The 72,089-nt window shown below is 44.6% G+C and overlaps 2 protein-coding genes across 2 annotated transcripts in view; one reads left to right on the forward strand and one right to left on the reverse strand.

Annotated features, from left to right (window-relative positions):
- Window positions 1-360: 360 nt before the first annotated feature.
- On the forward strand, window positions 361-39,454 carry ADI1 (acireductone dioxygenase 1). The gene is made up of 4 exons (XM_082252389.1): window positions 361-531; window positions 17,455-17,574; window positions 21,364-21,543; window positions 39,243-39,454. The coding sequence occupies exons 1-4, from the start codon at window positions 412-414 to the stop codon at window positions 39,360-39,362; spliced, it is 540 nt and encodes a 179-aa protein (XP_082108515.1). The 5' UTR covers window positions 361-411; the 3' UTR covers window positions 39,363-39,454.
- Window positions 39,455-64,703: 25,249 nt separating this feature from the next.
- The window catches only part of TRAPPC12 (trafficking protein particle complex subunit 12), a 313,601-nt gene continuing 306,215 nt past the window's right edge, over window positions 64,704-72,089 (reverse strand). Inside the window, exon 12 of the mRNA XM_082251892.1 lies at window positions 64,704-65,114. Within this exon, the coding sequence (XP_082108018.1) occupies window positions 64,872-65,114 (243 nt within the window). The 3' untranslated portion in view covers window positions 64,704-64,871. The remainder of the gene's footprint in view (window positions 65,115-72,089) is intronic.

Genomic DNA, 72,089 nt, shown 5'->3' on the forward strand with positions numbered 1-72,089 from the left:
AATCTATTGTAGGCGCTGCAATCTTTTCCTTTTATGTTACTTTATAACTTTTCCTTTTTGCCAGCTGCCTCTACATGTAAACAGATGTCTTTTACACTTTTTAATGGTAATTAAACTCGCCTGGTGCCTTATATGCATTATATTAGACTCAGAACCTGTGTAATCAATATGTGTCCTGGTTTAAACGGATGAGAGGTGGCAATCCTATCTCTTTTAGGCCGGGATAGTGCTGTAACTTGCCCACTCTTCTATCCTGGAGCAGGCATGTCTCTCTGCTGAGCTGAAAGAGATGCAGAAGGGTACTGGCCCTTTAATTCTCCCAGGCTCTGTGTTTACTGCTTAGTCTCCGCCCACCTCGTGGCTGACGTCACTTCCTTGTCCTTGTGCTGGTGGAGGTGGTGAGCAGTCAGCATGGTGCAGGCTTGGTACATGGATGACTCTGATGAGGATCAGAGGAGAGAGCACCGGCTGCAGCCTAACCAGCCAGTGTCAGTGGCGGAGCTGCGAGCACTGAGAGTGTTCTACCACAAGGTGAGAGAGAGCAGGGCTGCCTGCAATGTGTGCTGGGAGTCAGGGAGCTGTCACAGGGCATGGTGAGGACTCACTTCCTATACATAAAGAGCTCCTTTACCTGATTCTGTACAAGTGTTCATCTGTCCAGCCAAGGCAGCTGATCTGATTGGAAGATTCAGGTTTAATCTGGTAGCCATACACACAGCAATGTTCTCTTCATGTCGAGTACATTGTAAAAAGAACTGATAGAGGTGACCCACCAGTGGGATTGTCCAATACAAATATGAAAGCGGTGGTGTAAGATTGGAGTGTGTATGACAAACAGTGCAGGTTACCCCACTTATTGTGGGAAAACACAAGAGCAAATAAAAAAGATTATAGTGTATATAATTGCTATACAAACCATTATTATCATTTATTGTTATTAGGAATTGTATATTTTATTTTCAGTCTGCAGTGCTGTAAGTTTTCTCTAAAATTCAAGGGCAACCTGGAGGTGTTCGGTACACAGATAGTATACAGAACTCGGGTTGCACCGATACCATTATCGGTGCCGATATTAATGCAAATGCCCTGATACCTTTTGCGGTGCGATTTGAGCCCATATATAATGAATGGGGCTCAAATCGCACTGCAAATAATCGCACGTGGTTTCAACAGGAAGGTGAGCCCAGGTTTGTCATAGTGACTTCAGCCTTGGTACACACACGAGCAGTGTAGTAAACCGCATGCGATTTAGACAGGAATTGTACCGCATTCCTGTTTATCTTGCATGCAGTTCTTTGCAGTGCAATATGAGCTCATTTGTTTTGTATGGGCTCAGATCACGCCACAAAGGTATCAGTAATCATTTTCGGTGAGTACTTGACCGAAAGTGTCAGTACTCAATCTCATACTCGCCGGTTAAAAAGCGGTATTGGTGCAGCCCTATGCAGAATGCTCCCAGAAATGTCATTTCCTGCTTGTGTGATTGGCTCACTGTTTTCCCAGAAGTCTGCACTAAGATACAAGTCAGATTTTAGGCATCCTCTGCAATAGGATTTTCATTTTTGGTGGGATGCTTTATAGGGTTAATCACTTCTTCTAGTGGGATGTAAACTGTGCAGCTTTTGTTCATTGGAACACTGCAATTGCATCAGCTGATTAATAATGAAAAGTCACCCCCCATTCAGAAATAGTATCCAAAGACACAATAGTGAAACAGCCAACCCTTTTTTCAGAGTGGAAGCAGGTAGGAATCTGTAACAAAGTTTGTTAAAGGAGATGTAAAGTCAGAATGTTTTTTATCTTAATACATTCTTTGCATTAGGATAAAAAAAACTTTCTTATTATAGTAGTTTCCCAAGCACCCCCTAATACTTACCTGAGGTCCTTCTCTGTCCAGCAATGTCTACGAGTTCCTGGACCTGGAGGTCTGGTACTCTCCCTCCTGATTGGCTGGGACACAGCCGTGGCACCATTGGCTCCCGCGGCTGTCAATCAAAGTAAGTTAGCCAATCAGGAGAGAGAGGGAGTGGGGCCGAACTGCAACTCCATGTCTGAATGGACACACGAAGCTGCAGCTTGGCTCAAGTCTCCCCATAGCAAGCTGCTTGCTGTGGGGGCACTCGATGGAAGGGAGGGGCCAGGAGCAGCAACGAGGGACCCGAGAAGAGGAGGATCCAGGCTGCTCTGTGCAAAACAAACTGCACCAAGGAGGTGAATATAATATGTTTTTTTTTTTTGTTTTTTGCTTTTTTTTTTAAAGAGACTTTACAATCATTTTAAAATCCCTTGCAATGTAAAAAATATGATCCCCTCTGGGTGATCAATGTACAACAAATGTGGAGTTGCTCCTCTTTAAAGCTTAAAAGCTCTTTGTTGTTGTTAGTGATGAGCTCAGATGTGTTCCTCTCCTAGTGCAAAATCAGGGAAGATTTCTCCTAGTGCAAACCCACCTGAGCTATACTGCCAGGAAGCTGTTGCTGCACATAGCCAATCTTAATTGCCCTCACCCCTGCACTGCACATGTACACATGCCCATTGTGCACCTTGTACCATTGGTTCTGTGCATTGACAGCTTCCTAGTGGGATAGCTCAGGTGGGTTCAAACTAGGATAAACCTACATCTGAGCTCATCCCTTATAATATATACATTATAATATTAGGCTATAAAGTGGGGAAAATAATTATTTGATCCTCTGCAGATTTTGTAAGTTTGCCTCTTTTACAAACAAATTAAGGGCCTATAATTTTTTATCATAGGTGTATTTAACAAAAAAAAAAAAAAAAAGAGACAGAATATTTTTTTTTTTTCCCACAATAGATCTTTATTAAATGTAAGTAAAAATATTACATTATATATGGTAATATATAACTTGTACAACAAAAGTGTATTCAAACACAGAATATCAAATAAATCCATAAAAAACACATGATACAAATGTTATAAATTGAGTTGCAGTTCAGTGAGTAAAATAAGTATTTGATCCTAAAAACAAAACATGACTTAGTACTTGGTGGAGAAATCCTTGTTGGCAAGCACAGAGGTAAGGCGTACTGTGTTTGGAGGAAGAAAAATACTTTACTATGACCATCCCTACAGTCAAGCACGGAGGCGGAAACATGATGCTTTTGAGCGGTTTCTATGCTAAAGGTACAGTCTGACTTTGAGTTGCCAAGCGACAGCCAAGAAACCTTAAGGATTTAGAGATCTGTAAAGAAGAGTGGACCAAAATCCCTCCTGAGATGTGTGCAAACCTGGTCACCAACTACAAGAAATGTCTTACCTCTGTGCTTCCCAACAAGGGTTTCTCTACAAAGTACTAAGTCATATGTTGTTTGGGGACCAAATACTTATTTTACTCACTGAGTATTTCTGCCACCTTAACTGGCCATGCCTTTGCCTGCAACCTTAACTGGCCATGCCTTTGCCTGCCACCTGAACTGCTTGCTCTTGGACTATGTGCCTGCTGCCTGGACAATTCCTCTGGGTGGCTGCTTTGCCTATGCTGGGACAGTATTTCTTCTTATATTAACCTGTTGCTTAGTAGAATGTATTTTAGGGTGTAATTCTTGGTATGTACATACTATGTGTTAGAAGCCTGAAGGTGCTACTTGGATGTTGGTCCTATGTATGTCGCCAGGCTGTGGAAAAGCCTCACACGTGGTATCGCCATACTCCGCAAGAGTAGAAGAATGTATTTTAGGGTGTCCTCCTTGGTATGCACATGCTATGTGGTAGAAATATTTAAAAAAATTAGCAACTGTGTAAAAAAAAAAAAAAAAAAAAAAAAAATGAGTTAATTTTTTATCCCCGGCATTTTTGAAAAACTTGTGGAAAAAAAATTACATGTTCAAACGACTCATTATGCCTCCCAGAATATACATTGCGGTGTTCGCTTTCCAAAATGCGGACATTTTGTGGGTAATTCTATTGTCCTGGTGCTCCAGGGCCTTAAAAAATGTGATGGGTAGTCAGGAAATGAAATGTGTAATTTATGCCTTTAGAATGCCTGACGGTGCTCTTTGGATGCTGGGACTCTGTATGTGGCCAAGCTGTGTAAAAGTCTCACACATGCGGTATTGCCATACTCAGGAGGAGTAGCAGAAAATATTTTGGGTTGTGATTGCAAGTTTACCTATGCCATGTATGGGAAATAACTTATGACAATTTGTGGGGGGAAAAAAAAAAATCTTCATTTTCCAAACCATTGTGGGCAAAAAATTGCAACTTCAATAAACTCACTATGCCTCTTACTAAATACCTTGGACTGTCATCTTTACAAAAAAGATGACATTTAGGGGCTTTTGTAGTGTCCTGACATTTTTAGAGTCTCAAGAAATGAGATAGGCAGTCAGTACATCATGATTGATCAATTTTCAATGATAAGGTAGCATAGCTTGTAGAATCTATAACTTTCACACAAACCAGTTATCAAACACTTATCAAGATGTTTTGTTTTTTTGTACCAAAGACATGTAGCAGAATACATTCTGTAAAATTAATTCTAAAAGTAGAAAATATTTTTTTTTTTTTTTTTGCTTATATCACAAAAAAAACCCAGTGGTGAATAAATACCAACTAAAGGAAGCTCTATTTGTGTGAAAATTTAATTTGGGTACATTGTAGCATGAGTAATTGTCATTCAAAGTGTGAGAGCACTGAAAGCTGAAAATTTGTCTGGGTAGGTGGGGGGTGAAAGTGCCCAGTAATGTGGTTGTTAAAATACACCTATGATAAAAATGATAGATTCTTGAATTCTTTGCAAGTGGGCAAACTTACAAAATCAGCTGGGGATCAAATAATAATTTTCCCCACTGTATATTGCAGCAACAATTTTGACCAGGACTTTACAATAAAGGAAGACGGTACAGTTACAATCCAATTCAATACAGGAGGGTTAGGAAGTATCTTATGATCTATATTACTTGCATTGGTCCAGGTTAGCACAATGTAGCTATGCATATCTAATGGGAAGCTGGGAATGCTCATAATTGCTGTACAAGTCGGTGCTACTACAGTGATCACTATGAGCATCCATATCCATATCCTGCACACTGACCACAGGCAGTCGCTCAGCACCACTTTGTCATTCACAGAGCACCTTCTGCTTTTTTTTTTTTTTTCAATGAATACAAGGTGTTCTCTAATTGGATGAGGTGGAGGGGCAGTAATGTCACAATCTCCACCTTGGCTAATTAGGGAACGCCTTGTATCCATTAAAAAGATACTAGGCATATTTTAAATGGTGGCAGTGCCAAGTAAGTGACCCCCCCCCCCCCCAATGATCAGTGTGCAGAGGTGAAGCCACTGGGCACAGGACTCTGAATATCTCTGTAGTAGAGATGGGCCGAACACCCCCTTTTTGGTTCGCAGCAGAACTCCCTAACAGGGAAAAAAAATTCTAACTCAAACGGCGAACCCCATTGAAGTCTATGGGAGCCAAAAAAAAAAATCAAAAGTTCCCATTTTGACGGCGTAAAGGCAAGTAATTGGCCATAAAAGGGGTATGAGGTTCCGGGTACTGCCCTGGGGGACATGTATCAATTAAAAAAAAATAATAATTTTTCAACGGAGAAGTATAGTCAAAGCTCATTTGGCTGTACTTCTATGGATCAAAGGAGTGCAATTCGTTCTACACTCCTGTGACCCATTTTCAGCAGAGAGCAGGCTGAAGTCCGCTCTCTGCTGACGTCACAGAAGTCAGTCCAGACACTGCGTCATCAAGACAATGGAAGTCTGAATCTGCAGGTGCCTGGACTGACCTGGCTCAGCCTTTCAGCGAGCTGCTGAGAGCCTTAGCCAGGCGCTCCCTGGCCCTCCACAGCCCAGCCCTCCAGTGAGCGACAGTCAGCAGCTCGCGGCTCAGGGAGCTGTGAGAACCGAGTGATCAGCAGTGTTCGATCGCTCAGTTTTCAGTGTAGAGCGTCGGGGGACAGATGCAGCATAGGACCGATGCTGCATTCACCTAGGTAATTATAGATTGAAAAAAACACCAAAAGCCATACTTTTTCTTTTAAAACAATATTTTTTTTTTTTTTTTCAGGAGCAGTGATTTTAATGGTACTTAAAGTACAACAATAAAAACAGAAAATTCCTCTAAATCTAGTGCCTGGGGGGTCCCCTTAGTCTGCCTGTGAAGTGGGGCATCTGTATTGTGTATAGAACATGCTGCAGCAAAAATGATATTACTAAAGAAAACAAGTCAAATCACATTTAAATTGCTGGCACCCGGCTATTAAAAAATTACAGAATAAAACAGTTTGGGGTCCCCCCCCCCCCCAAAATCCATACCAGACCTTTTATCTGGGCATGTCCGAATAGGAGGGGGGGGTGAGCTCTGCCCCCCACCCCAAAGCACCTTGTCCCCATGCCGAAGGGTCTCTTCCCATAGTACCCCTACCCATTCACCCAAAATTTTTTTTAAAAGTGTCCCTCGATGTAAATCCATCATCAGTCACTCCGCTTGCCGCACCGCCAACCCAAATAAAAACAAAAAACAAAAAAAAAACGCTCGGCCTTCTTGGACGGCCGCTCGCACTTTGCCAGGTGGCCCCGCCCTTACCTAATATAATAACTATCAAAGTGGGGAGGAGGCATTCGGCGTGTGGCCATTCTAAAGGGTGGAGTGTTTTTTTTTTTTTTCAGGCAGTGTGGCTGGTGGAGTTATTTACGATGGATTTACATTGTGGGACACTTTATTAAAAAAAAAAAAAAGGATTTGCCAAAAACTTGTCTCCTGTTTTTATTTTTTGTACACTTTTTTTTTTTTGGTGAATTGGTAGGGGTATTATGCTTTAGCTTTGCCCAGCCGGCGCAGAATGCATTGCGTTTGGCGGGGTGTTCAAACTCCTCTTGTGGCCGTACACTACTCTGTAGTAGTGCTGATTACTGCAGTGATTTCCAGCTTACCCAGCTTTTCAATGGCTGGTGGGTGGGTTTGGTCCCAAGTTTCCTTTTAGTACAATGAGGTTTTTGGCACAAGAAAGATGCCGGAGGGGTGCAGCAGAAGAGGCACTGGGCTGCAGAATGAAGCAGGGACAATGGCTTCAGCATTGACTACTCCCCCATTGAAACACCCATAAATTAGGCTTCAGCCTGGGGTGAAGCTACCGTGAGCAGAGAAGAAAAAAACTTCTGGTAGTACCTCTTCTTTAATGGGACTTAAGCTTACCAGTCTCTGTGGTTATCACTCTGTGAGTGCTATACCATAAAATACATGAGATTCATATAGTGTTATTAGAGGCTCAGTGATTTGGATGGCAATGTGTTCTTGCAGTTGCACAGTTGCACCATGGATGTGCTACCAGTTTGAATACATACATACACAAACGTTGCATAGGAGTACTGTACATTTTTATTGCTGTGTTCAGAACCAATTAGCTGGGTAAAGGTTTGTTTCCATTTTAAAGGCCGGCGTTTTGTATTTTACCATAGAACAAAAAACGCAATTGGAGCCAGAGTGAGAGGGAATCGCTCCTATAAATAGATGACGCATTAATAATCACACGAGTGTGGTCTGGTCATGTGTTAATCTCATGCAAAGGAAATATTCTTAATAAGTGCCAAGACAATGCAGCTCATTTTGTTCTTTATAAACCGATAAAGACCTCAGGCTTTATGTGCTATAATCATGATGGGATACAGTATTTAAAGGGACCCAGAGGAGGGTTCTCGCATGCTATAGTGGCCTACTGTATCAATACCCCCAGATTGTACTGGCAACCTCAGATCTGTATCCCCAAATCTGCAAATGGTGACCACAGCTTCCTGACCTCTACATGTGTTATGTTTGGCCATCAAATGGTATGTGTGGCTTCACTGGCAAGGAGGGGGGGAGGTTGCAATAGATCTTAAAAATGGAGAGATGTAGAGCTATGCCAAAGCAATGCATTTCAAATCCTCTCTACATTATCAGTTTATAATGAAAAAAGGCAGTGAACTTTAAATATTCTTAAAGCTGAATTGCGGACTAGCCCATAATATTTAAATCTGCACCCCCCCCCCCCCCACCCTCCAACGTATACAGTTTTATGCTCATTTAGTCTAAGGGAGATTGAACAGAGTGTAATACTAACATTTTTCATGGTCCTGTGGCAGCCGGCGAATTTTTTTTATTTATTTTTTTATTTTATTTTTTTTAATTTGTACTTGCTAAACCATTGTGCTAATATGTGACATAAAAAATTGAAATTGCTACTATTTTATTCTCCAGGGTCTCTGTTTTTAGGAAATATTAAATGTTTTGGTGGTTTTAACTCATCTTAATCAGGCCTAAAAATTTATATATTTTTTTAATGTGCAAAACAGGCATGTGCTCTGATAAATATGTAGGCATTCTATGCATTAGGATAAAAAACCTTCTGTGTGTAGCAGCCTCCCTCAGCCCCCTTAATGTTTACCCGAGCCCCTTCTCGATCCAGCGATGTCCACAACTCTCTCAGCCATCCAGGACTCTCCCTCCTCATTGGCTAAGACAGCAGCGGCACAAGTTGCTCCCGCTGCTGTCAATCAAAGTCAGTTCGCCAATGAGAAGAGGGGGTAGGGCCGAACTGCAGCTCCATTTCTAAATGGACACAGGGAGCTGTGACTCGGCTTGGGTGCTCCCGTAGCAAGCTCACATATTTCTACAGGTACAAGGTAACACTGCGTCACAACCTACTGACCACAGAACTCACATACTACATTTTAATGCTTGTTTACACCAGGTGTGGTGTGGGAATGCGTGAGAAATTGCAATTTTTCCACACTGCACAAAAATACACTGCCTTTTGCAGGCTGAAGCGGGTTCCATTAATTCTTTATGGCACCCCCATGCAAACACAAAAAAGTGTTTGTGTGCTCGGACACACCACCTGGTGTGCCTCGAAATTGTGCAGAATTCTAAAGGGTGTCTTGATCGAGGAAAAAAAAAAAAAGAAACACTGGCCGAGGCAAACACGACATGAGACATAGTTCACTAAGGTAGTGTACATTTGTTTTTTGCTGTTACCATCCTTATTTATTCCCCGGTTCACACTTATGCGATGCGGGAAGGCTGCGAATCCGCAGCCTGTTCCCGCATCGCACACGCACCCCCGGCAGTTCACACTGCCATATGCGATACGCTGGGGGTGTCAATGTAATCTTAACGACACCCCCAGTTTGATCACATATTGCAGTGCAATCGTGTAGTTCGCACAGGATCGGATCGCACAAGTGTGAACCGCTGTGCGATCCGATCCTGATGCGGCTTCCAAAAAGGGTCCCTGTGCGTGTTTGCTGCGGTGCGAATTTAGCCATACAAAGTGTATGGCTAAACTCGCACCGCACAGCCGATCGCATGTAATGAAGGAGCAGTGCGCTCCGACATTACATGCGAACCCGGCACTCGCACAAGTGTGAACCGGGGCTTAAGCCATGTATTTTGTTTTTTTAAGAAAATCACTATTGTTCTAGCAATAACAAATTTATAATAGCCTAGTGAAAGTAAAAGTGGTGGATTATAATACTGGCAGAATAAGCAGCTGTGAGGGGGCTCCAGAATCGGGACCCCCAGGGGATGCCAAAAAAATAGTTTCTACTCGTTATTGCTGTTTCTAGCAGTAAGTTTCAGCTCTGTAAGCCTTTAGACCAGCCTTTCTCAACCATTGTTCTGTGAGCAACTTATGCTGGTCATACACTAGCTAAAAATCGTTCGAAAATCTGTCATTTGGTCCGATCGTTCATTTTTCGTCCAATTATTGGGCACAAATAGAAAATTGTTTTTAACTTTTTAGAGCCGAAAAATCTAACGAACAGTTTTGAAAATTCTGCAGAACGAACAATAAATTGAAAGGTGAATGTGTTTCTCGGCCGAACTGTTTGCACTAGGCATATGTGACAGACTGAACGGAAAACGTCCGTTGAATTATTTATCGTTCGAAATTCGGTCATTACATGATGGCACGATCGTCTGCTCTCACGCCCGATTTTTCGTTTTTCCAAAATGTATTCGAACGATTTTTCAGCTAGTGTATGGCCAGCTTTAGAGTTCCTCCAGAGGTTATTAGGGGTTCCTTTAGCTGTGGCTGATTGACCTCATATTTGATAGTGCTTGCCGAGTTCTAGGGTCAGTGCCATTGAGTCAGCAGCATGTTCTTATTGGCTGTCTGTAAGGGGAGCATTCTGACCACTCTCAAAGGGGCATTTTTTTTCCAATTGAATTGGTTTTAGCAGGGGTTCTCCAATATCTGACAACTATTTCAAAGGTTCCTCTGGAGTAAAAGGGAGAGGGAGGTTGATTTAGACTATTTATTTATTTTTTTCCAAGAAGATCATCAGCAATATGATGCACTCTTCCTGTAAAGCCGTTCATGGTTCTAAGAAAGAAAATCAATCGATTTCCCCATCAACACAGTCAGGCCTCATGCACACTGGACGTTTTTACAGTGGCTGTTTTTGGCATCAGATGTTTTTTTCTGCAGCCAGTAAACTCCCCAGCATGTTATCCTATGTGTCCACGCACACATAGGCTGTTATCAGCAGTTTTTGACAGGGGCGTTTTCTGGCTGTAAAAAAAAAAACTAAAACTAGTGGGTTTTGAGTGGCGTTTTTCAGCTGTAAAAACGCTCCCAACGCTGATAAATGCCAAAAAACGCTGCTAACTGGCGTTTTTTGACGTTTTTGATTCCATAGCTTTTTTTAAGCCTGGGTTCTGTTTCGAGGTGTCGTTCATGGAACATAGCCTGGGTTCACACTGGTGCATGCTGAACGCCAGATGTGATTAGCACCAAAAACGCACTGCATTCCTGTGCACATCACATGTGATGTCTGTGCGATGCGATTTGAGCCATATATTTTGTATGGGTCAAATTGCATCACATTCGCACCAAAATGTTGTGGGACCCTTTTTTCTCCACACCGAATTGCATTGCAACATGGGTGAACACCCGTGTGATGCGATTCTGGCAAGCGAACTGCATTTTGCAATCTGTTTCGGGGTATTGTTTATGGAACATGAAGCCCCCTGTTGACCTTGTGCCGATTGGCATGCGATTTGTCATGTCGAATCACATGTCAAATCAAAACCTAATGCCGGCAACGGCACCAGTTCACACTGAGGGCAGGTTTGAAATCGTTCACCTGAACTTGGAAGATTTCAAACTCGCAGGTCAGTGCGAGTTCGGGGGTGATGTGACAGACATCTGTACAGATTCATGCACAGATGTCTATTGAAATCGCCCTGAAGTCACCAAAAGTAGAGCAGAAACTACTTTTGGAAATCGGTGCGGCACCGCAAAATCAGGGTTGCACCAATTCGGACAGTGACGTTGCCAGGAATAGGCTCTGATTTGACATACGATTTGATATGTCAAATTGCATGTCAAATCTGCCCAATGTGAACGGGGGCTTAATGTTCCATGAGCGACACCCCAAAACAGATTGCAAAATGTAGTAAGCTTGACAGAATCGTATCGCATGGGTGTTCACACCGATACAATGCGATTTTGATTCCGGGGAAAAAGGGGCCACATTTTGCACCAAAATGTTGTAGGACCCTTTTTTTCCCCACACCTAAATCTTATCGCATGGGAGTGATGCAATTCTGGCAAGCATTGCATTGTGTGAAAGTGGCATTTACTAAAATAGCTATGTCGTCCCTTCCGGTTCCGCCTCTTTGTTTACCTGGCCACTAGAGACCAGAAAAGCAGCCGGTCAGAACAATCTGTGTCTAATCGGCTGTATTTGATGCCAGAGAGATCTGTGGTCCAATAGACCCCAGATCTCTCCATAAAGAGGACCTGTCATGGCAAATACTGTCACAAGGGAAGTTGTTAATCCCTTGTGAGGGCAATGAAGTTAATCCAAAAAAAAAAGATAACATTTTGTTTAAAATAAAAATAATAAAATGTGTAGCACCCTACAGGTAGGTGCTAGGTAAAGTATAGTGGGCCTTGGCTGCCTAACAGCAGGGCCATGATTTTCAGCTGGGCTGTAATGTCTCCCAGGTCTGAGTGCTGAGAGGGGAGTCTCCCCACTGGCTCCATGAGAGGATTCTCATTGGACAGTGGAGGAAACCCAATCAATGGCCCTTTCAGGCTGGTATCTACCCCAGAAGGCAGATTATGCCGCAGAGGATTCTGGGAGTGGGTATAAGTTTGAGGGGAGCGCATGACGCAGGGTCTTTGGTGGGAAGCATAGTCCCAGGAGGGAGGGTACGGCTGTCTCTCCTCCTGTCAGAAGGATCGGGTGTCTCGGGTGGCTGCCTGAGAGTCCGGAGAGAGAGAGCTGAGCTCCAGAGAGGATCTAGTTTGCCGAGGACCAGTGGAGATAGAGGGGTTCAGTTCCAGGAAAGCATGCCAAGTTCATGAGTACTATGAATTGCCCCTGAGGGTCTGCCTGAAGTGTAGAGGGGACCACTCATGTGAAGGTCCCAGGGATCCAGGAGCCAGCTAGTGTTAAAGGGGGTGCCTAGTGAAGAGGACCCTGAAGTGTTAGAGGGGGTGCCAGCGGTTGGGCCCTGAAGAGTTAAGTATACAGCTTTCAGTGTACAGTGTTGAGAGTTGCAGCAGCACAAGCAGTTACAAGGAGCTACCTCAGTCAGTGAAGGGCTGGAGGGAGCTGTTCACCGGACTTTTGGGCTAAACATTGTCAGGAGTCAAATGTCTTTACAGTCCTGGATCTTCTGAGTTAATCTGAGGATTAAAGTCGAAGTTTCAGCACAGTTCAGCAGAACAGTATCTTCAAGCGCCAGGGAGCGTTGGTTGGCATTCAGCTGGCGTCAAGACAGCGAAAACAGGCATTTTTCTGTACAGTGTCCTAGTTGAGCCAGAGGAGTATCCCACTCATTCCCTTCTCCCATCCCCATTATCAAATAAACAAAACAAACCAAAGATGCCGGAATGGTCATTGTCTCTAATCTCACACTTTGGTTTTCAACTTAAATGTGTTGGAGGTGTTACCGGTAACAATGGCAAACCCAATATCAGGTTCAATGCCTAAAAATATTGCTACAAATGTAAAGCAACCCCCATCTCCCCGTACTTACGCTGGTAACCTATAAAGGCGTTTAAAACTACGCCTACAGAGAATTTTAAGCACCGTAGTTTGCCGCGATTCCATGGGCAGGAGCAATTTTAAAGCATGACATGCTAGGTATCTTTTTACTCGCTGTAACCATTTCTTTCACATCATAAAAAAAAATTAGGGTAAATATTGTGTGTGTGTGGGGGGGGGGGGGGTTTAAGTGTATTTTTTCCAAAAAAAATATGCACAAAAAAATGCACAATTACCGTGTGACATAAAAAAAATTGCAACAATTGCCATTTTATTCTCTAGGGTCTCTGCTAAAAAAATATGTTTGGGGGTTCTAAGTAATTTCTAGCAAAAAAAAGAAGATTTTTACATGTAGGAGCGAAGTGTCAGAATTGGTCTGGATTAGGGATGCACCGAAATGAAAATTTTGGGCCGAAACCGAAAATGCAGGATGCCCTTGGCCGAAAACCGAAACCGAAAATGACTTTTTCCCCCAAAAAAATTTGAAATGGATAGAACAGGGACATAAACCAAAAACAGGCAGCGACGTACACCTACACCTGTCGCTGCCACCCTGTCACAGTATATGTACTGTGATGGGTTGGCAAGAGGTTAATTTAATTACCAATGGTATTTGTATTATGAGGCATGAGGGGTTAATGTATTGTCACTGCTGGTCACTCATCTATTAGTGACTGACCAGTGGCAGGTAATTAACCCCTTTGTGCTGCATTAGTGCAACCAGTGTTAATTAACACTGACACTGGTTGCACTAATGCAGCACAAAAGGGGTTAATTAACTGCCACTGGTCAGTCACTAATAGATGAGTGACCAGCAGTGACAATACATTAACCCCTCATGCCTCATAATACTAATAGCATTGGTAAGCTGCCTCAGCTCCCCTCCCCCCTCCCCCACTGCCTCAGCGTCCTCCTCCTCGGGTGTCCTCTCCTGCATTCAAAAGTCCCGCCTCTGGCCGGCGGCACCGCCTCTCAATGATGTCCCTACTACTCTGTGCATTATGAATGGACATACTAGGCGGGGGGCGGGGCGAGCGGCCGCTATAGAGAGAACTATTGTGATCCTTCACTGTCAGCTCCTCACGTCTATGTATGAATGAGAACTGAACTGAGCTGACACCGGGCGGGGGGGCGGGCGGAGCGGCCGCTATTAGCTGTGACTATGTGAGAGCTTCTCTTCCTTGTCAGCGGAGATACGTGCCTGTCAGGGAAGTGAAACTCTCACATAGTCACAGCTAATAGCGGCCGCTCCGCCCGCCCCCCCGCCCAGTGTCAGCTCAGTTCAGTTCTCATTCATACATAGACGTGAGGAGCTGACAGTGAAGGATCACAATAGTTCTCTCTATAGCGGCCGCTCTCCCCGCCCCCCGCCTAGTATGTCCATTCATAATGCACAGAGTAGTAGGGACATTATTAAGAGGCGGACGGCCGGCCAGAGGCGGGACTTTTGAAACCTGCCCTGCGCTGCGCTGCGCCCTCCTCCTTCCCCACGGCGGCCATTTTTATTTTCGGCACTGTTAACCCATTATCGGCCGAAATGAGAGAGGCTCATTTTCGGCCGATAATTTCGGTGGCCGAAATTTCGGTGCATCCCTAGTCTGGATCCAAAGTAATTAATGTTGTAACAATTCACAAAGTAAATATCTAATCAAATCCGTATCTGCAGTGTCCCTGTCCCACCGATGATGGCAAACCATGGCCCCTGAAGGTGCTTACAGGGCTGGCGGAAATGTCCGGCGGTCTGCCCCTAAGCGGACATCACTTCCGCCTTATACCCACAATAGTCCCGGAACTTCTCCAGCCCTGTGAGCAGCTCCAGCGACTGTGGTTTGCTATCATCGGTGGGACAGGGACACTGCAGATATGGATTTGACTAGATATTTATTTACCTTGTGAGTTGTAAAACATTTTAATAAACTGCCTATTTCTGCTCTTCATGGCGCTTCACTTTCTTTACTGGGTTAACACACAGGAGTGGTGGGGGAAATTGCGCCAATTTATTGTATGGATGCAAATCACACTGCAAAGTATCAATACTCTGTATCAGCGAGTACTTAACCGAAAGTGTCGGTACTCTTACTAATCAAAAAAAAAATGGCATCTGGGCATCCCTAGTAGGAATATTGTGTGTCTGCTTTAAGACAAAACATTTTGCAATTTAAAATGGTTGACCGGTTCACTTAAAAACAAAAAAAAAAAATGGATATCATCCATGCAGAAGAATAAATACTGAAAAATATAATTTTCTCAAATATAAGACATCTGTCTCCCTGAGAGAAGTGTGCATGTTTTTTGGAAAGTCTCTGTGATTTACTGCGACCTTCTATTTTTTTTTTATTTTTTTTTAGCTTCGGGATGCAAAGTAATTGACTGTGAACAGCTAAATTTAATAAATGAATTTGCCTTTGATGGCTCATTAGCCGAGGCTCCATGTTACCTGATGCTGTGGCAGCTTCATCATTTACCGCTCATGTTCTCTCCGTGTTTTTGATTGTCATTTTCTGTGCAAGATGGAATTTGGTCAGTAACACCCCTTTCTTTTTTTTTTTTTTTTTTTTTTTTTGACAAATGTTTGCATTCTATTCACATTTATCTACAGACCCTAAATTGTTTTTCATGATAGAAGTACAGTATAAGCAGCAAAGAAGAATACTTCCATAAATAATGAGATCTTGAACTCTCGTACCATTGCTCATTTACAGTACGACATTGCTGGGTTGACATCGTAGTACGGTCTATTCTTCTATTCCTTTGGGAAACGAAGATGGCTTTTTTTTTTTTTTTTAAACTTCTCCAAACAATTTAAATATTCTCTTCCAACTCTCTATTATTGCGTTGAACTCCATGCAGATAAACACCTTTAATGCAGGTTTGTATTCCTGTAAAAATTAAATGTATTTTTGCATACGAGTCTCCCAAAAAACATTTGAAGTCAGCAGCTACAAATACTGTAACTGCTAACTTTTAATATAAGGAGACTTACCTCCAGGGATCCAGCAATGTCCTCACTAGAGTGTATTATTTAGCTTCTTTCGACTTCACAGCTGGTTTCCTACTGCATATGTGCAAGTCGCACAACGCTTTGTGAATGGTCCCGCAGTCTTTTGAGACCTGTGTTGTGTCCCAGAAGGTTGTGGCGGGAAGGAGGAGGGGTCTAACTTCTGCACGGATCGCAATATCTGAAGTCCATACCAGGTACTTGCCCCCCCCCCCCCCCCCCAAAAAAAAAAAAAGTGCCAAATGTGGCAGTGGAGGGCAACTTACTGTTTTTGGTGAACTTCCGTTTCAAAGACAAACGCCTTTCCTGTCACTTTAAATACTTTGTGCCTGTTTGGTTAAACCAATTCTTACTATGTCAGAATGCTATGGCCCCTGGGGCTGCTGTACTAGGACAGTGTAGTAGCCTTTGCTACAAGTAGTAAGCGCTGTTGTCTTTCTTTAGGGGTACTGGCAACTTCCCCTCTATTGCTGGAAATGGGGAGAGTCACTTGCATAGTGCCTTGGCCATTTAGGAATAGCCTTTTTTATTTTTATTTTTTTTCAATGAATACAAGGCCTTCTGTGATATGACAAGGTGGACATCATCTGCCGGCCTCTCACCCTTGGCCAATCCGTGAATGCCTTGTGTTCTTTAAAAAAAAAAAAAGAAGAAGAAGAAAATGGCTGTTCCAAGGAGCCATGCAAGTGACATTTGGTAGATAAGACCGTACACATATAGGTATTTTAAATGTGTAGTTAGCCACTTGCCTTCATGAACTTGGTGATTGAATAAGTATAGTGGTGGCTTTGAAGGACTGCTTAATTGAAGAGGAAGAAGCCTTTGGGAGTGCTGAATAAAGTACGTATTTGACCTTATTGAACTTATCCTCTAGACCAGTTTTTACTAATCTTTTACACCTGAAGGAACCCCTAATGTAATATACAGATCATGAGGAACCAATGCCATTAATTACTAAATCCACAGCTCAGGATACAGTAGCATGATGGTCACTGTAAAGAATGCCCCTAATTGGTGGCCAAATGGACAAATGTCTCCCTTTTTAAAAATAGCAGAAAAGAAAAAGATCATTGGTGTCCGTGATAACCTACCTGAGAGTCAAAACTTGCTCAGTGCTCCTAGCCTCCTGGGCTGCTGCAGACAAAATAATAAGTGTGGCGGAGGAGTACTACAATATGAAACCTTAGAGAGACCCAGAGTTCAGCTTTAAAAAAAAAAAAAAAAATATATATATATATATATATATATAACAAAAATGTAATCCGATCAGTTTTATGTGTAATGTGTATGGAAACCATGATCCTAACTGTAGGCTATGGTAACATTTAAAATCTGTATTCTATATTTTTCCAGTAACATTTGCCAATATGAATGTATCCAAATCTCCCGCTCTGTTCCTCTGAGATCAATACATATGTCTGTGTGTTTTTTTTCTCCCCACCAGTTGGATGCCAATAATTATGAGAGTGATCCAGAGCTGGCCAAGATCCGCAAAGACAATAATTACACATTCATGGATATAATCACCATACATAAAGACACACTGCCCAATTATGAGCAGAAGGTAAGCAGCTGGATCTGGGATTTGTGTGTATGATGTATTTGACAGTATTTTATACTTTGTGCATTTGTGTTTCCCAAGTGAGATATATAATGATGCTGGTAGACTTCCTCCCTCTGGGTGGTACATGGCAGGGCTTGGAATATAAATGACAGATTGGATGGAGTTTTTATACTCGGTTTCCTAGTCTAAAGCAAAACTGTGCTTTGGCCATGTAGGGCAAAGCAACAGGTTTGCTTTAATCGCCCTCTCCTTCAGCAGACATACGTGCCTTTCCTTTGCTCACCCACTGCTCCATTTAGCCAGTGAAAGCAAAGAAAAATGTACTTCTGGGTATAGACTTATGTGTAACTCGCTCCTGTTCTTCTCCTGTGACAATGCAGGTGATTGGTCCAGCACTGTCGCAAGAATTTTGGGAGAGATGGTCCTCCGCTATTTGTAAGCTCTGACTCAAGAGTTGAACACTGCTTTCTTTTTCTTGTTCCCAGGTGTTAAACAGAATGGTAGTGCCTGACCGGTAGCATTTATGTACAAAGCAGTGCCTGGATTGGATAGTGGCTTTCTTAGAGGGTTTGGCTAGAAAAACAAAGTTGCCTTACAGACCCAAAGAGAAGAGAAAAGGGGCTGTAAAGACATTTATGTGGCATGCCTTTTCAGATACTACCACAAGATGTTCTAGTATAGGTACACTATATTACCAAAAGTATTGTGACGCCTGCCTTTACACGCATATGAACTTTAATGGCATCCCAGTCTTAGTCCGTAGTGTTCAATATTGGCCCACCCTTTGCAGCTATGCCAGCTTCAACTCTTTTGGGAAGGCTGTCCAAAAGGTTTAGGAGTGTGTCTATGAGAATGTTTGACCATTCTTCCAGATGCACATTTGTGAGGTCAGGCACTGATGTGGACGAGAAGCCCTGGCTCACAACCCCTGCTCTAATTCTTCCCAAAGGTGTCCTATTGGGTTGAGGTCAGGACTCTGTGCAGGCCAGTCAAGTTCCTCCACCCCAAACTCGCTCATCCATGTCTTTATGGATCTTGCTTTGGGTCCTGGTCCAAATCATTTGGTGGAGCGGGGATTATGGTGTGGGGTTATTTTTCAGGGGTTGAGCTTGGCACCATAGTTCTAGTGAAGGGAACTCTTAAGACATTTTGGACAATTTCATGCTCCCAACTTTGTGGGAACAGTTTGGGGATGGTCCCCTCCTTGTGCCAACATGATTGCGTACCAGTGCACAAACAAGGTCCATAAAGACCTCAATGAGCGAGTTTGGGTTGGAGGAACTTGATTGGCCTGCACAGAGTTCTGACCTCAACCCTATGACACCTTTGGGATGAATAGAGCGGAGACTGCGAGCCAGGCCTTCTTGTCCACATCAGTGCATGACCTCACACATACGCTTCTGGAAGAATGGTCAAACATTCCCATAGACACACTCCTAAACATTGTGGACAGCCTTCCCAGAAGAGTTGAAGCTGTTCTAGCTGCAGAGGGTGGGCCAACTCAATATTGAACCCTACGGACTAAGACAGGTATGTCATTAAAGTTCATGTGTGTGCAAACGCCCCAATACATTTGGTACTGTAGTCTAGGTGATGCATGTGGCCAAAAAAGACTGCTGCTAATGGCAAGATGGCACATAAGCCAAAGGCTTTGACAGTGGCACTTAGCCATTTAAAGTCTGGGATTTACTGTTATGTATTTTGAAAATCTGATCTGTTATTTCTGACCAGTAATGAAAAATAAATGCAGTGATGTCTGTTCTTACTATAAATGAACCTGCAGTTTGTGGCCTAAAGAACCACTGTCACAAAATATCGTAATCGTATAACTCTATACAAATAATAAATGTAAAAGTATTAATCAGTAGTAGTGCTGCACCAATATTGGTATCGGTGCTGATACTAATCATTGGCACAAATACTTGTACTTGTGCCAATGCTCCATTAGTCAACCTGATACCTTCAGACTCCGTTTACTTATGTGCGGGCCGGTTTGGTGTGGGATTTAAAAAACCTGGTGTGGTGCGATTCCAATGTGAATTGTAATGTATGAGATTAGAAATTGCGCACATGTGAACAGGATGTAAAGACTCACTGAAACGCACATGAAAACTGATGTGAAACTGATGTCTCTGCAAGTAAAATCTGTGTGTTTTTTCCCATCAGTTTTTGTGCATGTACGAGCCCTGAAAAAATTGTCACATCACACTAAAAATAGGTATCGGTAATTGATATCAGTGAGTACTTGAGGAAAAGTTTTGGTACTTGTACTCTCTCTTCCAAAACTGGTATCAGTGCATCCCTATTCAGTAGTCATTTTTCTGCTGTGAATTTGGTCAGGTGCTGGGAAATCATGAAGAGAATCGCTGCTCCTAAGCTTTGGGACAGGGTCCTCCACTGTGGACATGCTGGGTGCTGGTTACTGGATCCTTTTCCCGCTCTGTGCAGATACTGTAAAAAAGACAGAGGGAGGTGACTTCCCTTTATTAACCACTAGACCTGCGGAAGATTCATGATCAGGCCATTTTTTTTTGTGATACAGCACTGCGTTATTTGATCACCTCTGCAGTTTTTTTTATTTTTTGCGCTATAAACAAAAAAAGACAGATCATTTTGAAAAAAAATCACACAATTTTTTACTTTGTTATAAAACATATCCAATGAAAAAATACAATTTCTTAATTAATTTAGGCCAGAATATATTCTGCTACATATTTCTGGTAAAAAAAAAAAATCCCAATAAGCGTATATTGATTGGCTTGTGCAAAAGTTATATTGTCTACACAGTATGTTTTTTTTTTTTTTTACTAATAATGGCGGCGATCAGTGACTTATAGCGGGACTGCGATATTGCTGCGGACAAATCGGACACTAACTGACACTTTTTGGGGACCAGTGACACTAATACAGTGATCAGTGTTTAAATATGCACTGTCACTGTACTAATGACACTGGCTGGGAAGGGGTTAACATCCGGGGCAATCAAAGGGTTAAGTGTGTTCCAAGCCAGTGCTTGTGTACTGTGTGGGAGGTGCTTTTACTAAAGGAAGGCATGGATATGTGTCCCTGCTTTGCAGGAACACGGAATCAATGCTTTCCCTACTGACAGAACAGCAATCTGCCGTGCTTACATAGGCAGATTGCCCTTCTGCCTGTGTAATGAACAGTCAGCAGGTGCCGGCGGACATTGAGTGCGTGGTACCCGCCACTGGGCTCCCCCTGTGTGTGATGACAGTGGGAGCGGGCCCCAGACCCGGAAATGTCAGATCACGTACTAGGTATGTGATCTGGTGCAGCGTGGCCGCCCTGCCGCAATATATCTACGTTGGGCGGTCGTGATGTGGTTAAGGCAAACTGTGCACATTGGAATCTCCACCTAGAAGACCTCCACATTTGATGTCTCTTTAAATAGCTGGCCAACAGGGTAAGTTACATTCTCTATAAATGAATGCCATGTTGTATAATTTACCACAAACCGGGGGAATCCCAAATTGTGCAGATGAGTTTCTTTTAACTGAGAATGCTGGATATAGAATATACTATTCAGTAAAATGAGTGAAGGGAAATTCTCATTCGAAGGGACCAGTTCACCGACCCACATGGGACATCTGTGGCAGCTTTCAGATCTATTTATTCTGCCAGGCCAGTGGCAATTATACCAAACCTACTGAATCCATTGTGGGAAACAATCCTGTATTTACTTTCATCCTCAAGATTTCAAATTTCTAGATAATACAAATCTTGAAATAATTCAATTTGGACACTATCTGAAACAATCTCTTCTTCTAGTTGAAGATATTCTACGAAGAACACTTGCACTTGGATGATGAGATCCGCTACATCCTGGAGGGAAGCGGTTACTTTGATGTGAGAGACCAGCAGGACCGATGGATCAGAATCGCCATGCAGAAAGGGGACCTGATCACCCTTCCAGCCGGTATCTACCACCGCTTTACACTGGATGAAAATGTGGGTAGAGTTGTCACTTTTATATATTGATAGTTATAGTAGAACTTAAAGTGATGCTAAAACTTTTTTTATTTATTTATTTTTTTATTAAATCAACAAACATGTCCTACTTTCCTGCTCAGTGCAATGGTTTTGCACAAAGCATTCCCAATACTCTTCTTCTGGAGTCTCCCACCAGTGCTCCAGGCTCCTCCTCTTCGGCAAGTGCCCCCATGGAAAGCCGCTTTTCAAGGAGGCACCCGTGGGGGCTTGCTCCTGAGCTGCCCTGCCTGTGTCTATTGACACAGAACAGCCAGCTCAGCCTTGACATAGCATTTGATTGACAGCAGTGTGAGCCAATGGCTTCAGCTGCTATCAATCTGCCCAGGGAGGAGACAGACAGCGGCAAAAGCCACTTCTCACGTGCACATTGCTGGTTCGGATCAGGCTCAGGTAAGTATAAGGAGGGGCTGGGGGGAGTTTTGCTGCACAGAAGGTTTTTAAACTTAATGCATTAAGGTAAATAACTTAAAGGCTCTAAAACCACTTTAAGGCAACACTTTTTATATAGAATAAGGGAGGGTCATTACCCATCAGGTTTCATTGCCATCTGTGCCCCATTGGGGAGGTATTTTCTTCTTTTTTCTTCACTTGTCTCAGCCAAAACAGAAAGCAAGAGAAGTCCTTGGTGACCCCATTGGAGGTTTTCCATTCTATTCCTGTTCAGATGATCACTCAGAATTTGCGATTTTCTTTCACTTTTGATAATGCCCCGTACACACGTGCAGATTATCTGAAGACTTTTGTCTGCAGATTTACCAAAACCATATAATATGAGGACAAACCTAAACACTTTCAATTTGTATGCAATCCGGCAGGCCCTTGCACTACATAGAAAAGGTAAGTCTGCAGACAAAAGTCTTCAGATAATCTGCACGTGTGTACGGGGCATTATGCTGAACAGGACTAATAGAGACAAGAAGATGGACAGCAATAAAAAAAACCTGACCAGTATTCTAATCCCTCTCCACTCTATCTAAAACAAAAAAAAAAAAATGCCTTCAGATATACTCTGTTTGCACATCCAAAAACAGCTGTGAGCATAGGTATAAAGTATGCAGATTAAAATAAAATTAAAGGGAAGAAAAAACAAAATTGTATACATGCATTTATAAAGGAGTATAGCATATACACTACAGTAAATGCACACCGGCTTAGTGGAGCTAAAGAAGAGTGAAAGACACACAAGAATCTAGGCAAAATGACAATACATTAATCATTAATCAGAGATTAAACATTGATACAAGAACTAGGGATTCTTGTTTTTCAGAAAATCGAGACATAGAATTGTGAAAAGTGTGGAAAATCTTTTCCATTAACTAAAGGGAACCTAGTCTTATAATTACATGTGAGCTGGAAACCACCTTCAGTTATACTTTAATGGAGAAAATCACCTTTAACCACTTGCCGACCGCCCGCTGTGCATATACTGTGGCAGTGTGGCTCTATTGCGTGAAACAATGTACCTGTATGTCGTTTAATTCAATAGCCACTAGATGGAACCTATCACGCCACCAGAGGCGCGATCGTGCCGTGATTGGCTATCGAGGATGTCAATCAATGGGTCCGGCGATCCAGATGTCCGCCGGCCACCCGTGATCATCCCTGGGAGAGGCAGAACGGCGATCTGCCTGTGTTAACAAGGCAGAAAATATGGCGATCGCAGATCATAAATGCAGGAAGAGAACATCCATTATAGACAATTTGCTGCCCTAGAGTACTCCCCCCCCCCCCCCCCCCCTCAATACTAGTACAATAAATACACATAAATAAACCAAACACATGATATGAGGGAGAGGGGGAAAAAAAACCCTTAATCCTATCATTCCCTTCTATCCCCTCCCTTTCTTTCTCATTTACTTGACTATGGTAACTTCAACCAGACCCATAGCAATCCTTTGCGGCTATGAAGAGTGGGCAGGAGAGCTTCTGTCTACCCCTTTAATGCAATCTTGACACACTTTATCTTGTAATGGCAACTCCACTCAGGCTCACAGCAATCCTTTGCCGTTCTGAATAGTGGGTAGAAGAGCAGTCACCCTCTTTAAGGCAATCCTGACTCATTATTTATTTTATATGGAGTAATTCCAACCTTAAAAGCCGCAAAATATGACCATATTTCCAAATGGGGATTGCCCAGGGAGTCCTTTAGAATTGTGACTCAGCAAGAACTCAAGGGGACAAATAGGAAGCAGATTCAACGTGGGTAGGCAATCCATGGTGCCACCCAAAATATTTGCTATAGAAAGAAGTTATAAAGTGATAAATGAGTAATAAAATCAAAATGGGTAATGAGCAAACAAAAATAATGTGCAATGCTGGCCGCAATATAGCAGTGAATAGGGCAAACCTATAGTGAGTGCGTCAAAGGTGCAAAAAGCTGCACCTAGTAGTATATGGAAGGGAAAGGCATTGAAGTCTCAAAGTTCAGTCCACAGAACAAGGAGTTTACCAGTAAAATGAAATGGACTGAGTGCCCAGAGCCAAAAATAAAAACATTATGGACATCCAAAGCATAAATCTCCAAGAGTTTTCATTATACGATTATGTAAATTTTAAAGTCAGAAAAAAGTGATAAACAACAAAAATAAAAGTGCAGCACTGACTGCAATTTTAACAGTAATTACAAAAAAACACATTTAGTTTGTGGTACAAGAAACTGTACCCGGCGGTATGAAAAAATAAATTTTTTGGGCTGAACATACACTTTAACCACTTCTGGACTGGAAGGAAGGTTTTACCCCCTTATTCACCAGGCCATTTATTGCGATATGGCACTGCTTTGCTTTAACCGACAAGTGCGTAGCTGTACCCAAATAAAATGTATGTGCTTTTTTCCCCCGTCAAATAGAGCTTTCTTCTGGTGGTATTTGATCACCTCTGCGTATTTTAATTTTTTTCACTATAAACAAAAAATGACAGACAATTGTGAAAAAATAAATAAAACCGATTTCTCGATCGTTCGTTGACAGACTCGGCTCCATATCTTCTTAGACCATTAATTTATGCTCCTCCCATCAGGAATATGACACTAGGCGGGAAAAAGCTTTACCATGCCTATGGGGCTGTCCCTGTAGGCATAGCCCCACACACTCTGCTATAGCCCTTAGTTTGTTTCTGCCTAGTTTAGGACCTAGTTCCTTGCTGCGACTTTGGTCTTCGCTATTTAAAAGGGACATTTTTGTTATATGTAAATTTTATTTCCTAGTTTAGAGTTCTTGGAGAACTACAAGCAACATCTGGCTGGATCCTTAAGGTCTCCTAGCCTGGCCAGGGAGCGTGAGCAGGTTATAGTCCAGCACTAGGCCTCACCATGAAAGAGCCCCGATGGATGGGGACGAGCCTGCGACTGGACCGTCTCGCTGGGACGTGACAACCTGGAACGCCCTAAGTCGCAGCGTACCCCCTGGCTGGCAGCACCCCCAGCCCGGGTGGGAAGTGGTCTGTTCGGAGTGGCACCCACCTGATACCGTGGTATGGTAAGTAATGGTCCCCCCCCCAATTCTCTGGCCATATTGGGGTGGACGTGGGCCCCCTCCTGGGAATAGTCGGACCCTCGGGAGATCCCTTGACTCTCCTAGCCTCTCGGGATATACCAGCCCCTTCCCCTAGTAGGTTCCTACCTTGGGGGGGGGGGGGGGGGGGTGACTGTCTTTTGTTATAGATCTTTCGATGCCACTTGTCTGGGACCCCCCCTCGGGGTTCCGGGAGACCGCATGTCGGGCCATGGGGGCCGCCATTTTGCTGTAGATTTGTGCTCATTTTCCATTGACGATGTATGGGCAGCCATTTTCTGTTAGTTACCCATAGGAATGCATGGGGAGGCCATTTTCTTGTAGTCCAGATCGCTGGACAGGCAGCAGACATGACACATTTGATCTAGCAATGACCCAGGCATATTTCTATTTCCTGTGTCAGATCATTTTTACTTTCTGTTTCACAGAACATTTCACCAAGCCTCCTGAGTGGTTGGGTAATGTTTTTGGGGTCCCCTGTAGGTTTTCCTTACTCTATCGGATTGTACTGGATTGGGATTTGTGGTACCGCTAGTGCGGCTGTGAGATCGCGATTTTGCAATCTTTTTTAAGTGACACTGCATTATTTTAAATCGGTCTAAAATTGAGTCCAAACATTCGCTGCCTTCACCTCCATCGGTGGTATCCTCAGATTCTGAGGCAGATATGGCCACCTCGGACGCTCCCCATCCAGATGGATCGGTGTCCTCGCATTCTGATGGTGAAGGGGACCTATCGTTTTCAGCCACTGCGCGGGAACGCGCATTGGTGGAAGCACTCAGTTTCCGTGTGAGAAACTTTGAAAATGATAGATGAATCTACAGCATCAGGTACGCAGGTGTCTTTTTTTTTTTTTTTTTCTCCCGCACAGCCCAGAAGTCAGGCAAGGTGTTTCCTTGTCCGGAGCTTTTTGACAATATTGTTATAGAACAATGTCGGCGCATCAAGCACATGCTAGTGGTACCCAAGCACTTTAAATGCCGTTATCCCTTTGCGGAGGCGGTTTCCATTTGATGGACCGTGCCACTAAAGGTGGGTCACCCAGTTTCCAGATTGAATAAGTCTACTGTGGTTCCAGGGGAGGAATCTCCGGCCTTTACAGACCTCGTGGATAGACATCATGGATTCATCCTCTTTGGATGAACTGATCATAGGTCTTACGGGTGGGAAGAGTACTCTTCTCCCTCAATCCTCTAAGGGCAAGGTGCCACGTCATAGACGGGGGGGGGGGGGGGGCTTCCTTCACTGCTCATAGGTGACTTTTTCGTACCTCTGGGTTGCAAGAAAAAGGAAAGCCGTTCAGGTCTTCTGGGGGTTCCAAGAAGCCTTGGTCAGGTAAATCAAAGACCGGCCACTTGGGTTCTGCAGACAAATCCTCGTCTGCATGAAGGGGCACCCTCACCCGCTTCTGGGGTGAGGGGACATCTTCACTTCTTTCCTGAACAGTGGACTTCCTTGATTCAAGACAAATGGGTTCATGAACTAATCCAATCAGGGTACAAGAACGAATTCCGGTATAGACCGTCGGACAGGTTCTTCCCGTCCAGTCTTCATCTATCTCCAGACCGGTTAAGGGATCTACGAGAGGCGGTACAAGATCTGCTTGCCCAAAGGGTGATTGTGCCGGTTCCCTCTCAGGAACGCTTTCAAGGGTTCAGACCTGTTTACTGTGCCCAGAAAAGAGGGCAAGGTGCGTCCAATCCTTGATCTCAAGGCTCTGAACCACTTTGTGCGGGTACAGAAGTTTTGGATGGAATGCATCCGCACGGTAGTGGTGTCCCTACACCAGTGAGACTTCTTGGCCCCCATAGAGATCAAGGATGCATATCTACACATCCCTAGCTATGCTGGGCATCAGCGGTTTCTTCGCTTTGCCGTAGCAGAGGACCATTATCAATTTGTGGTGTTACCCTTTAGTCTTGCCTCTGCCCTTAGGTTTTTTTATCAAGGTACTGGCCCCGGTGTTGGCATTGCTGCGCCAATGGGGGACTGTGGTACCAGGGTATCAGGACGATCTCCTATTGAGAGCGGACTCTCATTCAGCCCTGTTGGGCGACCTGTCGATCACTGTCAGAACCCTGCAAGAGTTTGGGTGGAATATCAATTTCAAGAAATCCGCCCTGATATCTTGATTGAGACTGGATTATCTGGGCCTGACTCTGGGTTCCGCTTTGGTGAGGGTCTTTCATCCCCTGGACATGCTGCAGAAGTTGCAGGGGGCGATTCGGTTGCTGTTGGCAATCTATCTGTCCTCTATGTGGGCCTTGGGTCCGAGGGTATCAACCTTCGAGGCGGTTACATTTGCTCAATTACACATGAGACCTTTACAAAGGGAGATTCTTGTCAAACGGAACAAGAATCTGAAGTCCTCGGACAATTTGATTCGGTTGAGCCACAACACAAGATCTGCTCTGTTCTGGTGGCTTCAGTCGCCAGCACTATGCCAGGGCAAGTCTTTCTTGCCGTTGTTTTGGACGGTGGTGACCACATACGCCAGCCTGTCTGGCTGGGGCAGGTTGCTGGGAAAGCTCTGTGCCCAGGGAACCTGGACAGTGGAAGAGTCAAACCTACCGATCAATGTTTTGGCGCTCAGAGCAATAAAGCTTTGTCTGAGCCAATGGATGACTCGTATGCGAGATTGTCCGGTTCGGATTCAATTGGACAATGCCACGGCTGTGGCATACATCAATCATCAGGGGGGCACCAAGAGTGTCTTGGCAGCCAGGCAGATGGCCGAGATTCTAGCTTGGGCGGAAAAGTTTGTTCCAGCCCTCTCTGCTGTACACATCCCAGGTGTGGAGAACTGGCAAGCGGATTACCTGAGTCGCCAGGTGTTGGATCATGGCGAATGGTCCCTACACCTGGAACGCACTGGTGACTCCTTGGGGTAGGTATTGGCTGATTAATGCCTTTCCTCAGCTGAAACTCCTGCCGAGGCTTCTACGCAGGATAGAGGTGGAAAGTATTCCAGCCGTTCTGGTGGCCCCTGACTGGCCTCACCAGTCTTGGTACGCAGACCTGGTAAGGTTGGTCGCTGATGCTCCTTGGAGACTTCCTTTTTAGGGAGGATCTACTGTCTCAAGGGCCGATCTTCCATCCTGCTTTACAGTTGCTGGCTTTAATGGCATGGCTGTTGAAAGATAAGTGTTGAGAGATGGTCTTTCTGACTCAGTGATTCCTACACTATTGAAGGCCAGGAAGTCGATTACCAGGCGGATCTATCATTGTACGTGGGGATTGTCCATTTTATGGTGTGGATCATTGAAGGTGCACCCTCGCTTGTTTTCAGTAGCTAGGGTTTTGGCCTTTTATTCAAAAAGGGGTTGAACAGTGTTTTGGCTTTGGGCACTATCAAAGGCCAAGTGTCGGCTTTGGCTATATATTTCCAACGCCCGTTAGCTACGCATGCCTTGATTCGCACTTTAATTCAGGGAATGCGCCATATGGCTCTCCCGAGACAATCCCTACTACCTCCTTGGGATCTGAATTTGGTATTATCTGTTCTTCAAAAGCCTCCTTTTAAAAACATTCGGAAGATTTCTCTGCTTTCCTTGTCTCAGGAGGTTGCCTTTTTGGTGGCTATTACTTCTGCCCGCAGGGAGTCTGAATTGGCGACATTGTCCTGCCGCTCACCTTATTTGGTGATCCACAAGGATAAGGTGGTACTCTGACCCTAATCAGTCTTTTCTTCCTAAGGTGGTTTCTGATTTTTATTTGAATGAAGAAATTGTGCTGCCGTCACTTTGTTTCAATCCCAAGCATCCTAAGGAAATTGCCTTGCATTCTTTGGATGTGGTTCGGGCGATCAGGGTTACCTGGCGGCCACTGAGTCTTTCAGAAAATCAGATGCTCTTTTTGTCCTTACCCAGGGACCTTGTAAAGCATTGGCTGCGTCTGCTGCTACCATATCCAGATGGATCAGGCAGACGGTTGTTCAGGCTTATTCACTGAAGGGTCAGGTTCCTCCTTTCCCTGTGAAGGCGCATTCTACCATGTTGCTGAGTGCCTCTTGGGCTTTTCGCCATCAGGCGTCAGCGATGCAAGTTTGCAAGGCGGCAACTTGGTCGTCTGTGCATACGTTCACAAAATTCTGCAAAGTAGATGTGTTGGCATCTTCGGATGCCTCTTTTGGCCATAAGGTTTTGCAGGCTGCTGTTTAAAAGAGAACCTTTTTGTTTGTTTCTCTTTGAGGGTGTATGTTTTCTAGGTGAGCTCCAGTTGTTCCCGGTTAAGCTCCATGTTACCTGGTTGGCTAATTTTAGCCTTTGGGGAATTGCGTTCTTCTTTGCGTTGTTTTTTTTTCCCGCCCATCATGCATATACTGCTTTGGGATGTCCCAATGGTCTAAGAAGATATGGAGCTGCGTCTGTCAAACGATAGAGAAAAACTGAATTTTTGTAAAATCTTACCTGTAAAATTCCTTTCTCTGAGTCCTCCGACAGTCGCCGCCTCTTCATATTCGTCACAATGGGGTTATTGACCTTTGCTCCGTAGGAGTAGCTAGGCAACAGAATATGTTAATATCAAAGCTTTTAGCATACCCCACCCCCAGGGGGTGGTCCCCTCAGTCAATACCCTCCTGCTTCCTGCATTCCTACCTCAGTTTCAGTAGCATAGCAGTAGAGTAGATAAACAAAACCCCAAAAGAGGGGCGGGGGCGGCGACTGTCGGAGGACTCGGAGAAAGGAATTTTACAGGTAAGATTTTACAAAAATTCCGTTTTCTCTTACGTCCTCCGACAGTCGCCGCCTCTTCATATTCATCACAATGGGGACGTCCCAAAGCAGTGTAGACATGAGGGGTGGGAGAAAAATTGCAGCCGCGCCCAAGGCAACGCAGTACCCACATCAGAAAAAAAGGAACCTTACCAAAGAAAGGAAACCAACTGGGCAACATGAAAAAACTTGCTCAACAGGAGCAACAACCCAGGAAAACAAATAACCTAGGGATAAAAAAACATCCCAACAGCCAAGGGTCCAAAAAAATAACAAGGAACCCTAAGGCACTGCCGCACTAAGAACCTTGCGGCCAAAGGAAGCATCTGCCGATGCCTGAACATCCACTTTGTAGAATTTTGAGAAGGTGTGAACGGACGACCAAGTCGTCGCCTTACACACCTGGGCCACAGAAGCCCGATGATGACAGGCCCAAGACGTACTCAGAGCTCTGGTAGAGTGCGCCTTCACAGGCATGGGGGGAACTTTTCCTTTCAAAGCATAGGCCTGTTCAATGACCTGTCTGATCCATTTGGCGATGGTAGAAGCCGATGCTGCCATGCCCTTCCGAGGCCCCTCTGGAAGGACAAACAGAGAATCCGTCTTGCGAAAGGATTGTCGATGAGAGGTAAACCCTGATCGCCCGAACAACATCCAAGGAATGCAAAGCCACCTCCTTTGGATGTTTAGGCTTTGCGCAAAGCGAAGGCAAGACAATGTCCTCATTGAGGTGAAATTCCGAAATCCTTTTTGGAAGGAAAGACGGGTTAGGTCGCAAGACCACCTTATCCAAGTGAACCACCAAATACGGAGATCTGCAGGACAAAGCTGCCAGCTCCGACACTCTGCGAGCCGAACGGATCGCCACCAAAAAGGCGACCTATTTGGACAACATAGACAACGAGATTTCCCTGATTTTTTCAAAGGGAGCATGTTGCAACACGGACAGAACAAGATTCAAGTCCCATGGAGGTAAAGGCTCCCTCCTAGGAGGGACCAGATGCCGCACCCTTTGAACAAAGGTGCTAACCAAAGAAGTAGACGCCACAGGGCGTTGAAAAAGAACGGCCAGCGCAGAAATCTGACCCTTAATCGTGGCCAACGCCAAACGCTGGTCCACGCCCGTTTGAAGGAAAGCCAACACTCTTGATACCGAGTATGAGCGAGGGGAATACCCCCTGGACTCACACCAAGCAAAATAGGCCTTCCAAGTACGGTAGTAAACCTTCCCCGAAGAGGACTTTCTAGCCTTGATCAAAGTGTGAATGACCTCAGGGGAGAGACCCCTATCCTTCAGGATCTTTGTTTTAACAGCCAGGCCGTCAAAGCCAGCCACTGTAAAGCAGGATGGAATATCGGCCCTTGAGACAGGAGATCTTCTCGAAGAGGCAGACGCCACGGAGCGTCAACCGCCAGATTCATGAGATCTGCGTACCAAGACCGGCGAGGCCAGTCTGGCGCCACCAGAATTACCGTGTGCGGCTCCGAGACCAACCTGCGAAGGAACCTGGATAGTAGCTGAATCGGTGGAAAGGCATACATCAGACGATACTGATGCCAGGGAGCCACTAACGCGTCCGACGCGTCTGCCCGAGGATCGCGCGTCCTTGCCACGAACCTCACCACCTTGTTGTTTAGACGAGACGCGAACAGGTCCACATCTGGTGAGCCCCACTTCGCGAACAACATCTGGAAGACATCCGGTTGAAGGGACCATTCCCCCTGGTCCAGGGCCTGGCGACTCAGATAATCCGCCTGCCAGTTCTCCACCCCCGGAATGTGAACCGCCGTTATCGCCGGGACGTGCGTCTCGGCCCAAGACAGAATGTCGGCCACTTCCCGAGCCGCTCGGGCACTCCTGGTGCCCCCTTGGTGGTTGATGTAGGCCACCGCTGTAGCATTGTCCGTCTGCACCCGAACCGGACGGCCCTGCAGCCTGTCCGACCAACGCCGAAGGCAGAGATTTATCGCTCGCAATTCCAGAATGTTGATCGGAAGGGAGGATTCCTCCTCCGACCAAGTACCCTGGGCGGACAGAACGCCCAGAACACCACCCCAGCCCGACAGGCTGGCATCCGTGGTGATCACCGTCCACGAGAAAGGGCGAAAGGACTTGCCCCCCCCCCCCGACACCGCCGGGGACTGGAGCCACCACAGAAGGTCCCTTCTGGTGCGATGGCTCAATGAAATCTGGAGATTCAGAGATTGCAGTCGCCCGTCCCACCTGGTCAGAATCTCCCTTTGGAGACCCCGCGTGTGAAACTGGGCGAAGGGAATCGCCTCGAAAGCCGAGATCATCAATCCCAGACACCTCATGCACGTCCGGAGGGACGAGCACTGAACGTCCCTGAGGGACCTGACTTCTTCCTGAAGCTTCCTGAGCTTGTGTTCCGGCAGGAAGACCTTCGCCTGAACAGAGTCCAGGATCATTCCCAGGTAAGGAAGACGAACCGACGGACACAGCGTCGATTTTGGAAAATTTATCGTCCAACCAAACTCCTGTAGAGTCTGCATCGTGACGGACAGGTTGTTCACCAGACCCTGACTGGTCGCAGACCGAACCAGAATGTCGTCCAGATACCCCAGGACCGAGATGCCCTGGGCTCTCAATAAAGCCAGAACCGGCGCAAGCACCTTGGTGAAAACCCGCGGAGCCGAAGCGAGACCAAAGGGTAACGCCACGAATTGGTAGCGATCCTCCACAATGGCGAATCGAAGGTACCTCTGGTGACCCTCGAAAATGGGGATGTGAAGATACGCATCCTTCAGATCGATGGACGCTATGAATTCCCCCGGAACCAGGGCAGCCACCACTGATCGCAGGGATTCCATGCAGAACTTGCGAACCCGCACAAAGCGGTTCAGAGCTTTCAAGTCCAGAATCGGACGTACCTTGTCCTCCTTTCTGGGCACAGTGAACAGATTGGAATAGAACCCCTGAAATCTGTCCCGATGAGGCACCAGAACCACCACTCCGAGCCCGCAGGTCCCGCACCGCCAGGTGCAGATCCCGCAAGCGCTCCGGAGACAGCTGAAGATTTGAGGGAAAAAATCTGCTCGCCGGCCGAGATAGAAACTCGATCTTGTATCCAGATCGAACGATTTCCTGAACCCACCTGTCCCGAATGCGGGCCAGCCAGGGTTGAAGAAAACCGAGCAAACGTCCCCCCACCCCAGAACTGGGTGAGGGCGCCCCTTCAGGCCGCATTGTTATGGGCAGCGGACCCGGATTGGCCGGACTTCTGCTTACCTGTCCACGGCTTTTTCTGGGAGCTTTGGCCCTTGAAGGGCTTGCCCTTATAGTGCGACCGAAAGGACCCCTGAGGGGGTCTAAACGAGGTATTCTTCTTACCGCGAACAAACTTAGTCTTGTGAGTCTGGGGCAAGAGAGTGCTCTTACCCCCAGAAATACCCTTTATCAGAGTATCCAAAGATTCGCCAAAAAGGCGAGAGCCCGCGTAGGGCAAATTAGCTAAAGTCTTGTGAGAAGATTGGTCAACAGACCAACATTTCAGCCATATCAGGCGACGGTTCAACACCGCCACACTTTGGAGACGCGCAGCCAAAGGGACCATATCTAAGTCCGCATCACACAAATACATGACACCCTGATGAATCTGATCCACCATAGCCAATGTTGACGGCGGGGCAGAGTCAGCCACCAGGGTGCGCCTGAGCACCTGCGTCCAATCTGCAATAGCCTGGGCTGCCATAATGGAAGCAAAAATCGGCTTCAGCATAGAGCCCGCAACCGTATAAGAGTGACGGGCCAGAGACTCCAATCTCCTGTCCGTAGGGTCCCGGAAAGCCGGGGTATCCTCAGCAGGAATCGCAGTGGATTTATTCAAAATCGCCACCGCGTGATCCACCTGAGGTGGCACACACCAACGCTCATCAGTGGCGGGAGTAAAAGGATAACGCAGCTTAAACCTACTCGGCACAGCAAAAGGCTTTTTTCAAATTACGCCATTGTTCATCAACCGCACGCTGAAATTCCGTAGAGCAAGGAAAAACCTGCGAAGTTTTGCGATTTCTTTGCGTCCCGTAAGAGGACATCAAAACAGGAGGACATGGTTCATCCTCCAAATGCAGTGTTTACTTGATAGAAGCAACCAACTCATCCATGAGTGCAAGCTCTTCAGACGAGCCAGGGGGAAAAACATCAACCCCTTCCACCTCAGCCTCCCCTTCAGACCCCGCAAGGTCTAGAGATGAGCGAGACCCTGAGAAGGGCACTCCAGCCATAGCATCCCCATCGCCCTCTGAATCAGAGGAAATTGACACTCTGGGCCTTTTTGTGGATCGATCAGCCACCAGCATCTGCACCTGAGCTGCTAAGTTAGCCACAATAGTAGCCAGATCAGCCCCCTCGGGGGAAGCAGCAGCCCCTTGGCCCCCTACCAAGGTGGGGGGAAACTTGCTTTCCTGAGAATCCATGCCCCAGTGGACTTAAGAAAAAAGGAGTACTGCCCTTTTAAGATCACGGCGAGCGTAGCCCACCGAACTCACTGAATACACTGACCCCCACAGGGATAGGAATACTAGGCAAGGAATACAGGAATAAGGAAAGGTAAAACCTGGAGAGATCACACAGGCTGCTGCACCGATCGCTGTCCCAGAGGAAAAGGAAGTGATGCAAGACTGACCGCCCCTATGAAGCCTATGTAAAGGCTACACAAACATGGCCGCTGGCTGAGGCTCCATAGGCAGATACAGAACAGCGCTGACATGAGGCCTGAGCAATCGCCGCCAAAAAACGCCGCTCTTTCCACACAGGACCGGCCACCATAGCTCGCTGTAAAAAAAATGGCGGACCGCAGCAGCGGTCGCCGCACAGTATGCCCAAAAATGTTGCACAAGCATGTCACATACAGCATACAGCATGTCTCACAGAAAACTCAGCCTGTTACACAGAGCAGAGCAGGAGCGCCCCCCCCCCTCTTCAGCCCACAGAAAGGCAGCAATTACTGACAGGGAGCTCAACGTTTTCACACAGACATGCATGGTCCCACAGTCCCAGACTGACACCCAAAACAGACAGGTCCCCACACAGAATACACGTACCATCCGGATGGCGTGGGGAGCCCGCACAAGCGATCAAACCGCTGCACTAAGGACAGGGAGAGTCGCAGCCAGGACGCAGTGGAACTGCGGTGCGAAACCGCAAATGGCGTCCGGTGAGGTCGCCACCTCACCGCAGCATCCCTGCAGCGAACAGGGATGGGTCGTTCATATATGTCAGGGAAACCTGAGGTGAACGCTCGATGGCAGGCTGGGAAGCCACTGGCCCTGAACCCCGGATAACCAGGGAGGCCAGCCCGAGACCCAGCATGATCATCTTCATCAGAAGAAACTAAACTAGTGCTGAAAAATAACAGCTAAATAAAGAAGAGAAAACACTTGAAATAAAATCAAAGAGAGAGAATAGAGGCTGAGACTGAAATCCCAGCACAGGATAAGCCTGCTAACTCCTGAGCTAGACAATTGAAACTGAGGTAGGAATGCAGGAAGCAGGAGGGTATTGACTGAGGGGACCACCCCCTGGGGGTGGGGTATGCTAAAAGCTTTGATATTAACATATTCTTTTGCCTAGCTACTCCTACGGAGCAAAGGTCAATAACCCCATTGTGACAAATATGAAGAGGCGGCGACTGTCGGAGGACGTAAGAGAAACTGGATTTTTTTTTTAAATCCTTTCATTGACAGACGCAGCACCCACCCCTCTACTAAACTAAACACTGCTTGCAACGAAACTAGGGACTGTAGCAGAATGTGTGGGGTTATGCCTACAGGGACAGCTCCATAGGCGGCGTGGTAAAGCTTTTTCTCTATCGTTCATTGACAGATGCAGCTCCATCTAGTCAGAGACTATAGGGTTATGCTCCTCCTATCAGGAATAGGCACTAGGCAGGGAAAAAGCTTAACCACACCTATGGAGGCTGTCCCTGCAGGCAGAACCCCACACACCCAGCTATCATCAAGCAGTTTGTTTCTGACTAGTTTAAGGAATAGGACCTAGCTTCTGTCTTCGCTATTATAGGAAAGTTTGTTAGTTTGTGACATGGTGTGGCTAAAAAGCTGGTTGGCGGACCAGGCTTCTAAAAAGGCCTTGACTGATCTTCCCTTCTTAGGGGAGAGGCTGTTTGGATCCTCTGTGGACAAGTTGATCAAAGGTATCACGGGGGGGAGGGGGTAAGAGCATCATCTTCCCCAATCCTCTAAGGGCAAGGGGCGTGTCCCAGGCGGGGGGCTTCCTTTAATGCTCATAAACAAATTTTTCCTGCCGAAGCGGTGGTCGGGGAAAGCAAAGACCGGCCAATCAGGACCTGCAGATAAGTCCTCGTCTGCATGAAAGGGCGCCCTCACTCGATTCTGGGGTGGGGGGACGTCTTTGTTTCTTTCTGGAACCCTGGACCTCCTTGATTCAGGACATTTGGGTTCACAAACTGATCCGATCTGGGTGCAAGATCGAATTACGGTCTTACCCGTCGGATAGGTTCTTCCTGTCCAATCTTCAACTATCCCCAGTCCGGTAAAGGGACTTGCGAAGGGCAGTACACAATTTGCTGTCGCAAGGAGTGATTGTACCGGTTCCTTTTCAGGAATGTTTTTAAGGGTTTTATTCAAACCTCTTCACCGTGCCCAGGAAGAAAGGCAAGTTGCGTCCCATCCTAGATCTCAAGGCCCTGAGCTTAATGCAGATACAGAAGTTATGGAAGGAATTCATCCGCAAGGTAGTGGCGTCACTACACCAGGGAGATTTCTTAGCCTCCATAGATATCAAGGACGCTTATCTACACATCCCTATTTACGCTGGACACCAGCGGTTTCTTCACTTTGCGGTCGCAGCGGAGCTTTATTTATTTGTGGCGTAACCCTTTGGTCCCGCCTCAGCTCCCAAAGTGTTTACAAAGGTCTTAGCACCGGTATTGGCATTGCTGCGCCAGCAGGGGATTGCGGTACTCCTTTTGAGAACATTCAGGCAATTTCTCTGCTTTCGTTGTCCCAGAAGGTTGCCTTCTTTGTGGCTATCACTTGCGCTCGCAGAGTATCTGAACTGGCGGCTTTGTCCTGCCACACACCTTATCTGGTGATACACAGGGGCAAAGTGGTACTTCGACCTAATCAGTCGTTTCTTCCTAAAGTTGTTTCTCATTTTCATCTGATTGAAGACATTGGGTTGCCTTCACTCTGCCCTAAGTCCAAACATTCTAAGGTATTTGCGTTGCACTCCTTGGATGTGGCTCGGGCGATCAGGTTCTATCTGGAGACCACTGAGTCTTCAGACGCTTTTTTTATCATTACGGAAGGATCTTGTAAGGGATTGGCTGCGTCTGCCTGATCCATCTGGATATGGTCACTGCAGACGGTAGTTCAGGCTTAGTCACTCAAGGGTCAGGTTCCTCCTTTCCCGGTGAAGGCGCATTCTACGAGAGCGCAGAGTGCCTCTTGGGCTTTTCGCCATCAGGCGTCGGTGCTGCAAGTTTGCAAGGCGGCAACCTGGTCGTCTGTGCATACGTTTACTAAATTCTTCAAAGTAGATGTGTTGGCATCTTCGAATGCTTCTTTTGGCCGCAAGGTTTTGCAGGCTGCTGTTTAAAGAGAACGTTTTTTTTTTTTTCTCTTTGAGGGTGTATTGTGTTTTCAGGGTGAGCTCCAGTTGTTCCTGGTTGAGTTCCATGTTACCTGGTTGCCTAAGTTTAGCCTTTGGGGAGTTAAGTTTCCATTTTGCCTTGTTTTCCCACCCTTCATGAATATACTGCTTTGGGACATCCCCCTAAAAGTCTCTGACTAGATAGAGCTGTGTCTGTCGAACGATAGAGAAAACTGGATTTTTTGTAAGAAATTACCGTGAAATCCTTTTCTCTGAAGTTCATTAACAGACTCAGCACCTGCCCCTCTACTTCTGAGTGAATGGGGTTTTTTCTATTCTAAACTGCTTGATGATAGCAGGGTGTGTGGGGTTATGCCTGCAGGGACAGCCCCCATAGGTGTGGTTAAGCTTTTTTCCTGCCTAGTGCCTATTCCTGATAGGAGGAGCATAACCCTATAGTCTCTGACTAGATGGAGCTGTGTCTGTTGATGAACTTCAATGAAAAGGATTTTATGGTAAGTTCTTACAAAAATCCAGTTTTCCTGCCTAGTCTCCTATTCCTGATGGGAGGAGCATAGCCCAATGGTCTGTGTCTGTCAATGAACTTTAGAAAAAAGGATTTTACGGTACAAAAATCCAGGTTTTTTTTTTTTTTTTTTTTTTTTTTTTTTTACATCCTGCTCTAAAACACAGCCAATAAAAAAAAAAAAAAAAAAAAAAAAGATAAGATGAAATATGTAAAATCTAATTTTTTCATCAATTTAGGCCAAGATATATTCTGCTACATATTTTTGGTAAAAAAAAAAAAAAAAATCCAAACATGTGTGTATTGAATGAATGGTTTGCACTAAAGTTATAGCATCTACAAACGATGCAATATTTTTATTTTAAATTTTTTTTACTAGTAATGGCAGCGATCAGCAATTTTTAGCTGGACTTTGACATTGTTGCGGACAAATCAGACATCTAAAGCCCCGTACACACGTACCGATGGTCGGCTTACAAATGTTCCTCTTTTCTCCCCGGGATGTCGGTGTCTGCTGAAAAGTGCAAAGACAGCACAAGGACAGCACAAGAATTTTGTCCGCCGACTGCAGAAGTGATGTCATGTAATGGTTAACTTTCCCTGTGTTTTCTATTTTCTGAGCATGCCCAGTCTTGCAAATCTGCGGTCTGTCGGCCGAATTGTGTACTGACAGGCGAACAATCGTCCGTTCTGGTGTCGGCATACAAATATTTTCATGTTTGCACGAAAGACTTTTGTCCGCGGATTGTGCGCAGACATCTGTCGGAGGCACCATACTAACACGCGTACAATCGGCAGATCCTTCGTCCACCGACGTTTGTATGCCGACGATCGGTACGTGTGTACGGGCCTTGACACTTTTTGGGGACCAGTGACATTACTACAGTGATCAATGTTTAAAAAAAAAAAAAAAAAAATGCACGGTCACTGAACTAATGACACTGGCAGGGAAGGGGTTCACATCAGGAGTGATCAAAGGGTGTCCCTAGGGGGTGCTTTCTAACAGTGTTGGGGTTGCTCTATCAAGGACTTCCTAAAGCACATGTGCGCAAAACGCGTAGTTACTGCATTTTCTGAACAGTGCTACATTACTAATTATGACAGAACTGTGAAGCCTCTCACACATGCCTGCACCCGGTCTTTTAAAGTGTGGCTGAGAGTGTAATACACTGCTATGACTGGATTTACACTTAGTACTGGTCTTCTTATGTTTAGTAGGGAAAGCTGAGTTCTTGGATAACTGTTTATAGAATGTTTGTTTGTTAATTCCAGTGCCTTACTCCTGTTTTTTTTTTTTTCCCCCTATATAGAACTTTGTCAAAGCTATGAGACTGTTTGTTGGAGACCCTGTCTGGACCCCATATAACCGTCCTGCTGATGATTTGGAGGCTCGATCAAAATATCTTCAGTTTCTGGAACTAAAAGCATAGAGAAATACGGCCTTTTGGGTATTACTCTGTAATACACTTAAAAGAAGACATTTGCTTTCTGTATGGAATAGTATTGCACTTTGTACAATGAACACTATTGCTTTTTTTTTTTTCTTAATTAATGTTTTTTTGAAAAGGAGCTTAGCATTTATTCAAAATTAGACACTCGACGGGTTCTCTTCCCATACCCACATCTCCTGCACACTGCCTTCCCGCCAGGATGGTGTTAAGCTTGTAATATCAGGTTTAGTTGGAGGCTTTCTTCTGTTGAGACATGGTATTGCAGCTTATCGAGTCCTATTACAATAGTAAAATGTCAATATAAAGTTATGGGACTTTTTAGGTGCAAGAATGATTTCAGCAGTGGACAACACACAAAATCACCACATTTTAGTTATAATGAATTAAAGATAACTACTGAGTCATAGACCGCATATGTGATATCAGACACCATTACATATCCAATATACTCTCATAGTAAGTATGTAACAGATTAATGCCTTACAGAAATGGAGAGGTTAAGATAAATCTTTAACACCATTCTTATATCAGGATGTGAATGCTCAATGCGTTTTGTGAATAGTGCTTCACCAGGAGATTCTAGGGTGCTGATACATATGCAAAAGTCACCAGCAAGTGAGAGACCCCCCAAGTGAGGATGAGTTCCCAGGGGCCCACAGAACACTAGTTTTCACACCTTGAGGGGCAATGTATTTGGGAAAGGAGCCCAGCCCATACATCACAAAGATAGGCATACCAAGGAAGGAGTCCCCAGAGTAAGAGACACAACTGGCCAAAAAATGTCAGCCAGGAGACAACTGAACTCTTATAGCATGGTGGAGAGCTTTTAGAATATAAGTGGGGTTTTGACTCCATTCACTTTGAGAATTGCTCCCTATGCTCCAGTCAGTTTTTATATGAAAGCTTGCAACAGTTCTGCATGTATGAATAGTAAGAGCAGACTTTTGCATTTATAAGAAATAATTCCCTTCTTTTAAAAGGTTCCTGTTATTTACTGAAAACCAGGGTTCTCTAAACGTTTTACTTTGAAGGGCCACATCGTGCATTCTACACATAGTCACTGGCCTGAAAACAATTGGTTATTCATAAATGAATACACAGCAGCAGAATAGAGCATTTGACAGCAGTGGGGCTGGATGGTGCACCTGTAACCTCTGCCTGCACTCAAATGCTAAAGCTTCATGCATATTTGTGTCTTCATCAGCACACACACTTGTGTCTCCATCAGAACCACCCCTGCACATTTGTGTAACCATCTGAGTGCCAACCCCCCTTCCCCCCACATATTTGTGTCAGCATGAGAGCCCCCAGAACAATTGTGTCATCATCAGAGAAAAAAAGCCCCCCCCCCAGATCATTTTTGTCACCATCAGAGAAACAATCCCCCTGCCTACACATTTGTGACATCATCAGATATGCCCTGTACCCCCCAACCCACCCCTTATCCCATTTGTGTCCCCTTCACAGCCCCCCCAAACCCATTTGTGTCCTCATTGCCCCCCAGAACATTTGTGTTCGCACCAGAGCACTCCCCGCACATTTGTGTCACCATCAGAGAAGTTGGCCCCCCCCAGCACATTTGTGTCGCCATCAGAGATACTAAGTTATAGTATGCAACTGTACTAGGAAAAATGATATACTAAAACAGCAAGCTCCTGTTTTTAATTAAATAATCAAACACCACATTAGCCAACTTCTTACCCGCAGTGGGAAGGTGACTCATACACATTTTGTTGTCTTACATCCTCACAACCTCCCCACTTCTGGGAGGGCAGTTGAAACAGAAGATTATTAGATTGACTTCTGTCCAACCTCCCTGATATAAATGGAAATTTAGCCCATCTCTGCTGGCTTAAGAAGCAATGCATTAACACTGCCTGGTTAGAGTTGTCCTCCTTTTTAATCCAAAAGGTTTTTTTTTACTTTGGACCCCTTCTCTATAGCAACACAGGGAGATCTCAGTCTACAACGCAATATGTTACCACAGTGCCTTAATTGCGTACAGACCCCTATGGAATTAATTTAAGTGCTGCGTTTCCTAATACCTTGTGGAATGAAACGTCACCCACTGACTCAAGAAATAACCTGATTAACATGGTACAATAACAAATCAATGTCATGGTGGTGAATACAATACACTACATTGGACTCATTCCATTAGTCTCAGTCCATTGCTTGCCTTAGTGTTGCTGGTCTACAGCATAGTATTCTAAAATAGTTAAAGCAGAGAGGATGGATCAGATTCTGTTATTTCTTTTATTGATATTTCTTATTCCATTGAGAAAAGATCTCTTCTCGTTTCCTGTCTACTTTGGGAATCCGAACAGGAATTCTGGCGGAAAGAAATAAAAACAACTGTTCCTTCATAACTTCTGTCCCTCCCGCACCTTCTTGTAGACCTAAATACCTTTGTGTCAGCATTTTATTTTACCTATGTGGTATCAGCAATGCTATCAATGTTACATCTATGTTCACAGGCAGCCATTATCCATACTAACCAACATGTTAGACAGCACACACAAAGATTTTACAGTAAGTACAAAAATCGCATTTTCTTTGTCCATTGCGGGTCACAGGGAAGTAGTAAGAAGGAGAAGAAAAAGGACTCCACGCCTAAACAAAGGCTTAACGGGGTAAGAGTCAACCAAATATGGAGATGGTTAAAATCAAGGGAATGATACAGAGTATCCACCGAGGTTCCAGACCAGGACAGATAGTTCCAGAAGGGAAAACTAGACCCTGAGGGAGCAATGGGCCTTAACTAGCAAAGTGAAGGGCAACCAATCCATCTTCAGAAGAAAACCTTAGACCAACTGTGTCCAATCTTGAAGTACAGTACAGAGGCAAAATAATAGTAGACCCTGGGTTATAGGCTCTTGAATTCAGGGAAAGGAAGCATGGACAGACAAGGTATGTCCACAAAAAACTGTTAATGGCTGGAGGTGTAAAGTTTAAAAACACATTTTTTTTTTTTATCTTAATCATACGGTACAGGACAAAGAATTGATTCTTAGGCTATGGGTTATATGCCACTACCTTCATGTGACTGGAAATTTAAAAAAGCTTTGCTGGGACAGCTTCAGGTATCTCCATTTAACACTGCCCAGTTTTTTCCCCAGTATCTAGAAGATGGAACACTTCTCCTGTTATATATATATATATATATATTTTCCAGTTTTCCATCCTATTTTGACTAACACTTCTAGTAAGATCTGACTGCTTTCATGGTGCATTAGCAGTTTCTAGATCGGTTCCCCCTGTCAACAGTGGGGCTGGCCAGCAATGTAATGTTTGCTTCAGGCACTGTATCCTGCATTAAAGGATAAGTTCACCTTTAAAAAAAAATAAAAGCACATCTTTTTGCAGGTAAATAAAAAAAAAAAAATGTGCATTTATTTATTTTTACTAGAAGCCTGGAAAGCATTGCACATGCCAGGACTCCTTCAGACTTGTCAGTGTATCTGTGTGCTCATACATCGTACTGGAAGGGAAATACGCACCGGCGGGAAGAATCAATGGACTACCAGAGCTCTCAACAGCGCCCTGGTAGGTAATTGAGAACTGCAAGCCGATGGCCACAAAGGCTGTCAGTACTTGTAGTTTCCCATTCACAATGACATTTTTTTTTATAGCTGTGGCAGCAAGTGGGGGAAAAGATCACTAGATGCAGCAGATCAGGGAGATGCTGCAGGAGTGGGAACATGTTACATGTTCCACCCTAAAACCAGATGTAACATGTTCCCAAAGGTGAACTTGTCCTTTAAATTCTCACTTTGGTACATGGTGCAACAAGTAAATTAACTGCAGGGTGCTATACAGGTCCAGAGCTGCTGCCCATTCTTATGACACCTAGACCCTAAAGACCCTTTGGGGGTATGACCACAAGGACAGATGAAGCCTTGACCAGAAACGTTGATAAAGTAAGACAGGGTTTTCTTCTACCCTTACATACACATTTATGGCTTTACAGTTTTTACTAAAGTGAGTACACCCCTCACATTTTTAGAAATATTTTATTATATCTTTTCATGTGACAACACTGAAGAAATAACACTTTGCTACAATGTAAAGTAGTGAGTGTACAGCTTGTATAACAGTGTCAATTTGCTGTCCCCTCAAAATAATTCAGCACACAGCCATTAATGTCTAAACCACTGGCAACAAAAGTGAGTACACCCCTAAGTGAAAATGTGCAAATTGGTCCCAATTAGTCATTTCCCCTCCCCAAAGAATTCAAAAAGAGTTGGACTGTCCCCACTGTGAACACAGCCATTCTTGCATGAAATCAATCTACTGTTTTTATTGGGGGCATTCCATCCATTAATTTGATAGACATTTGGAGACTTATTTTGAAGTGATATTTTGCACTAGTAGCTCCTTCAGCCGGCTATAGACACTTTATCTGGTGCCCAGACTATGGAGAATTGGACTGGAGAACTCAGTCATGAACTATATCTTGAAATAGATAATCCTTTTCTTTCCGCAAGATTAAAGCTCTTGCCCTCCACCCTACTATTCTGCAAAGATGCCACGGTGAATGTGTTTCATTTTAACTTTCTGTGCACATGAACATTTTTTGGCTTAAAGCTTGGTTGGCTGACCCTGCTAGGGAAAGATGTCCTTTGAAGGAAAACTTCTCTTTGGAAAAATCCCTTAAAGCGGAGTTCGACCCTGGTTATACATTTTTTTACAAAAATACCCCCGGGACAGTCAGGGCTAGCACATTCCACAATGGCTAGCCTCTGATCTGTCCCGGGTTGCACTTACCTTTCAGGAGAAATACTTACCTTGAAATTGTCTTCTCCAGCGCTGCCATCTCAGGTGTGGGCAGCTTGAAGCCAGCACGATCCTCTTCCGCGTCCTCTTCGGTCCTCTTCCTCCTTCTTCGGTCCCACGATGCACTGCACCGGCCCCGACGTCACTTCCGGGTCGCGCGCGTCATCCCTCCACAGCTTCTGGGCATGCCCAGAAGCTGTTTAGAAGGGAATGACGCGCGCGCCCCGGAACTGACGTCGGGGCCGGTGCAGGCGCAATGATTCCTGGGAGCGATGACGTTCAGCTCCCAGGAATCATTGCAAAAGCCAGGAAGTGACGAATCGCCGTGGCCGCCGAGGGGAGGAAGAAGGAAGTAAGGTGAGTATATTTTCTCTAAAAGGTAAGTGAAAAAAAAAAAAAAAAATTGCGATTATCCATTTGTTTTTCAGGTGACCGGGAGCGAGAAGATGGAGGTAAGTATAAATTTCGGGTGGAACTCCGCTTTAAGGAAGAGGGTTTAAAGACCTCTATTTACAATTACACTTCCCCTTTGATTTGTAAACCTCTACCTTACATGTACGAACTGTTTTTTTTTTTTTTTTTTTTTTTTTTTTTACTGTAGGCCCTTCCTTTCATGGTAAACCATTCATCTCTAAGCCCAACAGACCTGCACAGAAAATAAATATATAAAGTGATATCGCGCTACAATAAAGTGCTAATAACAAAAAAAATGCTGTTCTATTCGAACAGCAAAAATCGCTGTGCAGTGCAAATAACAAAAGTTGCTGTGCAAAGGTGCAAAAATTACTGAATATATCAACAAATCAATCAATATAAAACATATGTGTCCATGACTCCTTAGCATGAACACTAAAATAATGTCAAAATCAGCTTAATCGCATCAATTGAAAAGATAAATCAAAAGTGCAAGATTCTAGTCCATTAAAGTGATTTCAAGTGAATAAACAGTCTCTAAAGTGCCAAAATAAGTGCAGCTGCCGCAATGGATCATTCAGGTGCTCACGATCCCACCACCAGTGATGGATGGCCTCTCACCTTATAATTTGACCAGTGTTTCACCACTAGGTCAAAAACAGCTTTATAGTATCCCCAGACAAACGGGTAGACTCGATCCTCTCATTAGGACCTGAGTGCTCCCTGGTTGCTGCACAGATAATTAGGGTGGCTCTGTCCTCACTGTATTTCCCCAGTCTCCATCATAAAACAGGAATAAATGGAAAACAAATCTAGTGCTCTCTGTATATAAGGTATTTATTAAATAATCCAAATATTAAAACTCACATTTGTAGGCACATAAGCTGTGCGGGCTGGGTAGGCATTGAATCGGTTTAGGAGACACAGGAGAAGTTGTGTCATGTAGCTGGATCTGGCCGGTGGTGTCTGTGCCCCCTAGACGCGTATCGTCAGGTGCTGTCGGGCGTGTGACTTCCTCAGTAGGCTTCTTTATATTGAGGGTTCACCTCCACCTCTGTAAGTGGGGGGGTAGTCTACTGACATTCGCTAAAGCTTAGAACAGCGACCTCCATGCCTTTTATTTCAGGTACTAGAGCGGTACTTTAGAGAGGTACTTGTTATTTAGAAAACAAAAAAAAAACAGTTTATTCTCAGGGATCCTTTTCCATTTGGGAATGCATGTCCCATCATACCCTTAAAACATCTGTCTAAATTGCTGGGGTAGGCACCTGCAAAGTCTCCTTTAGAGCTGCCACTATGTCTATTGCATTAGCTAGACTTATGCCTGATTGCCCATAGACCTGTCACTATACCTCTCATATGAGAGATTTTCTACCTTTAATAGCAATGTAATGGGTTATACTCCCTATATATTAATGTATCAATGTAGCTCTTACAGTGCTGAGAAAAAATCACACACATTATTTGGTGCTTTTTTATGAGACTCTTAATCACATCCTAAACTCAAAAAAAGCAGGCTTTTCCAGTGGTTGACCTTGCCATTTCAGTCTAAACAAACATCTCTCTGTACCTGATGAAAATGTTCCATATTTTGAAGATTTTGCTGGCAGAAAATTAGAGCTCTAACCTAGCAGGCCCAGCTCTTGCGGCTGTATCTGTATTTCAAACTGCAGCTAACTGGACCAGGGCAATGAACAACTAACCTGTCTTTAAGGATCGAGCAGTTACAGAGCAATGACAACTTCTTCCATCTGCTCTTCTTTTCTGTGTAGATGCCCTGGGACATGTCATTACTCAAAAATCCAGAATGGGTCTAATTACCATTCATATGAGCAGAATTATCTGGCTTAAAGTTTGGACAGCAGAAGCTGCCCGACATCTACATGTTTTTTGACGTTGTTGACACTCAGCTAGTACCACTTTCTGAGGGAGTTCCAAATTTTAACTGCGCGAACAGTAAAGAACCCTTTACGCAATCTAAGGTCAGCTCATTGAATTCTATTAGAAGGCTGCGATTGGAAGCATGGACACAGTCACTGGTCCTCATCCACATATGCCTGTCACATTAGGGTGAGAGCCTGTGTCCATGCAGCTGCTGCATCCGACTTCAACTGGCTTCCTCCATATAGCACCTGGAGTCCATAGATGCAAATTCATAGTATACAGGCCTCAGTGCCTGTGTGAACAAGGCAAACCTTGTCTAATAAGTTATAGGGTAACACCCAACTCTGTAACACATTAATGTGGTCAGGAAAATTGATGCATCTGTGTTTTGCAGTGTCCATAAACACAAACATGAGGTAAGTACAAGCCCTCATAAAATACATCTTTCACTAATTTCAACGGCTTAAAAGCCCAAAGGAAATCTAAACAATTACCCCAGCAGGCTTAGCTAATGATCAGATATGAAAATACACATATAATTAAAGTGAAACTCTCATTGTGTTTAGGAAATATTCCCCCGCGGGCCATTTACATACCTTGTAATCATTTTGATAAACGTTATTGCTGATCCTAATCTGCCTCAGTATACTATGCCAGCCCATTCCTGTGGATTTGCTGTGTATAGTACACAATTTTATTAAACGTATGTATGAACATGCTTACATAGAAATGAAAAGTAAATAAGTGTCCACTTACACACACCTAAGACACTGTGATCGGTCCACAAATTCCAGCAAGCATTTTTGGTTAAACCTAACATCACAAAGATTGAGCTCATGGAAGAATAAATGTTGACCCTGAGCTTAACCCTTGTCTACCAAGGTACGTTAATAAATGTCCTGTTATTTAAGGGGCTAAAGGAAACACATGGCTGATACTGCAGCTTTGAAGCCATTGTAAAGATTTTTTTTTTTTTTAATTAAAATAAACATGGGGTACCTGCTCTGTGCAATGGTATTCCACAGAGCAGCCCCGAACCTCCTCTTTTGAGGTCCCCCGCCGGCACGGTCTGCGTCTTGTCATCTGTGTCTTCCCCCCATAGCAAACCGCTTAATATGGTGGCACATGTGCGGTTTCGCTCCTGAGTCAAGCTGTGTGCATTCATAGACACACAAAGCATGGCCCACCCCAACCCTCCGTTCCCTCTTCTCAAGGTTTAATCGACAGCAGCAATGGCTGCCTCTGCATCTTGTGAGGAGAGGAACACAGACCAGCACCATTTCAGAAAGGCATGCTGGGTCGAGATAAGTAAGTATATAGGTATTTGAGGAAGTGATACTATTTATAAGACATTTTTTACCTTTAATGCAGGGAATGCTTAAATGTAAAAATGTTTTGACTTTATAAATACTTTGAGCTTGGTATTGATTTTCAGAGCCAGAAAAAGGCTTTTAAGAAAAAGTGATTTGGGTGGCTCTAGACCACTTTTATGGGGCTCTGAAGCACAATCTGTGCTTGATTAGCTGCAGTACTGGGCAGGGGAGACAGTGGGAGTCTAAAAGACCCCTGATGTCCCCATAAAAACAAACTTCCACCTGGCCATGTAATCTCAAAGGGATACCATGTTTCCCTGAAAATAAGACCAGGTCTTATGTTAATTTTGGCTACAAAAAACACATTAGGGTATGTAAAAAAGTTCTTATGTCCCTGTCTTCTCAGACAGCTCAGGAGTCAGAATTATAAAAATCCTGTAATCTCAAAGATAAACCCTAGTAAAAATCCTTGTAAAAATCATGTAATTTGCACTGTAAGAGGATTATTATAATGTCCAGTGTGTGTCTTTGTGTAACACTATTGTGAAAATACCCAATTTACAGCGCCACTGGGGTCCCGTGACCCGCCGGAGTCTCCTTCACTGCAGAGTAATGCCCTGTACACACGTGCAGATTATCTGAAGACTTTTGTCTTCAGATTTACCTTTTCTATGTAGTGCAAGGGCCTGCCAGATTGCATACAAATTGAAAGTGTTTAGGTTTGACCTCATATTATATGGTTTTGGTAAGTCTGCAGACAAAAGTCTTCAGATAATCTGCACGTGTGTACGGGGCATAAGGGGCCACTGATGTCAGCCAGGAGGAGAGGAGGAGAGCTCCGGTGGGTCCCGTGAGTGCCCAGCGGCGCGGTAAATAAGGTATTTTCCACAATAATGTTACATTTATTAAAGACACACACTGGACATTATATAATCCTTTTACAGCATGGATTGTATGATTTTACAAGGACTTTAACTAGGGCTTATATTGCAGTCATCCTAGAAAATTACAATAGGTCTTATTTTCGGGGAAATACGGTAGCAATACAGTAAAATGAAAAGAAAAAAAGTGCTGAAAATCTACATTATAATAACCATATATATCAATGTAAAGTATAGTATGCAGTCAATACTTGGTCAGGGCTCCTTTTGCAGGAATTACTGCATCAGTGCGGCATGGTATGGAGGCGATCAGCCTGTGGTACTGCTGAGAAGTTATGGAACCCAAGGTTTCTTTGATAGTGGCTTTCAGCTCATCTGCATTATTGAATCTGGTGTCTCTCATCTTACTCTTGACAACACCCCACAGATTCTTTATGGTGTTTAGGTCTGGTGGGTTTGCTGGCCTATCAAGCACAGTGATACCATGATCATTAAGTACTTTGGCATTGTGGGCAGGTGCCAAGTCCTGCTGGAAAATGAAGTAGCACAAAGCTTTATAGCAGAAGGAAGCATGAAGTGCTCTAGAATTTCCTGGTAGAGGGCCGTGCTGACTTTGGACTTGATAAAACAGTGGACTAACACCATCAGATGACATGGCTCCCAAAAACATCACGGGCTGTGGAAATGTTTGCATTTCGCTTGGAAATGAAGGTCCCAGAGTCTGGAGGAAAAGAAGAGAGGCACAGAATCCAAATTGCATGAAGTTTCCAGAGTCAGTGATGAGTTGGGGAGCCATGTCATCTGCTACTCTTGGTCCACTGTGTTTTAGATCAAGTCCAAAGTCAGTGCAGCCCTCTACCAGGAATTTATAGAGCACTTCATGCTTCCCTCTGTTGACCCGCTTTATGGAGATGCGGATTTCATTTTCCAGCAAGACTTTGAACCTGCCCACACTGCCAAAAGTACCAATACCTTGTCTAATGATCATGGTATTACTGTGATTGATTGGCCAGCAGACTTGCCTGACCTAAACTCCATTGAGAATCTGTGGGGTATTGTCAAGAGGAAAATACTAGACACCAGACTCAACAATGCAGATGAGCTGAAGGCCCCTATCAAAGAAACCTGGGATCCATAACACCTCAGCAGTGCCGCAGGCTAATCGCCTCCATGCCACGTCGCATTGATGCAGTAATTCATGCAAAAGGAGCCCCGAACAAGTATTGAGTGCATACTAAACTGTGCATACTTTTCAGTAAGCCAGCATTTCTGTATTAAAAATATTTTTTTCTCTATCGTTCATCGACAGATGCAGCTCCGTATCTTCTTAGACTATTGGATTATGCTCCTCCAATCAGGAATAGGGCACTAAGCTTTACCACACCTATGTTACATAGTTACATAGTAGGTGAGGTTGAATAAAGACAATAGTCCATCCAGTTCAACCTGAAATATGTGGGCTGTGCCTGCAGCCATAACCCCACACACTCTGCTACAATTGAAACCATCAATTTCAAGAAATCCGCCGATACCTTCCTTGAGGCTGGATTATCTGGGTCTGACTCTGGATTCAGACTTGGCAAGGGTCTTTCTTCCCCCGGACAAGCTGCAGAAGGACTTAGACCGGGAGGAAATATTGGCATCGATAAACACAGAACAGAAATGGGAAATTTAAAAAAAGACTGTATGCAAACTCACTGCAAAATATATTCCCATGGGCAATAAGTTTAAAAGGCTAAAAATAATACCTATGTGGCCCACGGCCAAAGTTAAAACAGCTATAAATAATAAGAAAAGAGCTTTTAAAAAATATAAAAATGAAGGAACACTATTATTGTTTAATTGTTACAAAGAGTATAACAGAATATGTAAAAAGGAAATCAAGGACACAAAAATTCAAAATGAACGGCAGATTGCAAAAGATATTAGGACAAACCCCAAAAAATTCTTCAAATATATTAATAGTAAAAAGGTCAGGTCTGAGCATGTAGGCCCTTTACAAAAAAATCAGGAGTGGGTGACTGGGAACAAAGAGAAGGCAAATGTATTAAATAGTTTCTTCAGCTCTGTGTATACAAAGGAGCATCGGCGAGCTCATGACCATAATGAGGACGGTATTGACACAGCCCCAAATGATCCACAATGGCTCAAAAGTGATATGGTCCAGAAATATTTAGACAGAATAAGGGTGGATAAAGTGCCTGGACCAGATGGCATCCACTCACGCATCCTAAAAGAATTGAGCGCTGTAATTTCAAGCTTTTGTTTCTAATTTTTTGGGACTCGTTAAGGACTGGAATAGTACTACTGGATTGGCGTAGGGCCAATGTGGTGCCTATATTTAAAAAGGGATCAAAGTCTTTGCCAAGTAACTATCGACCTGTTAGTTTAACTTCTATAGTCGGGAAGATACTGGAGAGTTTAATAAAAGATCACATAGATGAGTTCTTGCTGGAAAAAAATATTTTAACCACATAACGACCGCCCAATGCAGTTTTACTGCGGCAGGCAGCCACTCCTGGGCAAAGCGACGTAATATAACGTCGCTCGCTCAGGAGACTCCAGGGGGCGACCGCTCGTCAGCTGGGGAGACAGTGGGTGTGACCGGCGGCTCCGATGGCCGCCGGCTACTTGCAATCTCCCGCAGCTGAGAAAGACAGACGGCTGATGTAAACACAGCCGTCTGTCATTCTCCCTTAGATGATCACAGAGACTATGTGATCCTGCTATATAGGATCGCATGTCTCTGTGATGATCTAACAAGCCACGCCCCCCTGACAGTTAGAATCACGCCCCTAGGGTCACATTTAACCCCTTGATCACCAATACAGTTAACCCCTTCCCTGCCAGTGTCATTTTTACAGTAACAGTGCATATTTATAGCACTGATTACTGTAGTAATGTCACTGGTACCCCCCAAAAGTGGCAAAAATGTCAGTTAGGGGTCCAATCTGTCCGCTGCAATGTCGCAGTCCCGCAAAAAAAAAAAAAAAAAACGCAGGTCGCCGCCATTACTAGTTAAAAAAAAAAAACAGTAAAAATGACATAAATCGTTCCCGTAGTTAGTAAAGGCAATAACTTTTGCGCAAACCAATCAAAATATGCTTATTGCGATTTTTTTTACCATAAATATGTAGCAGAAAACAAATTGGCCTAAAATGTTAAAAAATGTTGATTTTTACATTTTTTTTTGAGAATTTCATATAAAAGAATGTGAAAAATATTGTTATTTTTTCAAAATTGACGCTTTTTTTTTTGTTTATAGCGCAAAAAATAAAAATTGCACAGGTAATCAAATACCACCAAAAGAAAGCTCCATTTGTAGGAAAAAAAACAACGTCAATTTAATTTGGGTACAGCATCGCACAACCGTGCAATTGTCCGTTAAAGTATTGCAGTGCTAAATATCAAAATAGGGCCTGGTCTTTGAGCAGCCAAATCCTCCGGGGCTAAAGTGTTTAAGCAACAGACAGCATGGATTAATGAAAGACAGAAGTTGTCAAACAAACCTGATTTATTTTTATAAGGAGGTAAGTAAAACCTTGGACAGCGGGATGGCTGTGGATGTAGTATATTTGGATTTTGCTATAGCGTTTGACACAGTTCCCCACACATGGCTAATGTGTAAGGTAAAGTCTACAGGCTTGGAAAGATCAGTTTGTAAATGGATAGAAAATTGGCTAAAAGATAGAATTCAGAGAGTAGTGGTTAATGATGCTTACTCTGAATGGTCTAAGGTTATCAGTGGTGTACCCCAAGGTTCACTGTTGGGACCCTTACTTTTTAATATCTTAATAAATGATATAGGGTCTGGGATTAAAAGTACAATTTCAGTCTTTGCAGATGACACCAAGCTTTGCAGTGGAATATCTTCTTTACAGGATGTCTCCAATTTACAAGCTGACCTTAATGCACTGTTTCATTGGACAACTATGTGGCAAATTAGGATTACTGTTGATAAATGTAAAGTTATGCACTTGGGGGCTAAGAATACGCATGCTTCATACATACTAGGGGGAATAGACATGGGGGAATCCATAGCGGAGAAGGATCTGGGTATTCTGGTAGATCCTAAGCTTAACCACTTTAAGACCAAGCCTATTTTTAACACTTGGTGTTTACAAACAAAAATCAGTTTTTGTTTGCAAGAAAACTACTTAGAACCCCCAAACATTATATATTTTTTTATAGCAGAGACCCTAGAGAATAAAATGGAGATTGTGGCAATATTTTTTATCACACCGTATTTGTCCAGCGGTCTTCCAAACACATTTTTTTGGAAAAAAAACAATTTTTAATTAAAAAAATAAGTAAACAGTAAAGTTAGCCCAATTTTTTTACATAATGTAAAAGATAATGTTACGCCGAGGAAATAGATACCCAACATGTCATGCTTCAAAATTGCGCACGCTTGCAGAATGGCGACAAACTTTTGTGCTTAAAAATTAAATTTTAAAATTTTCTACAGGTTACCAGCTTAGAGTTACAGAGGAGGTCTAGGGCTCAAATTATTGCTCTCGCTCTAACGATCACAGCGATACCTCACGTGTGGTTTGAACACCGTATACTATGTTTATTATTTTTGATTTTTACACAGTTTAAAAAAAAATAATTTGATCATTTTTATTCCTATTACAAGGAATGTAAACATTCCCTGTAATAGAAATAGCCATGACAGGACCTCTTTATTGTGAGATCTGGGGTCAAAAAGTCCTCAGACCTCACAAGTACACTAAAAAAGAAAAAAAATGGTTAAAAAAATAAAATAAAAAAAAATCGGCTCTGTAAGCCGGTTGCTAGGCAAGACCATAGAGCCGAGTGAGGGCCATCTTGCTCTCACTTGACTTCCTGTCTAAGAGGATCCGGGACCGGATCGTTTTCCCCATTGGTACAGTAAGCTTGGAAAAGGACCTGGACGCGGCGGGAGGGGCACCTCTTCCGCCGCACCATAAGGGTGATCCCACGGCGAATTTACCGCTGAGACCACCCTTACTAGAAAGCTATCTGCTGCCATACCCCCGGTATTTAGCGTCAAAGGACCGGCGTAAATCGACGGCGGGCGGTCGGTAAGTGGTTAATAATAGCATGCAAATTCCAAACTGCGGTTTCCAAAGCAAGCAAAGTCCTTTCTTGTATTAACAGAGGCATGAACTTGAGAGAGAGAGATATCATTTTGCCCCTGTATAAATCATTAGTAAGACCTCATCTGAAATATGCAGTTCAGTTTTGGACACCAGTCCTTAAAAAGGATATCAGGGAACTGGAGAAAATGCACAGAAGGGCAACCAAACTGATAAGAAGCATGGAGGAGCTCAGCTATGAGGAAAGATTAGAGGAACCAAATTTATTCTCTCTTGAGAAGAGGAGATTAAGGGGGGATATGATCAACATGTATAAATACAAAAGGGGTCTATATCAGTGTTTCTCAACTCCGGTCCTCAGGGCACACTAACAGGCCAGGTTTGCAAGAAAACTGAAATACATCACAGGTGATATCATTTGCTGCTCAGTGATTGCAGTATTCTAGTCTGCATCTACCCAAGTTAATAATTAAAATCTGGCCTGTTAGTGTGCCCTGAGGACTGGAGTTGAGAAACACTCTATATAGTGAACTTGGTGTTCAGTTATTCACTTTAAGGTCAGCACAGAGGACAAGGGGGCACTCTTTATGTCTAGAGGAAAACAGATTTCGTCCCCAAATACGTAAAGGTTTCTTCACTGTAAGAGCTGTGAAAATGTGGAATAGACTCCCTCCAGAGTTGGTTCTAACCAGCTCACTAGATTGCTTTAAAAAAAAGGCCTGGATTCTCTTCTGGGTGTACATAATATAAATGGGTACTGATATTTATAGGTAAAGTTGATCCAGGGAATATCCGATTGCCTCTCGGGGGATCAGGAAGGAATTTTTTCCCCAGGCTGTAGCAAATTGGATCATGCTTTGCTGGGGTTTTTTCGCCTTCCTCTGGATCAACTGTGGGTATAGGATTGTGTATAGATTGTATGGTTGGATCAACTGTGGGTATAGGATTGTGTATATGGGATTGTATGGTTGGGTTTTCTTAACGCTTTTTTTTTTTTTTTAATTGGTTGAGCCAGATGGACTTGTGTCTTCTTTCAACCTGACTAACTATGTAAGTTGCAGGGGGCGATCTGGTTGTTGTTGGCAAACAATCTGTCCTCTCTGCGAACTTGCATGCCAGCCTTGGATCTGATGGTATCAACCTTCGAGGCGGTTTCGTTTGCTCAGTTCCATACCAGACCTTTGCAAAGAGAGATGTTGGTCAAATGGAACAAGGATCCCAAGTCTTTAGACATTTTGATTCGGTTGAGCCACAACACAAGATCTGCTCTGTTATGTGTCTTCACTCTCCAGCACTATGCCAGGGCAAGTACTTCCTCCCATTGTTTTGGACGGTGGTCCAAAACAGCTGTCAGCTGGGGCAGGGTACTGGGGAAGTTCTGTGCCCAAGGAACCTGGACAGTAGAAGAGTCCGTAGTAGCGATAAATGTTTTGGAGCCCAGAGCAATAAAGCTTTGTCTGAGCCACTGGACGACTCATCTGCAAGGTTGTCCGGTTCAGATTCAATTGGACAATGCCATGGCTGTGGCTTACATCAATCACCAGGGGGGCACCAAGAGTGTTTTGGCGGCCAGGGAGGTGGCCGAAATTGTGGCCTGGGCGGAACAGTTTGTTCTAGCTCTCTCTGCTGTGCACATCCCAGGTGTGGAGAACTGGCTAGTGGATTACCTTAGTTGTCAGGTGTTGGAACACGGGGAGTGGTCCCTACACCCAGAGGTGTTTCATCTCCTGTGTGCCAGGTGGGAGACACCCGAGGTTGATCTGTTAGCTTCTCGCGTCAACAAGAGGTTCATAGCCAGATCTTGAGATCCTCTGGCCAATGAAACAGACGCACTGGTGGCTCCTTGGGGTTGGTATCGGCATATTTATGCCTTTCCTCCACTGAAACTTCTGCCGTGGCTTCTAGGCAGAATAGAGGTGGAAGGGATTCCGGTCATTCTGGTGGCTCCAGACTGGCCTCCCCGATCTTGGTACGCAGACCTAGTAAGGTTGGTCACCGATGCTCGCTGGCTTTAACGTCTTGGCTGTTGAAAGCCAGGTGTTGAGGGATAGAGGTCATTCTGACTTTGTGATTCCTACGCTCTTGAAGGCTAGGAAGTCGACTTCCAGGAAGATATATCATTGTACGTGAAATTGAACATTTCATGGTGCGAATCGCTGATGGTGCACTCTCGCTTGTTTTCAGTTGCTAGGGTTTTGGCCTTTCTGCAGAAAGGGGTTCGACAGCGGATGGCTTTGGGCACTATCAAAGGCCAAGTGTCGGCCTTGGTGATATATATTCAACACCCGTTAGCTATGCATGCCTTGATTCGTACCCTTCATTCAGGTAGTGCCCCATATGGCTAGTCCAAGGCAGTCCCCGCTACCTCCGTGGGATCTAAATCTGGTATTATCTGTTCTTCAAAAGCCTCCTTTTGAGAAGATTCAGGAGATTCCTCTGCCTTCATTGTCTCAGAAGGTTTCCTTTTTGGTGGCTATCACTTCTGCCAGCAGGGTGTCTGAATTGACGGCGTTGTCCTGTTGTTCACCTTATCTGGTGGTCCACAGAAATAAAGTGGTACTCCGACCAAATCGATCTTTTCTCCCTAAAGTGGTTTCTGATTTTCATTTCAATGAATACATCATGCTGCCTTTACTCTGTCCCAAGCATCCTAAGGAAATTGCCTTGCTTTCTTTGGATGTGGTTCGAGTGATCAGGGTTTACCTGGCGGTTACTGAGTCTTTCAGAAAGTCAGATCCTCTCTTTTTTCCTTACTGAGGGACCTTGTAAGGGATTGACTGCGTCTGCTGCGACTATTTACAGGTGGATCAGGCAGACGGTTGTTCAGTCTTATTCGCTGAAGGGTCAGGTTCCTCCTTTCCCAGTAAAGGCGCATTCTACTAGAGCGCTGAGTGCCTCTTGGGCTTTTCGCCATCAGGCGTCAGTGATGCAAGTTTGCAAGGCGGCAACTTGGTCATCTGTGCATACGTTCACGAAATTCTACAAAGTTGATATGTTGGCATCTTCGGATGCCTCCTTTGGCTGCAAGGTTTTGCAGGCTGCTGTTTAACCACTTTAGCTCCGCCCGCCTCAGTTTTACTGCGGCAGGCAGCTGCTCCTGGGCAAAGCGACGCTATACTACGTGGCTTGCTCAGGAGACTCTAGGGGGCGAGTGCGCCGCCGCAATCCCGCAAAAAAAAAATAAAAAAATCACAGATTGCTGCCATTACTAGTAAAAAAATAAATAAAAATGACATAAATCTTTTCCGTAGTTAGTAATATCTTTTCCGTAGTTCGTAAACACAATAACTTTTGCGCAAACCAATCAAAATACGCTTATTGCGATTTTTTTTACCAAAAATATGTAGAAGAAAACAAATTGCCCTAAAATGTTAAAAAATTTAGATTTTTACTTTTTTTTTTGAGAATTTCATATAAAAGAATGTGAAAAATATTGTAATTTTTTCAAAATTGTCACTCTTTTTTTGTTTATAGCGCACAAAATAAAAATCTAACAGGTGATCAAATACCACCAAAAGAAAGCTCTCTATTTGTGGGGAAAAAAAGGATGTCAATTTAGTTTGGGTACAGCGTCGCACGGCCGTGCAATTGTCTGTTAAAGTAACGCAGTGCCGAATTGCAAAATAGGGCCTGGTCATTAAGCAGCCAAATCCTCCGGGGCTAAAGTGGTTAAAGAATATATTTTTTGTTTTCGTTGAGGGTGTATGTTTTTGCTAGGTGAGCTCCAGTTGTTCCTGATCGAGCTCCATATTACCTGGTTGGCTACGTTTAGCCTTTGGCTGCGTCTGTTGACGAACTTCAGAGAAAAGGATTTTACAGTGAGTACAAAAATCCAGTTTTTTTTTTTTAATTGGTCTAGTGTAATATTCTACTTTTCGGAGATACTGAGTTCTGGGTTTTAACTAGCTGTAAGCCATAATCATCAAAACTAAAAGAAAGAAATGCTTGAAATATATCACTCTGTGTGTAACGCATCTATATAAAATATATGAGCTTCACTTTTTGAATTAAATGACTGAAATAAATTGACATTTTGATGATATTCCAATGTTATAAGATGCACATGTATATACAGCATCTCACAAAAGTGAGTACACCCCTCACATTTTTGTAAATGTTTTATTATAGCTTTTCATGTGACAACACCGACGAAATTACACTTTGCTACAATGTAAAGTAGTGAGTGTACAGCTTGTATAACAGTGTCAATTAACTGTCCCCTCAAAATATCTCAACACACAGCCATTAATCTCTAAACCTCTGGCAACAAAAGAGAGTACACCCCTTAGTGAACATGTCCAAATTGGGCCCAATTAGCCTTTTTTCCCTCCCCGTTGTCATGTGACTCGTTAGTGTTACAAGGTCTCAGGTGTGAATAGGGAGCAGGTGTGGTAAATTTGGTGTTATCGTTCTCACTCTCGCATACTGGTCACTAGAAGTTCAACATGGCACCTCATAGTAAAAAACTCTGAGGATCTGAAAAAAAAAAAAAAAAATTATTGCTCTTCATAAAGGTGGCCTAGGCTATAGGAATATTGCCAAGACCCTGAAACTGATCTGCAGCACGATGGCCAAGGCCATACAGCAGGACAGGTTCCACTTAGAACAGGCCTCGCCATGGTCGACCAAAGGGGTGGGGGGCAGCCTGTCAGTGCTCAGACCATATGCCGCACACTGCATCTAATTGGTCTGCATAGCTGTCGTCCCAGAAGGAAGTCTCTTCTAAAGATGATGCACAAGAAAGCCCGCAAACAGTTTTCTGAAGACAAGCAGACAAAGGACATGGATTACTGGAACCAAGTACTGTGGTCTGATGAGACCAAGATAAACCTATTTGACTCAGATGGTGCTGCCGGCACTGGGGAGCTAGTTTATTGAGGGAATCATAAATGCCAACATGTACTGTGACATACTGAAGCAGAGCATAATCACCTCCCTTCGGAGACTGGGCCGCAGGGCAGTATTTCAACATGATACCAAACACACCTCCAAGATGACCACTGCCTTGCTAAAGAAGCTGAGGGTGAAGGTGATGGACTGACCAAGCACGTCTCCAGACCTAAACCTTATTGAGCATCTGTGGGGCATTCTCAAACAGAAGGTGGAGGAGTGCAAGGTCCCTAACATCCACCAGCTCCATGATGTCATGGAGGAGTGGAAGAGGCAACCTGGGACGCTCTGGTGAACTCCATGCTCAAGAGGGTTAAGGCAGCGCTGGAAAATAAATGGTGGCCACACCAAATATTGACACTTTGGGCCCAATTTGGACATTTCCAGTTAGGGGTGTACTCACTTTTGTTGCCAGCGGTTTAGACACTAATGGCTGTAATAAAATATTTACAAAAATGTGAGGGGTGTACTCACTTTTATGAGATACTGTGTATGTGTGTGTGTATATATATATATATATATATATATATATATATATATATACACACACACACACTGCTCAAAAAATTAAAGGAACACTTTGAAGCCACTTCAGATCTCAATTGAGAAACATATCATGCTGGATATCTATACATACAGTTGTGCTCATAAGTTTACATACCCGGTTATCATTAATATTCTCGGAAAAACAGCTAAGAAATCATAAATTCTGCCAGGGTATGTAAGCTTATGAGCACAACTGTACTGTATATGGACTGGATATTATTATATGGATATTCAATGGTATCAATTCCTTCATCCTCCAGGAACTGGCTGCATACTCTTTCCACATGAGGCCAGGCATTGTCATGGACCAGGAGGACCCAGGACCCACTGCATTAGAGTAAGGTCTGACAATGGGTCCAAGGATTTCATCCTGATACCTAATGGCAGTCAGGGTGCCATTGTCTAGCCTATAGAGGTCTGTGCGTCCTTCCATGGATATGCCTTCCCAGACCATCACTGATCCACTACCAAACCGGTCATGCTGAACAATGTTACAGGCAGCATAATGTTCTCCACGGCTTCTCCAGACCCCTTTGCTATTGTAATTCTTCTCTTTTCTACTCTGCAACTGACCACCTCCATGACAAAATCTCACCCCAGTCTTGTCCTGACTAGGCCACTTCTGTCCTTCATCCACACAGGACTCTCTTGTTCCTCTGACTACACAAAGTATCATGCCCTGAACGTTACAACCTTGGCAGACTGATGACACCAGAAGCCTTAAGACTCCATTCACAGATTGGCATCCCGAAACACCACGATTCTGCCCGCGATCCCGAGTCATGGCAAATCGAGGGACACCCACATGATTCCCATCACTTCCAATGGCTCTGTGATTGTCGCTAGATGAATCGCATTAAAATTGGGCAAATAGAATCGCGAGACGCCTGTTGCCCAAAAGAAGTACAAGAACTTCTATTTGCACCAATTTTACTGCAATTCGTCAGGCGACAATCGTGGCAAAATTGCGCCGCGTTTGGGGTGCCATTGAAAGGGACGGGAATCGCATGGGCGCCTTCTGCCCGTGATGCTAAGAGACATAGCAGTGCACTGGAGCGATTGTGGCGTAAAGCCAAATCCCAGCATGCATTCACCCAATATAAATCTACCTTCTTAAAATACAATTTCTCCCTCCATGCTGCCAAACAAGCATACTTTGTCACACTCATTACTCCATCCTCTAGTCCTCGTCATCTCTTCTCTACCACCATCTCCACCCAGTAACTCGGTCACTGCTCACAAGATTGCCAATCACTTCAAAAACAAGACTGATGCAATTCGTGGGGGCATCTCCACTGCAGAAGACATCTATCTCACTTAACATACCCTGTACAAATCCACCCTCAATACTTTCCGCTTTTCACCTTGCTACATGTGAAGATATGTCCGGAATTTTCTCAGAAGCTCACTTTACTCACACCTTCAATCTCTCCCTCTCTACTGGCACCTATCTCTTCCCTCTAAAACATGCCCTTTACACCCCCATACTTAAAAAGCCCTCACTGGACCCTCCCACCAGCTTGACCCATCTCCTTGCTCCCGTTTTATCAAACCTTTTAGAACGCTTATGCCCCGTACACACGTGCAGATTATCTGCAGACTTTTTTCTGCAGACTTACCTTTTCTATGTAGTGCAAGGGCCTGCCGGATTGCATACAAATTGAAAGTGTTTAGGTTTGACCTCATATTATATGGTTTTGGTAAGTCTGCAGACAAAAGTCTGCAGATAATCTGCACGTGTGTATGGGGCATTAGTCTACAACCATCTGGGCTTCTTTCTCACCAACAACCTTCTTGACCCCTTACAGTCCAGCTGTCGCTTACTACACTCCACTGAAACTGCCCTACTGAAACTCACTGATGATATACTAACTGCTAAAACTAATGGCCACTACTCCATACTCCTACTACTAGACCTCTCTGCAGCCTTTGATACTGTTGACCATCCCCTCTTCCTAAAAAAACTTCACTCTCTTGGCCTTTAAGACTCTGCTCTCTCCTGGTTCTCTTGCTACCTATCACAGCACTCCTTCAGTGTTACCTATAACTCGGTTACCTCCTCTCCACTTCCTCATGCTGTAGTGGTACCTCAAGGTTGTCCTCAGACTAGTGGCGGCTGGTGCATTGGGGGTGCAGGGGCGCCTCGCCCCCTATCCATGTGTCCAGCCCCCTAATCTACATGCGGGGCGCTGGACGCATGGAGTTCAATGTTTTTTTTTTTCTCTGAAGCACGTGATTAGAGATGGAGGCTCTAATAGGCTTCAGAAAAGGGTGGGTCTGGGGCGCAGAGCACTGCGCCCTGAGACCACCCATTTGTGTGACAATAGCGAATGAATATTCGCTATTGTCACATGCATCCTCCTCCTGGCCAATCAGGAAGCGGGTCCAAGACCTGTGTCCTGATTGGCCGAAAGGCAAACCCATGCCATTGGCCAAGGAGGAGAGAGGACTCGAGGAGACGCGGGGACTGAGGACTGATGAGAAGCTACCGCTGCAAATCAGGTAAGTGCACTGGTCACTTTGCATTGATGGGGGCACACTGGTCACTCTGCATTGCTGGGGGCACACTGGTCACTCTGCATTGATGGGGGGCACACTGGTCACTCTGCATTGATGGGGGCACACTGGTCACTCTGCATTGAAGGGGGCACACTGGTCACTCTGCATTGATGGGGGCACACTGGTCACTCTGCATTGATGGGGGCACACTGATCACTCTGCATTGAAGGGGGCACACTGGTCACTCTGCATGGAAGGGGCACACTATACCTTGATTACTGAAGGCCCCTTTCACACTTTTGTGACCTCAAAATCACGCAATTCTTTACCGCGTTTCTTGCCGCAAAGCAATGCCTATTACCTTTTTCTGTTTGCGCCCCCCCAAAAATTTTGAGCACCAGCCGCCACGGCCTCAGACCCCTCCTCTTCTCCACAATGCAGCAGATTACAATGGGAGGCAAAAATTTCAGTGTCCTGCCACACTTGTAACAATGCACAACAACCCACGTGTACAACACACACCAGCATGTTCAAGTTTATGCACCATAGTGTGACTCATTTTAGAATAGCTTATTCATTTCAATGGAATAATGGTAACCCTTTATTTAAATTAATTTTCAAGTGCAGTGCACCACAACACATTGTGATTACTTTCCATGCATTTTAGAGTGCTGCAGTGCTTGAACCTTGGTAAGGTGTACTGGGGTGCCAACAATAAATAGCACCACAGAACACCAAGAACATGCATTTTAATGCCCAGTGGCAATGATCTTGATCTTGATGTGAGCGAGGACCTATTTCTGGTTTATTTTAAATAACTTTTTCTAAACATTACTGTTTGGGTGGCTTTTGGGAAATATCAGGAGTATAAACAGTCCTCTGATATTTCCCTTTTGAGCTAGAGAAATTAGGACGACACATAGTGCCCAATCTACTTCTCCTCTGCAGCCCAGCACACTGAATAGGAAGTGCTTCTTGGAGAGCACCACCTGTTCACTGAAACTTGGAAGAGATAGTATACATTCCATTCATGTTTATGATCTCTTCATTTATGAACACTGGAGTGCTCAGCACTATGTTCATTCCTTCCCACTTGGGAACCCACAGACTTCTCCCTTCCACAGCTTGCTGTCTCTGCTCCTACAGGAGGAATGGACAGCAGATGACAGTGAATCGTAGAGGGGAGAGGATTGTGACAGATCCTTCGTGCAGTGGGCCCACAAATGTCAGATGGACGTAGCTGTCACATTGTACTATGAATGTATTAGTGAGAAGTGTCTAGGGCACTCTTCTGTTGTAAGTGGTTGCAGAGGCAACCATGTATAGCAGAGAGTGCAGCTGTGAAGTATACCTAGCTGTCCAGCTACAAGTGGTTCTGTTCTGCCTTGTCTTAAGCCGCTGGTGGTGAAAGATGATATGGAAGAGACACAGCACAGTAGAATAGCATGCATGGCAACCCAACACATGTCCAGCATATATAACAATGTATGATGTGGGTTGTGATGCACTGCAGGTGAAAACAAACGCAGCAGGGCCTACATTTTTGGGTTACAGCTCATTAATTTTTAATGGATTGCCTAACGCAGTGGCACAATGTGTTCAGATGCAAAACACTGACAGGACATAAAATATGTGATCACTTAAAATACACTATATTTTACTTTTACAACTACAGCTACACATTAAATAAAACGTGTAATGAAAGGACATAGCATTTGTAGAAGAAAAGGTCGGAGACAGCAGCCCCTATCTCCCTGGCCATCTCTGGTTCTAATATTTCCAGACACTGATCTGACTACTGGTTTAAGGTTAGTGACTCAGGAGTTGGGTAAGGTCAGCAGGACAGCCAGGGAACAAAGTGTTTTTGAAGGTCAGAATTTGCAACCTTCATATTTCTTCAGTATAAACTTTCTTGTATGATGCCATGGCACCATTAGGAAATTAAGCAGGTTTGAAATCAGATAAAGCTTCAAAGAGAGTTAAATAGGACTTGTCTCTTCATTCAGTTTTAATTTCTGCAGCTGCCTCCCTCATCACAGAAACATCTCTTTTCTTTTATTAAGAGGGCCAGTCATACAGAAGCTCCATGTTAAAAAAAGAGGAACCTTTTACACTGGTGATGTACACTATGCCTGAGGAGTGTCCTAGCTTATCTACCACCAGTCAGAGCAGTAAGAAGGGTGTCTGAGGTATGCCCGCAGACTCAGAGATGCTTGGCCCTTTTCGGTGTGCTTTGTGTAGCCTGTTGGGCTTTGGACTGTGGAGCAATCTGTGGCTCTTTACGTTACATCTATAACACTCTACATTTGTTTGGCCTTTACACAGTTCTGGATAGGCTGAGGAACAATTTATTGTCTTATGTGAATAATTCAATCCATTTAATTATATAGCACAGTAGGGTTCCTATGACTACATTTCTGTACAGTGCCTAAAAAACTCATTGGAACCCCACAGATCTGAAGAGTCTTCATGGTCATTGTGAAGCAGCTGACTGGCAGGATTTCTACTTGTCAGATCCAGATTAAAGATGCACTCTAACCATCTTACAATTTTACACTTACAGTGAGTCAGGGGACATCCTACCTGTTGAGTGGCTCCCGTTTTAATCCTAGTATTGATCCTCTGCAGCTAACTGCAGATTTAGTAAACCTCTGAGGTGGTCCTGAATCGGAGTCCATAAGAATTCATGCCACCATTTTTAATACTTCCATCACTGCACTCTTTTTTTTTTTTTATATAGACTGTAATCTTGTGACAAGAGTCGGCAGTCCACTGTGAAGCCCTGTGAAAAGCTTGCTAAATCTAACTCCAACAGGTAATAACATTTTTTGTCAGGATGAGACTTATTTCTCCTCTAACCCAATCTCCTAGCATTGGTATTGGTACTGCATTGGAAAAAAAAGCAGCATTGTTTAACTGAATAAGCTACAAGCTAACAGGTCCTCTTTAACATATCCCCCTAAATACCATGAAATATATTCCATGATTATGTATAATCAGTTCAATGTGATACAAAAAGAGACCTGGAAAAAAAGATAATATCTATTGTTTATTTGACAAAGTACATAGCATAAACAAATTTCAATCCTAGTATCTGATTTAACCTGGGAAGCCCATTTCCATTTTCCAGCAGAAATATATACACAGGAAGGACTTTTTCCTTGCAGTCTTTTCTCAGTGTGAGGAGATGTAGCAGCAGCAGAATTATAGCAGCTTCAGACACTGAGTGTTAAAGCTGTCACCTTCCTTGACAGCTACCGCCTCCAGCAGGGCTTGCTTCTTCTGCATACTGCGCGAGGACTCCAGCTCATACATAGTTGTCAAATTGAAGAGAACGCTTTCGTGAAGATAGTGTTTGGGATCCTGCTGAACCAATCCTTCCAAATGCCTGAGGGAATCCTTTAATTTGCCCAAATAAAGCAGGCAAACGGCTGCATTGTTATTTGCCTGGAAAAAAAAAAACAGTTTTGGGAATGAGGTGGAACAATAAAGCAGAGATCGATAACCTCATCAATGTGCTCACTGCGGCACAGCGCCACATGGCTTTGCTGCATTCCTAAACCAAGCAATGCTACGTAATCTGATCAACCTGTGCTAATGTTTGAGAAACACCATTCCTGTTCATAACTGATAACTCTATACCAGCATAGGGGAAGCAATATCTGCTCATTACACACACAAAATCCTGTATATTACATATATACTGTACACATGCACACACACACACACAGTGCCGTCTGCAGCAGCACACTGTCTTTGCTTTACAATTCTGCAATGCAAGGGTATGGGTCTGTGAAGACTAACTGAAAATAGTACAATATGCGACCTATCTAGTAACTGGTTTTATCTCAGCGCCTGCCAAGTCAGGAAGTAAACTGCACTGAGCTGCAGTCCATGGACCGCGAGGGAGCGCGACTTGTCAGGCTGACAAGTCGCCTGACAAGTCGCGCTAGTGTGGATCGAGACTAACAGCTAGCAAGGGGAGTACTCAAAACATAATAAATGCAGATGTAAACCCTGACATTTAGTCTGCTAATGTACTGTGTAGCAAACAACTATTTTCTTTTTTTTTTTTTTTAATTCGTTTTTACATCTTTTCTTTTTATTCTTTGTTGTATCTCAGCACTGCGGATCTTCCTCAGGCTATTTGCAGGCACTTGAAGTCTACATGCATGCTCTCCAGTTCTAAGGGCCTGTTTTCGGATTGTGATAAAAGTGGATCATGTTGGTGCAATGTGCTTGGGATGGTCACTTGGAGTCTCCAAAGTAAGAGTGTGTAACAGGTTAGTTAGGGGTTGGCTTCAGAAATATGTGTTATTGTCTGGTAATAGGTGTGGTTTATCCTGTAACGCACAGGTGTCAAACACAAGGCCAGTGGGCCGAATGCGGCCCCCTAGGCCATTTCATGTGGCCTCACACCTCTCCTGCAGCTGCGGCAACCCCTCGCCTCTGCCCCCACCTTGTCCCTGTAGTCTGCAGCATAGTGGACAGAAGAACTCCTTTGCCAGATCCTGCACTCCTCTGTGCAGCTGCCGAAAGGCTCATCTTTGCCCACTCCCCCCCTTCTCAGCAGTCCGCAGCAGAGAGGAGGGCAGAACTCCTCCTGCAGATCCTGCACCTCTCTGTGCAGCCGCAACACTCCCTTGCCTTTGTCTACAGTGGTCTCAGCATTCAGCAGACTCTGGAAGCTGACTCCAGCACTCCTCTGGTTCTCCTCCAGACTCTGCACTTCTTCCCAGATCCATCTGCATCTTCTTCCTGGCAGCAGCACAAGGTAAGGGGGTGCATTGTGCTGTAAGGAAGGGTGGGTGACTCTTGACTTCTGATGATGGGGGGGTTCTTGACATCCCATGTAAGGATGTAAGGGGGCGTGGGGTGCTCTGGACATCTAATTCTACAGATATAACTGGCCCTTTGAGGGCAACCATAATGGTGATGCGGCCCACAATGAAATTGAGTTGAACAACTCTGCTGTAACGCATGCAGTTTGTGTACTGCATTGCTTTGTCATTCATTTAAAAATCAAATTGTCCTGCAGAACACACATACTGCAGCGTACCGCAACACACATGCCATGCATTGTGGTGTTCTGCATTAACAATAGGTGCTGATCCAGGTTTTCATATATTATCGTGCACTCATTTGGAATGGGCTGCCTTAAAGCAGAACCTCAATGAAAAATAAATAAGAAAATATTTATAGCACATTAAAAGACTAGCTAAATAATGCAACTTTTGTTGCAACACCTCCCTGCAATACACTAGTATATAGTATGTTTTCAATCTTCGGGGGGGTTCAATGCAGGCTAACATCATGAATCCCACTTCCTCTGAGCCCAGACAGTCAGCCTGTGGCTGGAGAGTGAAAGGAGATGCAGGCGAATGAGCTCAATAATTCTCCATTTTAATCTTTCCTCCGCTCAGCATGCTCTCTCGCAGAGCATGAACTGATTGGCTCTTTGGGCTGCTGTTACTCTCCCACTCGGAAATCTGTTGTACAGGGTTTGTTAGAGGCTGACACCAAGTCAGACACAGGTGCTTATGCTGCTAGCGTTTAGTGATGTATTAATGAATGTAGAACTACATGCAATTGTCTTTGCTATATGCCGAGAGATCAGTAATAATGCAATGCACGTCAATGTGAAAAATACTGCATATTAATACGCTTCACTGAAAGATTTTTGGACTAAACAAGGGCTGGGCCTTGAATGGTAAAGGACATTGTTCCAGCACTGGTCTGCCCACAGATCTTTCAGTGAACATGGTGGCCAGAAAAATCTGCCTGTCACCTCCCAGAATGCTAAGCCAATTGTAGCTTTACATTTTATTTTCATCAGTCCTGAAAAGACTGATAGTCTGAAAAACTTCTGGGAGCGATAAACACTTCTAACTCCTGCTCATGCTTTTCATGCTGTGGTTAAGCCCTGCACTGCTAGATCATCACATGCAAATGCTTTGATTGGTCACTGAGGATTGACTATATAGCTTGAAACTTTTCCCAGCAATGCAGCTCTCTCTGCTAAACACAACCAAGCAGGCATTGACCTTCTCTGGTTAGTTGGCAAAATATTTTCCATGGCTTCAGGTATCCTATTGGAATGGTGGGCTTTCTATTTATAGAATCACTAGAGAAAAATGGGATTTTTGACTTACCGTAAAATCCATTTCTCTGATGTTCATTGACAGACAGCTCCTGGCATTCATAACCATTGTGTTATACTACCCCCTACAGGAGTGGGACGCTAGGCAGAAAAAAAATTTAGGCTACACCCATGGGCAGTTCCAGGGGGTATACTTCCTCTCTTTTCTATAGCCACTCAGTTTTGTAACAAGCAGTGTCAGGAGAATAACTCCACAGAGGGGTGGGTGTGGTGTCCGTCAATGAACATCAGAGAAATGGATTTTACGGTAAGTCAAAAATCCCATTTTCTCTTTCGTTCATTGACGGACACAGTTCCTGGTATTCATAACCATTGGGATGTCCCAAAGCAGTGTTAAACATGAGGGGTGGGAACAACCAAAAAATTCCCAAGGCTAAATAGCCAACCAGGAAACAGGGGCTCAACCAAACAACCAGGGCCCACCTGAAAAAAACTTTGTAAAAGTGTGCACTGACGATTAGGTGGCCGCCTTGCAAACCTGCATCACTGACTCCTGATGACGGAAGGCCCAGGAGGCAATAAGCGCCCTATTAAGAGAGCGCCTTGACAGGGAAAGCAGGAACCTGACCCCTGATGGAATAGACCTGAACCACCGTCTGTCTGATCCATCTGGAAAGGGTTGCAGAGGAAGCGGACAACCCTTTTCAAGGTCCATCCGTGAGCACAAATAGAGAGTCTGACTTCCTGAAAGAGTCCGTAGCTGCTAGGTACACCCTAATTGTCCAGGCCAAATCCAAGGCATTCAAGGCAATTTCCTTCAGATGTTTAGGCCTGGGACACAGGGAAGGCAGCACAATGTCGTCATTCAAATGAAAGTCAGAAACAACCTTTGGAAGGAACGACGGACAGGGGCGAAGAAACCACTTTAGCCCTGTGAATCACCAGGTAAGGTGAAGGACAGGATAACACCGCCAGTTCCGGCCCCATTGTACGCAAAAGTGATAGCCACTAAAAAGGCCACCTTCTGGGACAATGTAAGCAGGGGAATCTCCTGACTAGTCTCAAAAGGAGGTTTCTGCAGAGCTGAAAGCACCAAATTATGATCCCAAGGCGGCAACAGAGCCCGCATTGGAGGAACCAAATGTCGGACATCCTGAAGAAAGGTACAAACCAGGAAGTAAGTATGTGGCCAAAGGTCGTTGGAAGAAGACCGCCAAAGCAGATACCTGGTCCTTGATGGTACTCCAGGCCAATTTTTGTTCAACCCCCCTTGGAAGGAAGATTAATATCCGAGCCACGAGAAGGAGCGAGGAGGAACCACAAGAGATTCACATCACGCAAAGTACGTCTACTACGTACAATGGTAGATCTTCCTAGAAGTAGATTTCTTAGCTTTCAACAAGGTAGGAATCACAGACTCAGATAAACCGCTATCCTTCAGCACCTGGCGTTCCAACAGCCAAGCCATCAAAGCCAGCGGCTGTAAAGCAGAATGGTAGATCGGTCCTTGAAACAGAAGATCCTGCTGGAGAGGAAGCTTCCAAGGAATGTCAGTGACCAGCAGCACCAGATCGGCGTACCAAGCCCGGTGAGGCCAGTCTGGAGCCACTTATGGTGCTTTTCCACTGCATGGTACGGCTCGGTTTGGCGCTTTTCCACTGCATGGTACATGTTAGAACGGTTCAGTTTGGTACAGCGGCGCTTTTCCACTACATAGTATGGCTCGGTATGGCTCACTTAAACAGTACCACCTCGGTTGGGGTTCCAAGCGGGCCGTACCTATACCATATCCCACAATCCTTTGCATGCAGCCTTGATTGTTTGTCACTACTAGCCACTGATTGGTCAGAGAATCGTTGTCATCCCACCCACTTACTACTTTAGTGGAAAAGCAAACCGAGCCGAGTAGAGCCTATACAGTTCTGAAACATGCCGACTCGCACCACGCAGCGCAAAAGCAAACTGAGCCAAGCAGTGTCGAGTGGAGCGGAGCCGGTACTTGCAGTGGAAAAGTGTCATAAGATGACCGGAATCCCTTCTACCTCAATCCTGCATAGAAGTCTGGGCAGAAGCTTGAGAGAAAGGAAGGCGTAAATCAGCTGATACTGATGCCACCAGAACATCTGTGGTGTCCGCCAGAGTATCCCTTGACCGAACCACAAACCTCTGCACCTTTCTAATGAGCCAAGACACCAACAGATCCACCTTAGGGTTGCCCCGCCGGAGATCTAGCTGATGAAACACCTACGGATGAAGGGACCACTCCCCATGGTCCAACGCCTGCCGACTGAGATAATCCAGAGGGCTGGAACAAACCGTTCTGCCCACCTTAGCATGCCAGCTACCTCCAAAGCCACCAGGGTACTTCTTGTGCCCCCTTGATGCTTGACATAAGCCATGGAGGTGGCATTGTCCAATTTAATACACACTGGACAACCCTGAAGACGATCTGTCCAAATGGTCCAGTAACTGTCTGATCACTCGAAGTTCCAAGACATTGATTGGTAGTCTGAATTTCTACAGCGTCCAGATCCCCTGAGCAGAATGCTTGCCGAGGAGCCCTCCCTAGCTGGACAGGCTGGCATTCGTGGTGACCACTGTCCAATACAAGGGGAGGAAGGATTTTCCCAGCCGAAGCGCCGGAGAAGCCACCATATCAAGGACTCCCTTCTTCCCCGACTCAGCCGGATCTGATTGTCCAGAGACTGCGGTGTCTTGTCCTATTTGGCCAGAATCTCCCTTTGCAGGGACCTCGTATGGAACTGTGCAAATGGAACCGCCTTGAAGGTAGACCCCATCAGGCCCAGAACCCGCATGCAAGTCCAGAGGGACGGCCATCTGTTGGACAGCAGGAGGCGAATTGCAGCCTGCAATTTTTGGAGTTTGTCCAGAGGAAGGAGCACTCTGGCTAAGGCCAAGTTCAGAGTCAGCCCCAGATAGTCTAGCTTTGTGGACGGAATCAGAGCAGACTTCTGAAGGTTCAGAATCCAGCCTAACTCTCGCAGAGTTCGTATTGTGATCTCCAGGTTGTCCACCAGAGCTGTAGGGGACTCTGCTTGCAGGAGGTCGTCCAAGTAGCCCAGTACTGCGATCCCCTGTTGGTGTAGCAAGGCTAGCAACGAGGCTAACACTTTTGAGAAGACTCGAGAAGCAGAGGCGAGACCAAAGGGTAACGCCACAAACGGATAATGCTCCTCTATCACAGCAAAGCCGGGAAAACGCTGGTGACTGGCACATATTTGAATGTGAAGGTAGGCATCCTAGATATCGATAGAGGCGAGGAAATCCCCGAGGCAGGGATACCACCACCTTTCGAATGGACTCCATTCTGTACCCGCACACAGCAGTTTAGCGCCTTGAGGTCCAGGATTGGACGCACTTTGCCTTCCTTCCTGGGGACTGTGAACAGGTTTGAGTAAAAACCCTGAAAGCGTTCTAAAAGTCGAAACCGGGACAATCACCCCTTGAAAGAACAGGTCTTGTACCACCCCAAAAAGGCCTTGTAAGCAGTCTGGGGACAGGCACAAGCAGGAAGGAAGGAAAAAAAACTTGCCGGGGGACAAGAGTGAAACTCGATCTTGTAGCCGGACGAATGACTTTGTGGACCCACTTGACTTTCACTAGGGAAGTCCGCGGGTCTGGAAACCAGCAAAGAAGTCTTCCCACCCCTGATACGGGTGAGGGCGCACCTTCATGCTGAAGGAGCCTTGTCCGCGGGTCTGGAGAAGCCCAATCTTGGCTTTCCAGACCAGGTTCATTTGGATCCACCTGAAGAGGCCCGGAAAGGCTTTGAGCCCTTGTCAGTCGACCCTGAGGGACGAAAAAACTTCTTATGAGTTGAAAAGGAGGGCAACGTCTAGGACGAGGTTCCTTGCCCTTAGTTGCCTGCGGAAAAAAAGTACTCTTCCCCCCTGTGAGGCCTTTAATGAGGTCATTCAGGGTAGCTCCAAACAGGCGACCTCCTTGGAAAGGAAGATCAGTCAAAGCCATTTTTGAAGTCTTGAAGTGAAAGACACGCTGAAGGACCATCGCCAAAACAGAGAGGCGAGCCATAAGGGGAGCCGCATCCAAAGAGTTATCACAGATAAACTGCAGCCACGGCATAAGAGCTTAGCCCACTCGGCCGGCATTTGTGAAACTAGGGCAATGGTAAATACTGGCCTCATTGCCGAACCAGCCAGAGTGTACATATGGCGGGTCACAGCCTCCGCTTTCCAGTCAGCCGGATCCCTAAAGGACGGGGACTCTTCCACCGGAATCACAGTTGCCTTGTTCAATCTGGAAACAGGGGGGTCCATCACCGGCGGCAAAGTCCACTTCTT

The sequence above is a fragment of the Pelophylax lessonae genome (assembly GCF_965119305.1).
Source record: "Pelophylax lessonae genome assembly, chromosome: 3".
NCBI lineage: Eukaryota > Metazoa > Chordata > Amphibia > Anura > Ranidae > Pelophylax > Pelophylax lessonae.

Excerpts from the sequence above, each read along its gene's own strand:
- ADI1 (XM_082252389.1), top strand. The coding sequence starts at position 412 with ATGGTGCAGGCTTGGTACATGGATGACTCTGATGAGGATCAGAGGAGA. Across the intron at positions 532-17,454 it reads TGAGAGTGTTCTACCACAAG|TTGGATGCCAATAATTATGA; the intron begins GTGAGAGAGAGC and ends TCTCCCCACCAG. Across the intron at positions 21,544-39,242 it reads GCTTTACACTGGATGAAAAT|AACTTTGTCAAAGCTATGAG; the intron begins GTGGGTAGAGTT and ends CCCCCTATATAG.